This window comes from Triticum aestivum, chromosome 4D, assembly GCF_018294505.1.
Source record: "Triticum aestivum cultivar Chinese Spring chromosome 4D, IWGSC CS RefSeq v2.1, whole genome shotgun sequence".
Taxonomy (NCBI): Eukaryota; Viridiplantae; Streptophyta; class Magnoliopsida; order Poales; family Poaceae; genus Triticum; species Triticum aestivum.
Genome location: NC_057805.1, coordinates 471,322,716 through 471,394,804, shown reverse-complemented (window position 1 = coordinate 471,394,804; position 72,089 = coordinate 471,322,716). Strand labels below are relative to the sequence as shown.

General features: G+C 46.4%; 3 protein-coding genes across 3 annotated transcripts; all 3 read left to right on the top strand.

The window, feature by feature from the left end:
* Positions 1-20,133: 20,133 nt before the first annotated feature.
* Positions 20,134-20,750, top strand: LOC123098721 (arabinogalactan protein 1). The gene has a single exon (XM_044520786.1). The coding sequence runs from the start codon at positions 20,227-20,229 to the stop codon at positions 20,596-20,598; it is 372 nt and encodes a 123-aa protein (XP_044376721.1). The 5' UTR covers positions 20,134-20,226; the 3' UTR covers positions 20,599-20,750.
* Positions 20,751-32,622: 11,872 nt separating this feature from the next.
* On the top strand, positions 32,623-33,251 carry LOC123098720 (arabinogalactan protein 1). The gene has a single exon (XM_044520785.1). The coding sequence runs from the start codon at positions 32,741-32,743 to the stop codon at positions 33,098-33,100; it is 360 nt and encodes a 119-aa protein (XP_044376720.1). The 5' UTR covers positions 32,623-32,740; the 3' UTR covers positions 33,101-33,251.
* Positions 33,252-36,758: 3,507 nt separating this feature from the next.
* LOC123100376 (classical arabinogalactan protein 4) lies at positions 36,759-37,399 on the top strand. Its single transcript, XM_044522313.1, has one exon. The coding sequence runs from the start codon at positions 36,874-36,876 to the stop codon at positions 37,243-37,245; it is 372 nt and encodes a 123-aa protein (XP_044378248.1). The 5' UTR covers positions 36,759-36,873; the 3' UTR covers positions 37,246-37,399.
* Positions 37,400-72,089: the final 34,690 nt, after the last annotated feature.

The following is a 72,089-nucleotide window of genomic DNA, read 5'->3' as shown; positions in this document are numbered from 1 at the left end:
CCGGTGTAGAGTTGCTCCACCAAGGTGTAAACCGCCTTCAGCTTGGTCAACACGTTCTGATTCAGATTGGAGCTTCTGGGACCTGCATAATAACGTCAGGTGAGCTGATGGCAACGATGGGACTTATGAGACATGAAGAATGTAAACTTGTTAAAAGCTTACAGAATAACTTACCGAAGATTGCGGAAACCATCTGTGACACATGGTGTTTTAAGCCGGAGAGTTCGGCGGTTCTTTCAGTAAGGGCAGCCTCCGCTTGTTCGGCCCGGCTGAGCAAGGCAGTCTTCTCGTCGGCCCAAGTTTTTCTTTCTGTTTCAAATTTTTTTCTTCAGTTTTTCTTGTGCAGCAACACTGAACTCAAACTTGGCATTGGCCTTCCGGGTCTCAGTTTCCTGAGTCTTCAGGCGGTTCTTCAGCTCAGAGATTTCCGATTCAAAATTCTTGCAGGCAGCCTGTACAGATTCCGGGTTACAGTTTGAGTGATTATCATGCAACATTAAAGTCCCAAGCACTTTGCAAGCAAAGACACTTGGCACTTGGGGGCTAATGTATGCTGAACGATTCTATTTATAAGTGCCGGTTCATGAAGGTAAGCCGGAAGTTAAGTCTACAACATATTCTATCATAAGTAATAGACTTGGGGGCTAGCATGGTAAGGATGACTATGGAGTAAGCAAGAGAGTTGTAACTCAGATTTTTGCTGTATCTGCTTCACCATGTCAATCTCCAGGTCCCGGCTGTTGTGCACTTGACCAATATAACCAGAAACAATGTCTCCAATGCTCAAGTTAGCATAGTCAGTGATATCCAGTCTGGCCCTACGACGCTCCAGCAGTTCTTCTTTAGCAGAGCATCTGGCCAGCACAGTGGGTCTTCCCGGCTCAACATATTCGGTCCGGGTAATCACCACATCCGGGTCATCGGCCGGTTGAGCAGAGCTGGGGATCTCCGGGTTGTCAGAACTCTCCATGGCTTGTTGTTCAGTTGGAGCGGTCGTTTCTGGAGCTGGTGCAGACGGCGGATCAGAAGCAGAGGCGTTGGGTTTAGTCAAGACCGGTTCTTCGACCGGGTTACTTTTCTTTGCCCTCTTGCTGAGCTTTGCTTGGGCACTAAAAGTCAAAAGGTTAGTGCAAAAACATGAGTAAGATAAGCACAAAATAAGATGATCATCGTTACCTGGGTGCAGTCTTGAAAGCCGGCAAGTTAGATTGCATGGAGTCACCGGAGGAAGGTGAAGTTTCCTGATAGTTTGAATCAGAAGAATTGAGTGGTTGGCGAGTGATGCCCGCCAAGGGATGAAAAGGATATAAGTTGGAGATAACCTCGGTCCGGCATTTCCTTGATGCTTCAGGTAAGCCGGAGGAGAGGTCTGCATCCTTGTTGGCCCGGGTTTGCCTCCGGCTCTCATGAATCTGTTGCTTCAAAAGAAATTGAGGATCTTGATAAGCTAAAGGATGGGAAAATCTTACTTTCCGGGTTACTCTTCGGACTTTCAGCCTTGGCAAGGGGTCCGAGTCGGAGGAAAGTATAGTTACCTCTTCAATCACCGGGTTACTCGCTCCGGTGTCCTCCTGCTGATAATCAATGTCAATAAGATGGTTAAGAACAAAAAAAAAACAAGAGAAGAGCGTAAGAATGAAGGGTTACCTCTGACTCGGAGGAGTCATCCAGCTAAAGCAGCTCTGAGGCGCTAGGCTTACTCCCCTTCTTGCGGGGAGCGGCTCTCCTGGCGGCCTTTTTAGCCTTCCTGGCTTTTTTAGCAGCCTCATGGTCATACCTGACCTTCCAGAACTTATCATTAGCCTGAAAAATACAACAAAGATTTCTTGAAGTTAAGACGAAAATTGTTAAAATGGAAAGTAAAGTGCTCAGATCAGTAGCTTACCGCCGGAGTCGGGTTAGCTTTGCAGAAGGGATTTAAGCCGGTCCTCCCGCAGTCTGCTAAGCTCTCGTTCAGAAGGGACTTGGTCATGTCATCAATGACGTCTTCAGGTAAGTCATTGGGGCTGTGCCGAAGAGGATCATCCTTCCGGCCCGTGTAATCACACATTAAGCCGGGGCGGCGGCTCAAGGGAATCACCCGCCAAGCAATCCAGACCCGGATCAGATCAACGCCGTTAAGGCCGTTTCCCAAAAGAGCTTTGATCTTGTTGATGGTGGGGATAAGGGGTTGACGCTCAGCTTGAGACAATTTGTCTGGTAGGGGGTGGTTGGACTCCAGATGCAGGGCGCGAAAGCCGAGCAGAGGGTTCTCATCAGCCGGAGAAGTATCCTGGCAGTAGAACCATGTTTGATTCCAGTCCTTTGGGTGGCTTGGCGGCTCAGCATAAGGAAAGAGGCAATCTCTCCGTTGTTGGATTGAAATTCCGCCAAGTTCCAAGCTAGGCCTGTTGGCACACTCGTTCTGGCGGTTCAGATAAAACAGCTCCCTAAAGAGCAGTAGGCTGGGCTCTTCTCCGAGATATACCTCACAGAATACTTGAAAGTTACAAATATTCGACACGGAATTGGGTCCGATGTCTTGAGGTCGCAGATCGAAAAAGTTCAGAACATCTCTGAAGAATTTTGAGCCAGGAGGAGCAAAGCCCCGGCTCATGTGATCAGCAAATATAACAACCTCTCCGTCTCTTGGTTGAGGTCTTTCTTTGGACGGGTTAGGGGCACGATAGGACATGACCTCCTTCTTAGGCAGGTAACCCGTCTTCACGAAATCATCTAAGGTATCATCAGTAACGTTGGATCTCACCCAGTTGCACGTAATGGGTGCCTTGGGAGCCTTGGGCGGCATTGTGAAAGACGAAAGCCTATGACAAAAGAAAGTGTCCGGTTCAAATATAGGCCGGAGGAAGATTCTAGTTCAGTATTCAAGATGGCGGCTTATGAAGGGGCCTAATGATATATGGCTAATTGTGTCGGGTTATCTAAGCCACTGTGGATATCATAAGTAATTCAAGTTGTTTAAAACTCTATCATGAATGAGCCGTAAATTTCACAGCACATGGCCTCTTTTAAGCCGGAGATATGAGCCGTTATGGTTAACAGATGCAGGTTTTTGTCTAAGTGTTGTACAAACAGGTTTCACAGGTTGCAGGGATTATTTTGGATCAAACGATCGTCCAGAAAGAAAAAATTTCTAGACCTAAAAACTGGCACAGAGAAGTTCATAAGCTCTAATGAGGTCTTTTTGCAAGCAAGAGGGATCTGCTAGTACGGGAAATGCGTGCGAAACCACTACCGCAGGAGTTTTATCCTACTTTCCGGATCAAAAGAGGTTGCGGTGGAAGAACTGTGAAGAACTCGGGATGAACTACGAAGAACAGGGGAAGAACGACAGAACCCTAATGCGAATCTACTGTATGGAGTGGCGAGGACTTACCGGCGCTGATGAGATGCGGAGGTTGCCGCCGTTTCTCTGGACCGGTTCAGGGTGATGCAGCGGCCGAGGTTGACAAAGACCAGGGGCGCGGCGGCGGCGGCAGAGCTCGGGCTCTGGAGCGTCAGAGGAGGAAGACGATGGAGGAGAGGAGTGACGAAGGCTTATGGGCCGGGCCTATTTATAAGGGACGGCTGTTAAATGGGCGCGAGAAACGAGGAGGCCAAGACGCGATTATCTCGCCACAGAAACGCCTCGATTTTTGGGATGGTCATTAAAGATAAGATCCGTTGGGATATGACGGAATAAAAAATGAATTTAATGGAAGATGACGTCACGGTGGGTTACCAAGAATCCAGAAGATGACGTCACGGCGGGTTATAACCTTTGCACAAGCAGAAGCTGGAAGATTTTCTTTCTAAGGGATTGAATATTGACATGAACCGGTTCAAATCAATCTGGGGCCTAATGTTGAGGATATAACCATTAGAGTCACCCGCCCAGGAGGGGCCGGGTTACGTTATAATGATCATCACGTAAAGCCCAGTACCAGGCTAGAGGATGGCGGATCAGTAGTGGGCTTAAGACCCGGAGGCGGCTTAAGGCCCGTAGTGATAAACCGCCGTTATGGCAAGACTTGTAATGTAAGGCAAGAGTAGTTAAGAGTCCAAGCCGGATACTGCTATAAGCCGGCCGGGACTCTGAGAGCCGCGGGGCGTCAACCTCTCTATATAAAGGGACGACCCGGCGGCGGTTCAGGACGGGAGACAACAGATCGAAAGCCGGGCATAGCGATTGAGCTCCCTGGTCATCGAAACCCTAAGTAATACCACCTCAACTGGACGTAGGCTTTTACCTTCACCGTAAGGGGCCGAACCAGTATAACCCTCGTGTTCCTTGTCCCGTTTAACCCCTTTAAGCTTCCTAGCTGCGATGGCTCCACGACTAAGTCCTTGCACGAGGACATCCGCCGTGACAATTCCACGACAGAGAGTGTGTCCACGTACCCTCGTAGAACGAAAGCGGAAGCGTTAGCACAACGCGGTTGATGTAGTCGTACGTCTTCACGATCCGACCGATAAAGTACCGAACGCACGGCACCTCCGAGTTCTGCACATGTTCAACTCAATGACGTCCCTCGAACTCCGATCCAGCCGAGCTTTGAGGGAGAGTTTCGTTAGCACGACGGCGTGGTGACGATGATGATGTTCTACCGACGCAGGGCTTCGCCTAAGCACCGCTACGATATTATCAAGGTGGATTATGGTGGAGGGGGGCACTGCACACGGCTAAGAGATCCAAGAGATCAATTGTTGTGTCTATGGGGTGCCCCCTCCTCCGTATATAAATGGGGGAGGAGGAGATGGCCGGCCAAGGGGAGGAGGCGCGCCCAAGGGGGCAATCCTACTCCAAGTAGGATTCCCCCCTCTTTCCTAGTCCAAGTAGGAGAGGGGAAGGAAGGGGAGGAGAAGAAGAAGGAAAGGGGGGCCGCCCCCCTAGTCCAATTCGGTTTGGGCTAGGGGGGCCGCGCGCCCCTAGCTGGCCGCCTCTCCTCTTCCACCACTTGGGCCCATGAGGCCCAATAACCCCCCGGGGGGTTCCGGTAACCTCCCGGTTTCTCCGATATATATCCGATAACCCCCGGAACCCATCCGGTGTCCGAATATAACATTCCAATATATCAATCTTAACGTCTCGACCATTTCGAGACTCCTCGTCATGTCCGTGATCACATCCGGGACTCCGAACTACCTTCGGTACATCAAAACACATAAACTCATAATATAACCGTCATCGAACTTTAAGCGTGCGGACCCTACGGGTTCGAGAACTATGTAGACATGACCGAGACACGTCTTCGGTCAATAACCAATAGCGGAACCTGGATGCTCATATTGGCTCCCACATATTCTACGAAGATCTTTATCGGTCAAACCGCATAACAACATACGTTGTTCCCTTTGTCATCGGTATGTTACTTGCCCGAGATTCGATCGTCGGTATCTCAATACCTAGTTGAATCTCGTTACCGGCAAGTCTCTTTACTCATTCCGTAATACATCATCCCGCAACTAACTCATTAGTTACAATGCTTGCAAGGCTTATAGTGATGTGCATTACCGAGTGGGCCCAGAGATACCTCTCTGACAATCGGAGTGACAAATCCTAATCTCGAAATACGCCAACCCAACAAGTACCTTCGGAGACACCTGTAGAGCACCTTTATAATCACCCAGTTACGTTGTGACGTTTGGTAGCACACAAAGTATTCCTCCGGTAAACGGGAGTTGCATAATCTCATAGTCATAGGAACATGTATAAGTCATGAAGAAAGCAATAGCAGAATATTAAACGATCAAGTGCTAAGCTAACGGAATGGGTCAAGTCAATCACATCATTCTCCTAATGATGTGATCCCGTTAATCAAATGACAACTCATGTCAATGGCCAGGAAACATAACCATCCTTGATCAACGAGCTAGTCAAGTAGAGGCATACTAGTGACACTCTGTTTGTCTATGTATTCACACAAGTATTATGTTTCCGGTTAATACAATTCTAGCATGAATAATAAACATTTATCATGATATAAGGAAATAAATAATAACTTTATTATTGCCTCTAGGGCATATTTCCTTCATGTACTGCAGCCTATTGAGCGGTCCGAGAAGAAAACAGTGCCCCTGCCTGCAACGATAGATGAATTCAAAGAAATAATAATTGGTATGAGAGGAGAGGTCCTAATTTCAGAAATGAAGGGCTAATACATCTAATTAGCAGTTATAACTGCATCTAATCTGTGAGTAGTGGCTTTGAAACTGAATCAATGCCTGCTGACAGCTGCCCGCTGCTGACTGCAGTTGCAGGGATCGGAACCAAGGTGAGCGGGGGATGGATTTGCCGCGTCGCCGTGCGCATGTCTGATTGCCGAGCAGGCGATGGCAACAGCCCTGGCCGCCAGGCGGCTGGCCGTTCGCGTGGGAAGAGAACAGGGGAAGAAAGATGCCGGTTCATGTCCGTCTGATCTGATCGATCGATGTTTTTTTGGACAACGCTAACGCCCACACGTGTGGTGGGAGCCAAACCCGCTCACACGCCCTACAACACACAGACTACGCCATGTCACCGCATGCATGCATGTGAAAATCTTTTTGGATTTTCTGTTTTTAAAATGTTTTATCTCTTAAATGAAAAATCTGATTAAAGATCCTTTTTCATCATTAAATCCCTCGCGACGAGATTTTCGAAACTAGATCTCATATCAATATATTTCGACAAAAATATTTTTGGTTAAAAGTTGCCGTGTCTATTGCACATGAATTGCCATGATGTTTAAATTGAAGTTGTCATGTTATGTTTCAGCTATTTTCTTCTACATTTAAAAGTAATTTTGACATATTATAAAATGGGGAATTAAGAAACTAGACTTGCCATGCACCATAAATTAAAATTGCCATGATACATGCACTTAAAATTGTCATGATTCATACAAAAAAAATATTTTCATAATCAAAGTACTGGAATTGCCATCATTGAAAAACTAAAATTGCCATGATCTACAAACTAAAATTGCCACATGGTAACTTTAGTTTAAGCACTATGGCAACTACAGTGTAAACATCATGGCAACTTTTGGGCAAAAAAAAATTTCATCGAAACATATCAACATGAGGTCTAGTCTTGAAGATCTCGTCTAGACGGATTTAATGGTGAAAACGGATTTTTCATTCGCTTTTTTAATTAGGAGATAAAACATTTTTAAGCCGAAAACCAAAAAGATTTCTGCTGATGTCATCTGTTCATACGTGGCAAAATGAGTGGTGATGGAGGCGTGTGGGCGATGTGGAAACGCCCACACGTGTGGGCATTAGTTTCTCCTTTTTTTTGGGCAATGGACTGGTCGATGGTCTGCGTGCGTGCGTGGGTTACAGCTACTTGGGCCAATGAGCCAAGTCGTGGAGTTTTGGGCTCAAATACTAAACGAGTAGGTTTTTCTGTACAGCTTCGTTTTTCCTTATAAATACACAGTATATATACAATCTTTACCTAATAATAAAGCAAATTGGATTTCTTTCGTCCATCATGACATTTTTCAGAAAAGTCCCTCTATTTCAGTGAATTCAACACGCAGTCCTGTTTTAAGTTAAAACGAATTTGTTATTTTCGTATTTTACACAAAAGTCTTTATCTTTTCTTGAAATCAACCCGCCGTCCGGATTTAAGTCACACCCGAACCGTTATTTTACATTTTTTTGAAACCCCCCTGATGTTTTAGGTAATTCATCCGCGGATCATATTTAAGTCAAACAAATGCTTTTTAAATCATCCATATCTTTTAAACTGTAACTCCGATTTGAACATGTTATATATGAAATTTGATTAGAAAAATATGTAGAATATGAATATGAGATTTTTTTACCTGTTAAGTATTTTTAAATATTATTTTGGAATATATTTGAGTTAAACCAAATGATTTTCTAAATTATCTGTATCTTTTAAACCGTAACTTGGATTTTAACATATTATATATGAAATTTTATTAGAAAAATGTGTGGAATCTGAATATGATGTTAGTTTTACCTGTTAATATTTTTAAAATATTGTTATGGAAGCAAACTTATAATTTATAGCGCAAGATTCATTTTTTTCATACCGGCGGCGATCCAGATTGCAAATAAACACCCCACTATAACCATATAGGGAAAAGAAAACATCGATAACAACACATGCATACCTCTGAAAAATGTCGCAGGGGAAAACAACAGATTTCTCATCGCGAGAGTGAGAGAGAGAGGGAGAGGGAGGAGAGAGGGAGAGAGAGAGACGCCTTAGGATTAACCATATTCAACACACGTTTTTGTTGTTTTATGTGAACATCGAGGCCATCGTCGGCGAGGGTGAGAAGGAGGATAAGCGGCAACACAAATATGATGCCTCGCAAAAATAAAAGAGGTGGACCTATTGTGGTCTTGAGTGATGGTTGTTGAGTTAAGAGCGTGTGTTATGTTTTCTCTCCCGTTGCAACGCACGGGCTCTTTTGCTAGTATATACCTAATTTTTGCCAAAATTAATGGGTATTCAACTGAATACCCTTGAATTGAGGTGGGCCCGCCCTGCCCCCAGGTATATTTCCTATCATATTAAAACCAAAAATACCTTGCTGCACTTTTTATTTATTTATTTTATTTTGTGTTTTTGCTAGATCTATTTATCAAATCGCATACAATTTAATCTATCTCAATACCGTGGAGGGATTGACAACCCCTCTTACGCGTTGGGTTGCAAGTATTTCTTCTTTGTGTGCAGGTGTTGTTTAGATATTGTTGCTTGGTTCTCCTACTGGATTGATAACCTTGATTTCATAACTGAGGGAAATACTTACCGTTGTTGTGCTGCATCATCCCTTCCTCTTCAGAGAAATACCAACGCAGATATAATCAATTATTGACTCAAACTACTTTTTCTCATAGGGCATCTGTATCCATATGCCACCATTGTATATGCCCGGCTACCCCGGGGAAGATAAGGGAAATCCAAGAGAAATATAAATAGGGGTGGACTACAGCCTAGCAAAGAGGCCTGATTCATTGACAACTGATCACACGCATTTTAACTCAATGGACTAGAAGATAGCAATATCATCCACAACAGGAGTAGGGTATTACTGTTGGGGAACGTAGTAATTTCGAAAAATTTCCTACGCACACGCAAGATCATGGTGATGCATAGCAACGAGAGGGGAGAGTGTTGTCCACGTACCCTCGTAGACCGACAGCGGAAGCGTTATCACAACGCGGTTGATGTAGTCGAACGTCTTCACGATCCGACCGATCAAGTACCGAACGCACGGTACCTCCGAAGTTCTACACACGTTCAGCTCGATGACGTCCCTCGAACTCCGATCCAGCCGAGTGTTGAGGGAGAGTTTCGTCAGCACGACGGCGTGGTGACGATGATGATGTTCCACCGACGCAGGGCTTCGCCTAAGCTTCGCGACGGTATTATCAAGGTGTAATCTGGTGGAGGGGGGCACCGCACACGGCTAAAATATCGTATATCAAGTGTGTTCTTAGGTGCCCCCCTGCCCCCGTATATAAAGGAGCAAGGGGGAGGCCGGCTGCCTATGGGGCGCGCCAAGGAGAGGGGGGGAGTCCTCCTCCTAGTAGGAGTAGGACTCCCCTTTCCTAGTCCTACTAGGAAAAGAAGGGGGGAAGGAAAGAGAGGGAGAGGGAGAGGGAAAGGGAAAGGGGGCTGCGCCCCCCTCTCCTAGTCCAACTAGGACTCCTCTGGGAGGGGGCGCACCACCTCCTGGCTGCTACCCTCTCTCTCCCCTCAAGGCCCACTAAGGCCCAATACTTCCCCGGGGGGTTCCGGTAACCCTCCGGCACTCCGGTTTAATCCGAAACTTCTCCGGAACACTTCCGGTGTCCGAATATAGTCGTCCAATATATCAATCTTTACGTCTCGACCATTTCGAGACTCCTCGTCATGTCCGTGATCACATCCGGGACTCCGAACAACCTTCGGTACATCAAATCATATAAACTCATAATAAAACTATCATCGTAACTTTAAGCGTGCGGACCCTTTGGGTTCGAGAACTATGTAGACATGACCGAGACACCTCTCCGGTCAATAACCAATAGCGGGACCTGGATGCCCATATTGGCTCCTACATATTCTACGAAGATCTTTATCGGTCAGACCGCATAACAACATACGTTGTTCCCTTTGTCATCGGTATGTTACTTGCCCGAGATTCGATCGTCGGTATCTCGATACCTAGTTCAATCTCGTTACCGGCAAGTCTCTTTACTCGTTCCGTAATACATCATCCCGTAACTAACTCATTAGTCACAATGCTTGCAAGGCTTATAGTGATGTGCATTACCGAGTGGGCCCTGAGATACCTCTCCGACAATCGGAGTGACAAATCCTAATCTCGAAATACGCCAACCCAACAAGTACCTTTGGAGACACCTGTAGAGCACCTTTATAATCACCCAGTTACGTTGTGACGTTTGGTAGCACACAAAGTGTTCCTCCGGTAAACGGGAGTTGCATAATCTCATAGTCATAGGAACATGTATAAGTCATGAAGAAAGCAATAGCAACATACTAAACGATCGGGTGCTAAGCTAATGTAATAGGTCATGTCAATCACGTCATTCTCCTAATGAGGTGATCCCGTTAATCAAATGACAACTCATGTCTATGGCTAGGAAACATAACCATCTTTGATTAACGAACTAGTCAAGTAGAGGCATACTAGTGACACTTTGTTTGTCTATGTATTCACACATGTATTATGTTTCCAGTTAATACAATTCTAGCATGAATAATAAACATTTATCATGATATAAGGAAATATATAATACTTTATTATTGCCTCTAGGGCATATTTCCTTCAGTCTCCCACTTGCACTAGAGTCAATAATCTAGATTACATAGTAATGATTCTTACACCCATGGAGTCTTGGTGCTGATCATGTTTTGCTCGTGGAAGAGGCTTAGTCAACGGATCTGCTACATTCAGATCCGTATGTATCTTGCAAATTTCTATGTCTCCCACCTGGACTAAATCCCGGATGGAATTGAAGTGTCTTCTGATGTGCTTGGTTCTCTTGTGAAATCTGGATTCCTTTGCTAAGGCAATTGCACCAGTATTATCACAAAAGATTTTCATTGGTCCCGATGTACTAGGTATGACACCTAGATCGGTTATGAACTCCTTCATCCAGACTCCTTCATTCGCTGCTTCCGAAGCAGCTATGTATTCCGCTTCACACGTAGATCCCGCCACGACACTTTGCTTGGAACTGCACCAACTGACAGCTCCACCGTTCAATGTAAATACGTATCCGGTTTGCGATTTCGAATCGTCCGGATCAGTGTCAAAGCTTGCATCAACGTAACCATTTACGATGAGCTCTTTGTCACCTCCATATACGAGAAACATATCCTTAGTCCTTTTCAGGTATTTCAGGATGTTCTTGACCGCTGTCCAGTGATCCACTCCTGGATTACTTTGGTACCTCCCTGCTAAACTTATAGCCAGGGACACATCAGGTCTGGTACACAGCATTGCATACATGATAGAGCCTATGGCTGAAGCATAGGGAACATCTTTCATCTTCTCTCTATCTTCCGCAGTGGTCGGGCATTGAGTCTTACTCAATCTCACACCTTGTAGTACAGGCAAGAACCCTTTCTTTGCTTGATCCATTTTGAACTTCTTCAAAACTTTGTCAAGGTATGTGCTTTGTGAAAGTCCAATTAAGCGCCTTGATCTATCTCTATAGATCTTAATGCCTAATATATATGCAGCTTCACCGAGGTCTTTCATTGAAAAACTCTTATTCAAGTATCCCTTTATGCTATCCAGAAATTCAATATCATTTCCAATCAGTAATATGTCATCCACATATAATATTAGAAATGCTATCGAGCTCCCACTCACTTTCTTGTAAATACAGGCTTCTCCAAAAGTCTGTATAAAACCAAATGCTTTGATCACACTATCAAAGCGTTTATTCCAACTCCGAGAGGCTTGCACCAGTCCATAAATGGATCGCTGGAGCTTGCACACTTTGTTAGCTCCCTTTGGATCGACAAAACCTTCCGGTTGTATCATATACAACTCTTCTTCCAGAAATCCATTCAGGAACGCAGTTTTGACATCCATTTGCCAAATTTCATAATCATAAAATGCGGCAATTGCTAACATGATTCGGACAGACTTAAGCATCGCTACGGGTGAGAAGGTCTCATCGTAGTCAATTCCTTGAACTTGTCGAAAACCTTTCGCAACAAGTCGAGCTTTATAGATAGTAACATTACCATCAGCGTCAGTCTTCTTCTTGAAGATCCATTTATTTTCAATGGCTTGCCGACCATCGGGCAAGTCAACCAAAGTCCATACTTTGTTCTCATACATGGATCCCATCTCGGATTTCATGGCTTCAAGCCATTTTTCGGAATCTGGGCTCACCATTGCTTCTTCATAGTTCGTAGGTTCGCCATGGTCTAGTAACATGACCTTCAGAACAGGATTACCGTACCACTCTGGTGCGGATCTTGATCTAGTTGACCTACGAAGTTCAGTAATAACTTGATCTGAAGTTTCATGATCATTATCATTAACTTCCTCACTACTTGGTGTAGGTGTCGCAGAAACTGATCTCTGCGATGATCTACTTTCCAATAAGGGAGCAGGTATAGTTACCTCATCAAGTTCTACTTTCCTCCCACTCACATCTTTCGAGAGAAACTCCTTCTCCAGAAAGGATCCATTTCTAGCAACAAATATCTTGCCTTCGGATCTGTGATAGAAGGTGTACCCAACGGTCTCCTTTGGGTATCCTATGAAGACACATTTCTCCGATTTAGGCTCGAGCTTATCAGGTTGAAGTTTCTTCACATAAGCATCGCAACCCCAAACTTTAAGATACGACAACTTTGGTTTCTTGCCAAACCATAGTTCAAAAGGCGTCGTCTCAACGGATTTCGATGGTGTCCTATTTAGAGTGAATGCAGCCGTCTCTAAAGCATAACCCCAAAACGATAGCGGTAAATCAGTAAGAGACATCATAGTTCACACCATATCTAATAAAGTACGATTACGACGTTCAGACACACCATTACGCTGTGGTGTTCCGGGTGGCGTGAGTTGCGAAACTATTCCGCATTGTTTCAAATGTAGACCAAACTCGTAACTCAAATATTCTCCTCCACGATCAGATCGTAGGAATTTTATTTTCTTGTTACGATGATTTTCAACTTCACTCTGAAATTCTTTGAACTTTTCAAATGTTTCAGACTTATGTTTCATTAAGTAGATATACCCATATCTGCTCAAATCATCTGTGAAGGTGAGAAAATAACGATATCCGCCACGAGCTTCAATATTCATCGGACCACATACATCTGTATGTATGATTTCCAACAAATCTGTTGCTCTCTCCATAGTTCCGGAGAACGGTGTTTTGGTCATCTTGCCCATAAGGCACGGTTCGCAAGTACCAAGTGATTCAAAATCAAGTGATTCCAAAATTCCATCAGTATGGAGTCTCTTCATGCGCTTTACACCGATATGACCCAAACGGCAGTGCCACAAATAGGTTGCACTGTCATTATTAACTCTGCATCTTTTGGCTTCAACATTATGAATATGTGTATCACTACTATCGAGATTCATTAAAAATAGACCACTCTTCAAGGGTGCATGACCATAAAAGATGTTATTCATATAAATAGAACAACCATTATTCTCTGATTTAAATGAATAACCGTCTCGCATTAAACAAGATCCGGATATAATGTTCATGCTCAACGCTGGCACCAAATAACAATTATTTAGGTCTAAAACCAATCCCGAAGGTAGATGTAGAGGTAGCGTGCCGACGGCGATCACATCGACTTTGGAACCATTTCCCACGCGCATCGTCACCTCGTCCTTAGCTAAACTTCGCTTAATCCGTAGCCCCTGTTTTGAGTTGCAAATATTAGCAACAGAACCAGTATCAAATACCCAGGTGCTACTGCGAGTATTAGTAAGGTACACATCAATAACATGTATATCACATATACCTTTGTTAACCTTGCCATCCTTCTTATCCGCCAAATACTTGGGGCAGTTCCGCTTCCAGTGGCCAGTCTGCTTACAGTAGAAGCACTCAGTTTCAGGCTTAGGTCCAGACTTGGATTTCTTCTCCTGAACAGCAACTTGCTTGCTATTCTTCTTGAAGTTCCCTTTCTTCTTCCCTTTGCCCTTTTTCTTGAAACTAGTGGTTTTACTGACCATCAACACTTGATGCTCTTTTTTGATTTCTACCTCCGCTGCCTTTAGCATTGCGAAGAGCTCGGGAATCGTCTTATTCATCCCTTGCATGTTATAGTTCATCACGAAGCTCTTGTAGCTTGGTGGCAGTGATTGAAGAATTCTGTCAATGACGCAATCATCCGGAAGTTGAACTCCCAGTTGAATTAAGTGATTATTATACCCAGACATTCTGAGTATATGCTCACTGACAGAACTATTCTCTTCCATCTTGCAGCTATAGAACTTATTGGAGACTTCATATCTCTCAATCCGGGCATTTGCTTGAAATATTAACTTCAACTCCTGGAACATCTCATATGCTCCATGACGTTCAAAACGTCGTTGAAGTCCCGGTTCTAAGCCGTAAAGCATGGCACACTGAACTATTGAGTAGTCATCAGCTTTGCTTTGCCAGACGTTCATAACTTCTGGCGTAGCTCTTGCAGGAGGCCTGGCACCTAGCGGTGCTTCCAGGACGTAATTCTTCTGTGCAGCAATGAGGATAATCCTCAAGTTACGGACCCAGTCCGTGTAATTGCTACCATCATCTTTCAACTTAGCTTTCTCAAGGAACGCATTAAAATTCAATGGCACAACAGCACGGGCCATATATCTACAATTAACATAGACAAGCAAGATACTATCAGGTACTAAGTTCATGATAAATTTAAGTTCAATTAATCATATTACTTAAGAACTCCCACTTAGATAGACATCTCTCTAATCATCTAAGTGATTACGTGATCCAAAGCAACTAAACCATGACCGATTAACACGTGAGATGGAGTAGTTTCAATGGTGAACATCACTATGTTGATCATATCTACTATATGATTCACGCTCGACCTTTCGGTCTCTGTGTTCCGAGGCCATATCTGTACATATGCTAGGCTCGTCAAGTTTAACCTGAGTATTCCGCGTGTGCAACTGTTTTGCACCCGTTGTATTTGAACGTAGAGCCTATCACACCCGATTAACACGTGGTGTCTCAGCACGAAGAACTTTTGCAACGGTGCATACTCAGGGAGAACACTTTTATCTTGAAATTTTAGTGAGAGATCATCTTATAATGCTACCGCCAATCAAAGCAAGATAAGATGCATAAAGGATTAACATCACATGCAATCAATATAAGTGATATGATATGGCCATCATCATCTTGTGCTTGTGATCTCCATCTCCAAAACACCGTGCTTGTGATCTCCATCTCCGAAGCACCGTGCTTGTGATCTCCATCTCCGAAGCACCATCATGATCACCATCGTCACCGGCTCGACACCTTGATCTTCATCGTAGTATCGTTGTCGTCTCGCCAACTTATTGCTTTTACGACTATCGCTACCGTTTAGTGATAAAGTAAAACTATTACATGGCGATTGCATCTCATACAATAAAGCGACAACCATATGGCTCCTGCCAGTTGCCGATAACTCGGTTACAAAACATGATCATCTCATACAACACATTATATCACATCATGTCTTGACCATATCACATCACAACATGCCCTGCAAAAACAAGTTAGACGATCTCTACTTTGTTGTTGCATATTTTACGTGGCTGCTACGGGCTTAGCAAGAACCGTTCTTACCTACACATCAAAACCACAACGATAGTTTGTCAAGTTGGTGCTGTTTTAACCTTCGCAAGGACCGGGCGTAACCATACTCGGTTCAACTAAAGTGAGAGAGACAGACACCCGCCAGTCACCTTTAAGCAACGAGTGCTCCGAACGGTGAAACCAGTCTCGCGTAAGCGTACGCGTAATGTCGGTCCGGGCCGCTTCATCTCACAATACCGCTGAACCAAAGTATGACATGCTGGTAAGCAGTATGACTTATATCGCCCACAACTCACTTGTGTTCTACTCGTGCATAGTATCAACGCATAAAACCAGGCTCGGATGCCACTGTTGGGGAATGTAGTAATTTCGAAAATTTTCCTACGCACACGCAAGATCATGGTGATGCATAGCAACGAGAGGGGAGAGTGTTGTCCACGTACCCTCGTAGTCCGACAGCGGAAGCGTTATCACAACGCGGTTGATGTAGTCGAACGTCTTCACGATCCGACCGATCAAGTACCGAACGCACGGTACCTCCGAAGTTCTACACACGTTCAGCTCGATGACGTCCCTCGAACTCCGATCCAGCCGAGTGTTGAGGGAGAGTTTCGTCAGCACGACGGCGTGGTGACGATGATGATGTTCCACCGACGCAGGGCTTCGCCTAAGCTTCGCGACGGTATTATCAAGGTGTAATCTGGTGGAGGGGGGCACCGCACACGGCTAAAATATCGTATATCAAGTGTGTTCTTAGGTGCCCCCCTGCCCCCGTATATAAAGGAGCAAGGGGGAGGCCGGCTGCCTATGGGGCGCGCCAAGGAGAGGGGGGGAGTCCTCCTCCTAGTAGGAGTAGGACTCCCCTTTCCTAGTCCTACTAGGAAAAGAAGGGGGGAAGGAAAGAGAGGGAGAGGGAGAGGGAAAGGGGGCTGCGCCCCCTCTCCTAGTCCAACTAGGACTCCTCTGGGAGGGGGCGCACCACCTCCTGGCTGCTGCCCTCTCTCTCCCCTCAAGGCCCACTAAGGCCCAATACTTCCCCGGGGGGTTCCGGTAACCCTCCGGCACTCCGGTTTAATCCGAAACTTCTCCGGAACACTTCCGGTGTCCGAATATAGTCGTCCAATATATCAATCTTTACGTCTCGACCATTTCGAGACTCCTCGTCATGTCCGTGATCACATCCGGGACTCCGAACAACCTTCGGTACATCAAATCATATAAACTCATAATAAAACTGTCATCGTAACTTTAAGCGTGCGGACCCTTTGGGTTCGAGAACTATGTAGACATGACCGAGACACCTCTCCGGTCAATAACCAATAGCGGGACCTGGATGCCCATATTGGCTCCTACATATTCTACGAAGATCTTTATCGGTCAGACCGCATAACAACATACGTTGTTCCCTTTGTCATCGGTATGTTACTTGCCCGAGATTCGATCGTCGGTATCTCGGTACCTAGTTCAATCTCGTTACCGGCAAGTCTCTTTACTCGTTCCGTAATACATCATCCCGTAACTAACTCATTAGTCACAATGCTTGCAAGGCTTATAGTGATGTGCATTACCGAGTGGGCCCTGAGATACCTCTCCGACAATCGGAGTGACAAATCCTAATCTCGAAATACGCCAACCCAACAAGTACCTTTGGAGACACCTGTAGAGCACCTTTATAATCACCCAGTTACGTTGTGACGTTTGGTAGCACACAAAGTGTTCCTCCGGTAAACGGGAGTTGCATAATCTCATAGTCATAGGAACATGTATAAGTCATGAAGAAAGCAATAGCAACATACTAAACGATCGGGTGCTAAGCTAATGTAATGGGTCATGTCAATCACGTCATTCTCCTAATGAGGTGATCCCGTTAATCAAATGACAACTCATGTCTATGGCTAGGAAACATAACCATCTTTGATTAACGAACTAGTCAAGTAGAGGCATACTAGTGACACTTTGTTTGTCTATGTATTCACACATGTATTATGTTTCCAGTTAATACAATTCTAGCATGAATAATAAACATTTATCATGATATAAGGAAATATATAATACTTTATTATTGCCTCTAGGGCATATTTCCTTCAATTACACCTCGCAGATGGCCTGAACTTGGATATCTCCGGTGTACTTGTTTCATCTCGTTTCCTAGCCGACCATTCGATGCTCAAGGAAACGTAACATGATCAGTCCCTGGCCGAACTCACAAAAGGGTGCTGCACACATCCCAATGGCGGGTTTCTAGACACAACATCAACTATAACCGGTTAACAGAAATTGTTAACCGCAAACCACCATGTGGTCGAATGGTGAGGAGGATAGTGGTATTCTCTACCCATCAGAGTTTAAGTCTCAGACTTGACATTGATACTCACATTTTCCTAGGCCTTCCGGCGATGTGCGCTTAGTGGGAGGAGACATTTCCGTAAACTATGAAGGCGTATGTGATGACTTCGTCAATATCAAAATGATGTGCAGGCCTAGTCTCTCGAAGGTGCTCATTGGGGTAGTTGCACGTGTGTGCGTGCGCTCATAGAAATGAGTGTATATGCATATGTACGAGCTTCTGAATCTGTACTGTGTTCAAAAAAATCGTTAACCTATTTAGGTTTGGTCCTGACGAGTCGTGCATTGCGTGCTAACTTACCACTTAATTTGCTATTTAGTTTACTCTCTTTTTTAACACAGTAAAATCAAAGTCGCTCATATACACAAGCATACACTCATCCCTATAAACGCACGCATGGACACCTACTCCTATGAGCATCACCGAGAGACTAAGCTATCATATCATCCTGAGATTTGACGAAGTTGTCACTTCGTTTTCGACAGGAACGCCATATTCCACTGCTCTTATCAGAGCATCAACAGTCAGACTTGGAATATTCGACCCCTCAAACGCCCGTGGACGCGCCCCATATTTGCTTTCTCACAACCGGTGCCTCAATTATCATACTACAAATCCATACAAACTCATGCAACTACGTCGATGCATTACACACATCGTCCGACTACTTCATCACTAACATGTTATGGAACTATCAAAATTTGGCATGTTTGGCTATGGTGGAGAAGATCATCCACGGCTGCCCTTCCCGGCGCCCTTGTCGTCCTTGTCGCGAAAGTACCGGTCGAAGACGCAGTAGGGATCGAGCCGGATCCGCTCGTCGTCGGAGCTGTCCTCACCGTCGCCGTCCTCTTTTCCTCCTTCGGTGGTAGTTCGGCCATGGCATGGACCACCCGATTCTGCTCTCGTGAGAGGGCGCGCGTGTTCCTACGGTTCCGCTTCTTCACAATGCGGGCGCAGATGACTTCCTCTTTTGCGGCCGTCTACGCCGCCGCATCAGCCGCCTCTCGCCGCCATGTCGGCAGCGAGTCGGGCCTCGCCGACCCTTATCCTCTTCTTCCCACGGCGGGCACACCGGTCCCGGTGGGACTCATAATATGCCGACCGGTGATGGGGAAGGAGAGATTTTCCGGCTGTCGGGACCGCGATGATCCAGCCCCAGAGGATCCAAGCATCCGTTGAGCCGACCTTATGGAGCCGTGTCGGACAAATCCTACTGTCGGCCGGGCGCTGTTCTCCCGGGAGCGGCGGAGTGCAATGCGGACGACCATTGCCTCCTCCAACCCGCACGAGATGACACCCTAGTCGACACGGATCCGGACTGGTCGGAGTCAGATCCGCTGCCCGCCATGCTGGAGACGACCGGAGATCGCCAAAGTTGAGCTTGGGTGGTTGAAGATCGCCAAAGTTGAGCTTGGGTGGTGGAGGGGAGTGAAGTTTGGATGGGGAGGAATATATGTGGGATCGGGCGGGCCAGCTTGGACCGGATCCGACGTGGCGGACGCGCCCGGGCGTGCCCATATCAACCGCATATTTGGGTTGTATACGATGAGTGCCGGTCAGCCCGGGCGTTTGAGACCCGTTTAAGGCACCTGTGTGAATCAAAATTTTGTGACCGGTCAGTAACCAGGCAGTCCGTCCAGATATTTGAAGTGGGTTTGGGAGGTGCGGCTGGTATATGCTCTCAAGTCAAAATTATACACCACTGGTGACTTGCCACTATATAACACGTGCAATGCAGCAGCTAACGCGAAGTCTCCGTGGAAATAAGTACTAACTCGAAATCTTGACGCGTTCAGGATCCACCACGTGATTAGTGATTTACCCCCGTAATCCCAGGACACGGCGCCGCTCCGCGAAGACATCCATATCCACCTGTCTCGCTGACAGACTGGTCTCACGCGTTGGTGCCGTTGGCGACAGTGATACACGGGCCCACGGCAGCCCGAGACCCGAACGTTACAGCTGTTGCCCACCTCAACCGACGTTTAGAAAAATCTCCTTCCCGCTATAAAACCGCGCCTCCTCCCTCGATCCCAATTCACAGCTCGCAGCTCACCATCGTCTCCCCTGCTAAGCATTCGCTCGCCACCGTCTCCTCTCTGAATCTTCTCAACAACCAGATGGCTCGCTTCGCCGTGGTCGCCGCAATCATGGCCCTCCTCGCCGTTGCCGCCGCCGCGCAGGGCCCCATGCCGGCGCCCAGGATGGCCCCGCTCCCCGCACCGCCGGCCAGATCCCCGGGCACCGCCCCTGCGCCGGTAGCCACCCCGCCCACCGCCGCGTCGCCGTCTCCGATGGCATCTCCCCCTGCCCCGACCACCGACGCGCCGACCGACGCTCCCTCCGCGATGACGCCGTCCGCGGTCTCTGCCACACCCTCCGGCGCCCCCATCGGCGCCCCCACCGGCACCCCCGCGAGCTCCGCCGTGTACTCATCGGCCGCCAGCTTCGTCGCGGTCGCCGGAGCGGTGGCCGCCGCCATCGTGTTCTAGATGCAGCGACGACTCTGCTCGCTGTTGTCTATACAGTTTCATTCTTTCTGAAATTTCTTCGTTATAGACGGAGGAAAGATTACACACGACACTGCGATGTAATCTTGTTACGAGATTATTATGAGTATAAAATTCTTTCATTTGTTACCTTACATATTCGCATCTGGTGGATGTGCTCGACCCTTTTCAGCTTAAGTTTCTGACACACTAGGTGCTACAAATTCAGTTTCAGTATAATTCTTACAAGCTACTCTGTTTTTCACGGTAGTTCTCTGACTTGTACCGAGTGGGAAAACCCAGCATCAACGACTATAGAATAGAGGAAACTGGCAGTTTTTAGATGATCCAAAACTCAAATATGCGTATCCTGTGAAAAGTTTTTTTTGTGTGTGTTTGTCAAAGAACCACAAGATGGTACTCACGATAAAAGAAATGCCGACGAGCTCAACTACAGAATGAGGGGTGAAAATACCTTGGTTTGTTACTCATGCCACTAACTTTTTATAACCATGATTGTCCCGTTTATCAGATGAAATGATCATGTTACAAAATTCTAAAGCTTACGCCCCAATTTAAATTGAGCTGTGCGTTCCGTACAAAATAATCTACATTGTATATTCGCCGCTTCTCCAACATCTTAGTTGCCCCCTCATATTTTAGAAAAAAGTCGCCCAAAGTGACAAAGTTACATTAAAACCTCAAATATGCTGTAAAATCTCAAAATGATCTTCTAGTTCCGGGGAGAATTAGTAGATACCCATTTCCATAAAAAAAGAAGGGGGTGTTTCCTGTATTTTCACAACATAATCTAACATATGTGAAATGTTAAATTATGTGAAAAAATGGTACAAGCAATGACCTCAGGGAACGCTTTGTCATGTGAAGTCATTGGACAGATCTTGTGCCATTTCCTAGATCCCGAGAATAAACTTGTTGTTCTCTTCCCTACTCATTATCGACACGTAATACATGAAAGCGCGATAAAGACTGCCACAAATGTATTGCTCCTCAATTATTATTCTCGAGAGTACGCTAATGGCGTACCGTATCTTTATGGAAGGGAGAAAACAATTTACAAGATTCGTGCGGTCGATGCGAACATCAATCACCCGAGCACCCACTCACACCTACAAGAGAATCAAACGTGATCTCTCACAAAACGATCTTATCCACCCACACCCACACCTACACTATACCAGTCGTAAATTTCATCAAGGGTGGCTCTAGCTAGTTCTCTATAGTCTTTAACTTGCTCCGACCGATTGAACACCTTAGCGTTCCTCTGCTTCCATAACATCCAAGCCGCGCCGATGACGACCGAATCAAAACCTCGCTTGTGTTTCCCTTGAAAGCCTGAGCGGGCCCTCAACCACCACTCGACAAATGTGTCCGTGTTGTTGGGAGGGGGGACATTGATTTGCAGAGAATCAAAGCACGTGTGCCACACCTGTCTTGCGTAAACGCATTGCACCACGATGTGCTCGACTGTATCCTCCTCCTGCAAGCATGTGTAGCATGGCGAGGAGTTGTCCTGCAGCCCATGTCGTGCCCCTCTGTCAGATGTCCATAGTCGTTGTTGTACAGCAAACCTGGCAAAGATCTTGCATTTCAACGGCGCCCAACTACGCCAAATCGCAGTGGCAGTAGGCGACCTGATCGCTCCCTGATTGAGTCTCGTGTAGGTGGATCTCGCCATATATTTACCCGAAGGATCATGTGGCCAAGCAAATGTATCATCCATTTGCACATCTCTTTGAACTGTGGCGATTGCATGTCTCAAATGGACTGTTTGCAGCAGTGCCCCAAAAGATGCCTGTGGTTGGACATCGAGTACCCATCTCTCGTCTGTCAAGGCCTGGGCCACCGTACGGGAGTTCCTGATCCTCGTTTCCACTCCGGCCACCAGCAGGGGTGCTATATCCCTGACGGAGAAACCGTGGATCTATCTATCTCTCCAGAAAAGGACCTTATCTCCTTTGCCCACCGTAATTTGCACCAAACTGTCAAAGACTTGTCTAGCATCTTCATCCACCATTAGCTCCAGCCCCATGCCACGGCCTTTGTGCATCCGTACGCCGCAGCCATTCCCATCGTACCCTGAGTGCCAACGCTTGCAGACTCAGGTTTTTCACCCCTAGACCTCCGAAGCAAGTCGGCTTGCAGATCGAGCTCCATGCCACTAAACATTGACCTCCGTTGACTCGATCTTTTCCTGCCCAAAAGAACGCGCGCATCCAGCCATCAATGTCTTCCAATACCCATCCTGGAGCGTTCATCACAAGCAATTGATGCACTGGTCTTGCTACAAACACCGACTTCACAAGCACTAGCCGGCTTGATCTGTGTAATAAACCTCTCTGCCAAGCTGGGAGGCAATGCCGAACTTGATCTAAGAGAGGCTGCCATTGCGCCTTGCTGAGTTGCTTAATGGCCAGCTGCAACCCAAGGTATTTACACGGGAATTCTCCAATGGGGCATTGCAGTAGATTCTCAACTCTTGCTTTGTCTTCCTGATCCTCAGAGATCAAGGTCGCCGAGGATTTCCTGTAGTTTACCCTCAAACCCGATGCTTCTCCAAATAACTGCAGCACGACTCCGACAAATAGAAGGTCTTGGGGTGTAGGTTTGACGAATAATGCCACATCTTCCGCGTATATAGATAGGCGCTGGGTCGCCGAGATTCCAGTGTATGAGCTCAAAACTCCATCTGTCATGGCTTTGGAGACCATGGCCGTGAGGGCCTCCATGGAAATGACGAAAAGTAGTGGGGAGACTGGGTCCCCTTGTCGCAATCCTTTCGCATGCCAAATTCTCCTTCCCGGAACTCCATTGACCAGCACTCTAGTGCTCGAAGTTTGTAGCAGAATGGCCAACCATCTGAGGCATCTACCTCCAAATCCTTTGGCGCGGAGCACTTCAAACAAGAAAGGCCAGGACAAGGAGTCAAAAGCACGGGATATGTCCAATTTTAAGAAGACGCCTCTGGCGTGTATTTTCCTGGCCACTTGCTTCACTAACAGGTAGTTATCATGTAGGTTCCTGCCGCGAATGAAAGCCGACTGATTTGTGGCCACTAAGTCCTTCATGCACGGCCGGATTCGGTTAGCCAAAAGCTTGGCGAACAGCTTGGAAAAGCTGTGCGGCAAACTGATCGGCCGGTAATCGCCCACCTCCAGGGCATCCGGCTTCTTTGGTATCAATACGATCAGTGCACGATTTAGTCTCGCAAATCCTCGGTCATCTCCAGCCATGATATCGTCCTTGATAATTGGCCATGCTTTTTGGTAGAACTCGGCCGTGAATCCGTCCGGTCCAGGAGCCCGATCCGGGGCCATCTCCTTGATAACTGACCATACCTCCTCATCCGTGAAAAGCGCGTCCAGACTACTCAAATCTAGCACAGTCATGCCCAGCGTTTCTAGGTTTAGCGTGTGCGCTCTCGCCTGCGCCGTGCCAAGCAAGTTATGGAAGGTCTCCGTGAAAATCTCTTCTTTGCGGCTCTGCTCAGTGGCGATCTCTTCACCCCGTCTGACCTGGGGTATGAAGTTCTTTGCTTTCCTCCCGTTCGCAAACAGCTGAAAGAACTTAGTATTGGCATCGCCCTCACGAAGCCATCTGTGCCTCGATCTTTGCTGCTCGATCGTGCGTTCCAACGACACAAGACCCAGGAGTGTTAGCTTAAGAATTCTCCTTAGCCACGTCTCCAACTCAGTGAGCCCTCTAGCTTCCATCGCTTGATCCAGGTGAAGGATTACCAGCGTGGCAATCGCCATTTGCAGTTTTATGTTCCCTACTTTCCTTTGACCCCACGCTTGAAGTGTCGCCGTTGCGTTCCTGAAGAGCGCATCAAGTCTCTTGAAAGGGTCCACAATGGATTGACCGCAAACCCAAGCATCCCTCACCGCCTGCTCGAAACCCTCGAGCTTGGCCCAGATACTCTCAAAGCGAAATCTTTTCCTCGGCCAGTAGGTAGCATTGGTCGATAGGTGTAGTGGGGCATGATCGGAGACGCTTGTCGAGAGTGCCTGCAGTAAATAATCTGGCCGCGCCAGTTCTCAATCCACTGAAATGAGGATCCCGTCGATTTTTGTCATTGTCGGGGCATCTCTCTCATTCGACCACGTAAATCGACCCCATGCATATAAAGCTCTTTCAATTCATTATTATCGACGAAGCTCCTAAATATTCATCATGGCCCGGTTAAGGTTCATATTGTTTTTCTCCGAGGCTCGAAGGATCATGTTGAAGTCACCGAGGACCATCCATGGCCCCGGGCACGCCATTCTCCTCACTGTCAGCTCCTCAAGGAATTGAGTCTTGAGGTCGTCTCCTTGTGGTCCGTAGACCACGGGAATCCACCAGTCGTCCCCTGACTTGGGATGCACCAAGCCAGTGAGGGAGTTCGTATCATGCGTGGGGTTCCTGCAAGAAGAACAAGTCATGTGAGAACGATGTGTTATGCCCACGTTGATAGAGAAGAAAAAATAACCTAGTTTTCCACACCCATTGAGATGATTTGCAAGAAAAACAAGTGTTTATTGTACCGTCCTGCTAACTAAGTGCACGACCACTAGTTTAGATTCAACTTAATGGTTTTGTACATTTTGCATGTTCAATGCATATCATATTTTGTACCGCATTTCATCTCTTATTTGTCGAGTAAATTTCCGTAAATGGGGTAAAAGCTGGTAAAACATTCACTAAATGGAGTGATCCGTATGAAAAACGATAAAATTGTGTCATATGCATAAAAATTGTCAAAGCAGGGATAAAAACTAGAATTCACCTTTTTTATGCATATTGCGCCTCAGCTCTAATTCGTTGCTCCTTTTCCATTGTGGTGTAGTGCATCTTTTTGTAGTGGCACTTTATCATTTCTTCTGTATTGTAGCTATCTATACCAATTAAGAACTCGTAAAACTATCATTCGGCATGGATGGTAAGCTATCTCAAAAACAAATTACTCGTAAAACTTCTTGTCGCTTACGTGTACTCATGGAGCAACCATCGCCTCATTTTCCCTCTGCAATTTGGCTTCCTCTTTGTATGTAGTACCAAGTCAAAAAACTCTGCACAATTTTCTACTGGCCTACCGACTACGGACTACCAAACGTACGTGATCCAACAGCCGACTCGAAGTCTCAACGGAAAAATTGTAGTTCCAATCTTGACTTCGATGCAACGTGTCTCGAAACTAGTCGTTGGACCTTCCCCTGATTTTACTATGCTTAAATTGCAGCTAAATTTTTTTAAATAATACAATTTTTTTTAAATTACAGAAATAATATGCAGAAAAAAGAATTTACAAGAATAATACACCGTCGGCCCACTGCAAGCCGACTGAGCCCAGCCGGCCCACAGCAGGCCGACTGAGCCCAGCCGGCCACAGCAGGCCGATCGGCTATCAGGAGGCCGACTGCAGGCCGGGCAGCCACGCGGCGGCCTGTGGTTGGTCGTGCCACGTCGCGAGGGGGGAGGCAGCGGCCTGTCGGCGTGGTGCGCCCCTGTCGGCCTGCCGCCCGCCGATCGGCCACCTGGTGGCCGACAGGGTGCGGCCGACCTGACGCGCGCTGGCCAGCCCGCCCTTATCCTCTCCTTCTCTCTTTCCTGCGTTATTTCTTCTCCCCTGCCCGCCCATATCCTCTCCTTCCTCCATTATTCTTCTCCCGTGGCTCATTCTGCTGTGTTCTTCCTCCTTCTCTCTCTACAGAAAAATGGCACACATTTGTACACCTAAATGAGCTACATTTTCGCGATTTTGGCACCGTGAATGGGTTCAACTCATTTAGGGCAGCGAAAAGAGGTGTCGATCTACTGACGGGGTAGCTCGTGGTGGTCGTGGTGAGCATTTTGGTGGAGGTGGTGGTGGTGAAGTTGGGGCAGTGTTCGTCGTTGGGGCAGTTGGGGTGGTGAGGTGGTGGTGGTGGTGGAGGTGGTGGAGGTGGTGGTGGTGGAGGTCGTTCGTCGTTCGTCGTTCTTCGTTCGTGGTTCTTCGTTCGTCGTTCTTCGTTCGCACACACGCTTCAAGGGTATATTTCAGCCCTCATTTTATTTTGCGTAGGTGCTCCGGGAGTATACGTAAATATTGTTATTTGCCGCGGTAGTATACGTAAATATTTGTGTGTGATTATTGTTTTTTGGCCCGGTAGTATACGGAAATATTGTTATTTGCCCCGGTAGTATACGTAAATATTATTCGTTCGCACGGACGCTTCGTTCGATGTGAAAATAAATTTGTGTGCGATTATTGTTATTTGCCCCGGTAGTATACGTAAATATTCGTAGTTGCTACGGCAAATATTCGTAATATAGTTGTAGGTGTGTGAGTTGTATTAGTTGTTAGTGGGATAATAAGTTGTTGCTTAATACTTGACACATACACAGGTGCGGGATAAGAAGTTGGAAACATGAATAAAAAGTTGGAAAGAAGAGACAAGTTTTTTTTTGAAGAGTTGGGGTCGGCATGTGCATAGCATGTCAGTTTGATGAAAATTTAATAAGCAAGCAAAAAATAGGAAAAGTAGAACTACATGTTAAAAAACGTTTCAGTCCGTACCCGATGCGAATATAAAGCGGATTACCCGCTAACCTTTATTATGCGTATTTTCTAAAGTTTAACCCATAACAAGCAATGCGACACTGTTTTTTTTAAACGGCCACGCTGTAGTTTAACAAAAAAACTTCTTAGCAAGGAAGAATTTTACATGATCGTAGAAATAAGACGCATGCCTTTTTCTAAATTATTTTAACATAGATTAAAATAAAAATACATCAACATGGCCATATAATTCAAATAAACATGGGCCTATTTATTATATTATTATTATTATTTGAGGCCTATTTATTATTAGTAAACATGGGCCTATTTATTATTAGTAAACATGGGCCTATTTATTATATTATTTACTATGGTCCTGGTAATATATATATATATAGACATGTCTAATACTTGTATTTCTATGTTGAAAAAAATAGGTGAGTCGAGATGTCCGATGTAGTGAAGTTGAGATTTTACTATGGTCCTGGTACTGTCCAAACAAATGAGTTGGAAGCAGATCTGAGTGAATTTACTCACATAAAGGTTGCAATCAGCGCACCACAAACATGGTCTGTTAGTCAGTTGAAAGAATGGATTGCGGCAAGTTTAGGTCTTGATACTGAAACACACACCGTCGGTGTTCATGCATTGTGGACACGGTCAAGTTCAAAAATTTACTTTTATTTGAGGCCAATAGAGGGAGACTCCGATTGGGTGCGGTGGTTACAAGGTTGTGAACGAAGGGATGCAATCCTGTTGCTTTAGTGCTTCCCGTCGTGAAGGAGGTCACTGCACATGAAGGGGAGGGTGGCTACGAAGGACAGAGCAGTCATGTAGAAGGAGGAAATGCTTATGGTTACGACCAAGGACAGAGCAGTCAGGTAGAAGGAGGAAATGCTTATGGTTATGAACCAGGGCAGAGTAGTCAGGTAGAAGGAGGAAATGCCGATGGTGATTACAATGGCGAGGTGGACGTTGACGAGGTAGATGGGCACATGCAGAACCAGATGGAAGAAGAAGACACCGATGTTGAAAGGGGTCATGCCGATGATTCTGACGAGTCAGATGAAGAAGAAAATGCAGAGGAGGTCCCGAATCCTGCATGGTGGAATCATGACTTATCATCTGCAATGACCGTGAATGATGGACATGATTCAGCCTGGCAATATCACCAGAACAATATTGCGACGGGTGCTATGTATCCGAACAAGCAAGCCCTGAAGGATGCAATAATTAATTGGGCAATGTCCACGCAAAGGGTTTTCAAAGCTGAGGTGTCCAGTCAGAAATTCCTCACAATGGTATGCAAGAATGCAGATTGTCCCGCAAGGGTGCACGGCTTTCTCCCTAAGTATGGCACAAGTTGGGTGATAAGTGACTTAGTTAATCACACTTGTCTTATTCCCTGCATCCCTCAAGATCATGCCAACCTTTCATCCACGCTTATTGCTCGACTGTTTTACGATGAGATAGTGCAAGGCAAAGCTATGGAAGTGAAGGCAGTGCAGACAAAAGTGTTCGCCAGGTTGAAGTACAGAATTTCTTATGGCAAGGCTTGGAGGGCTAAGCATGCATCGCTTGAGAGGAGATTTGGTTCTTATTTTGATGCATATGACTCTGTTGTCCACCTCCTCCACACCCTGCAGTAGCGGAATCCAGGCACCTATATCGATATCCAAGACATGTTCATGCCAGAGTTCCCAACTGTGATGGTTTTGCATCGTCTCTTCCTCTCTTTCGGTGTATGCATCGAAGCTTTCAGGCATTGCCGACCGGTGATATGTGTTGACGGTACTTTTCTCACAGGCAAGTACAAGGGTCAGATACTGACAGCCATAGGTCAAGACGGCCAAAATCAAGTCGTCCCACTGGCATTTGCTTTTGTGGAGAGTGAGAACATGAAAGTTGGACATGGTTCTTCAGGCAGTTGAAAATATCAGTTGTCAAGGAGAAGCCGAATGTGTGCATCCTTCATGACAGGCATGCAGGTATACTCAGTGCGATAAGGACACTGACAAACCCAGGCCCTGAGGAACAAGTTCCATGGCAGGACTTGCAGAGCCGTTGGTGCATGCGCCATCTCGGGGCTAATTTTTTCTCGCAGTTTAGAAATAAGAACCTGATGAATCTGTTCAAAAAACTCTGCAAGCAGAACCAGTTATGGAAGTACAATTTGATACGCGACAGGCTTAATGTGTGCACGCAGAGACACGTGAGGGACAGGAAAGCTGCAAGAGATGCAGCGGTGAGGGCACATGTTGAAGCAGTAGCTGCACAGTTGGCAACAGCAACAGCGGCCGTGGAGCAGGAGGCTGTTGGGCTATGTGACCTGCCAGGCTTTGACCCACCTGGTACTAGGAGAAGGCTCGGGAGGTCGATTAAAACCTTCGAGCAGTGGATAGAGCATGAGCCTCCGGAGAGGTGGTCTTTGCTACATGACACACATGGAGCAAGGTACGGTGTCATGACAACGAACCTCACGGAAACATACAACTTTGTCTTCAGAGGAAACCGGGCATTGCCACTTACAGCCATCGTTGAGGGTATTTTCTATGGCACCGTCAAGTATTTCAGAGACAGACGTCAAATAGCAGAGCAACATATCTTGAACAACCCAAATACACGGTACTGTGAAAGAGTCACGAAGTACATGGACAACAAGATGCAAAAAGCTAGGTCACACACTGTAGTCGCCATCGGTAATCAAGAAAGAAGGTTTGAGGTCCGCTTAGCCAACAACAAATTCGGATGTGCAAATGAGTTGAGGACGCATGAGGTGAAAATTGGCAATGAAGCCTGGCCAACGTGTGAGTGCACATGCAATAAACCGAAATTGCTTCACCTACCTTGCACGCACGCTTCAAGGGTATATTTAAGCCCACATTTTATTTTTCGTAGGTGCTCCGGTAGTTTTTGTTAATATATTTAGATGTCAACTAATTAATCTGCCAATATTTGTAGTTGCTACGGCAAATATTCGTAATATAATTGTAGGAGGGTGAATTGTATTAGTTGCTCCGTTAATATTCGGTAATATATAGCTTCGTAATATATAGACATGTCTAATATTTGTTAGTGGGGATATTAAGGGGTAGGGTAGGTACTCAATGCGATTTGTGTGTTGCGGATGGCTGAGAGTACTCAGTGGGTGCTTAGCCCTATTGTTCATGTCCAAGGCTTGTCTCCAAGTGTTGTGCAAGTTAGTGAAGTGGACCTCACTTTTGATTGGTTGAAGACTAAATTCATGTTGAAGCAAGGGTTGAAGGAAGACGATTTTGTGTACTACGTCAGCAGGAAGCATTCAGATGGCCCTGGGGAAAGAAAATTGATTGACATAACTGATGATGGCAAGATTCAAGAAATGCTGAGCGAATGGGAATGGAAAAGGGTTGTTCAGTTGCATTGCTACAGGAAACCGAGTTATATGTGATGCATTTGTCATTCGAGATCCGCCTCCCCGGCAGGCCAGACGTCGTCATTGCCGCTCCTATGTATCAGTAGAGACATTACCATCTATTTCTGTGTGAGACTTATGTCTATTCTATGTATGAGACAAATGACTATGTACTTATGTACGAGACATATGCCTACTCTACAAGATCATATTTAGATAGAACATAATATTCATACAACGAGACATTACAAACAACTAGATAGAACTACATCCAAATTAAATGGCACGTAACTGAACTCACAACATACAGCATAAAAACTACATGAAGTCATCATCGTCATCCTCGATCGATGCAGAACTCTTGCCCTTCGACGATGAAGAACTCTTGCCCTTCGACGATGCAGAAACCTTGCCCTTCGATGATGAAGAACTCTTGCCCTTCGACGATGCAGAAACCTTGCCCTTCGATGATGAAGAACTCTTGCCCTTCGACGATGCAGAACCCGAAAGCGGTGGCATGAAGATATCATCTTCGTCCTCGCTCTCCTCAGTCCATAAACATGGATTATTTGTTGTAATCCTTCTGAAAGTTTCACTCTTCGGCACCACTACCTTCTTCCACCTGTCATGCAACCTAAGAAGTTCTTTACGTACCTCCTCATAGGTCCTTTCAGGCCACCCAGAACTACGTAATTGGTGAGCCAACTCATTCATTATGGTGTCACTACCGGTGAGTTCGTCCCATGGAACTATCCTATTATCCATCCTGAAATCGGTAGCTAGCCTCAGAAGAGTCCTGCTCATCCCAGGGTGAAAACTACGATCGAAAGGATAATGGGACATCTCAACTACACTACACTGCAATGCTTATCCAGCTCCGTCTGAAGGGGGTTTTATAGATAGAGACGAGAAAATGGCGGGAAAGAACGACTGCAGTATGGCGGGAAAGGTTGGCGGGAAATGGGAGGAGGGAAACGGGTGGCGGGAAATTGGTTGGCGGGAAATGGGTGGCGGGAAATGGGTGGCGGGAAATGGATGGCGGAAAATGGGTGGCGGGAAATGGATGGCGGGAAAAGCGCAGTTTGGAAATGTCGATAACTTTCAAAACAAATGTTCATCACAATGGAAAAAGGTTCCCGCCTTTCAAAAAATGCATGCAATTTTTTTGGAAAATATGATAAGAAATGGTTCGTGCCACTAAATGAATGTACGTCACCTTTGCTGGAAATATTCTCGTGTTTCCAAAAAATATCCATGACATTCTACAAAATGGTACTCCCTTCATCCCATAATATAAGATGATATTACAATCAATATACTCACATATCACGTGGGTTAACAAATGTTTAGATGGATCATGACATTTTAAGAAAATATTCGCGTGTTTCTAAAAAAAGTTTGTGAAAATTTCAGAAAAGCATTTTAAAAAATGTTGTGTGGTTTAAAAAAATGGTATTTCCATTAAAAATGTATTTGAAGAAATGTTACCATGTATTCATAACGTGTTAAAATATATACTTTTAAAAAATATTCGCGTGTATTATTAAAAATAGGCATGCATCAGTCGGCCCACAGCAGGCCAACTGAGCATAGTCGGCCCACTACAGGCCTATCGGTGTACTGCAGGCCGACTGGACCCTGTCGGCCAACTGCAGGCCGACTGGGCTTGAATCTGGTGGCCGACAGCCCAATCGGCCAGCAGTAAACTGATGGGCCTCCAGTCGGCCTGTTGTGGGCCGACTGGGCTCTGTCGGCCTGCAGTAGGCCGATGGTGTATTATTTTTAAAAAATCTTTTTTTGCGTATTATTTCTGTAATTTTTTTTTAAAAATGTATTATTTAATTTTTTATAGCTAAATTGCAATCCTGACGTTGGAGGCAGCAGCTGCCCACGACGCGGTGCCGCTGCGTGAAGGGATCAACTTTGTGCGCCGCCGTCCCCGCGCGCGAAGATCTCCACCTGTAACGCTGACAGCCTGCTCTCACGCGTCGTTGCTGCCCATGACGACAGCCTCAGACTCGATCGTTACGGCTGTTGCCTACCTTAACCCACAGTCAGAATCGCCTAAGCATTTCTCTATAAATACCAGCCTCCTCCCATCCCAATTCACAACTCGCAGCTCAAGTACAGCTTCTCCACACTGAGCTTAAGCATCTGCTTGCTATCAACTCATCTCAACTCCTCTCCAAATCACCATTAGCAGCTACCAGATGGCTCGCTTCGCCGTGGTAGCCGCCATCCTCGCCCTCCTCGCAGTCGCCGCCGCCGCGCAGGGCCCCATGCCGGCGCCCCGGATGGCCCCGCTACCGGCCCCTCCGGCGAGGTCCCCGGCCACCGCCCCTGCGCCGGTCGCCACGCCGCCGACCGCAGCGTCGCCGTCCCCGATGGCCTCTCCCCCTGCCCCGACCACCGACGCTCCCTCCGCGATGACGCCGTCCGCGGTCTCCGCCACACCCTCCGGCGCCCCCATCGGCGCCCCCACCGGCACCCCCGCGAGCTCCGCCGTGCACTCATCGGCCGCCAGCTTCGTCGCAGTCGCCGGAGCGGTCGCCGCCTCCATCCTGTTCTAGATGCAGGCGACCACTCTGCTTGCTGTTGTCTATACAGTTTTCATTGTTTCTGAGATTCTTTATTATAGATCGAGTAAAGGTTACACGACATTGCGATGTAATCTTGTCATGAGATTATTATGAATATAAAATTCGTTCATTTGTTACCTTCTATATATTCTCATCTCGTGGATGTGCTCGACCCTTTTCAGCTTAAGTTTCTGACACACTACGGGCTACAAATTCAGTTTCAGTATAATTCTTACGTACAAGCTACTCTGTTCTTCACGGTAGTTCTCTGAATTTACTATTTGGAGTGGGGAAAACCAGCATTAACGACTATAGAACAGAGGAAACTGGCCGTTTTTACATGATTCAAAGCTCACATTTGCCGATCCTGTGAAAGTTTTTTCTTTTGTGTATGTCAAAGAACCACAAGATGGTACTCCACATATAGGACGATAAAAGAAATGCCGAAGAGCTCAACTACAGAATGAGGGGTAAAAATACCTCGGTTTGTTACCCATGCCACTAACTTTTTATAACCATGATTGTCCCGCTTATCAGATGAAAAGACCATGTTACAAAATTCTAAAGCTTACGCCCCAATTTAAATTGAGCTGTGCGCAATCTACATTGTATATTCGCCGCTTCTCCAACATCTTAGTTGCCCCCTCATCTTTTAGAAAAAAGTCGCCCAAAGTGACACAGTCACATTAAAACCTCAAATATGCTCTAAAATCTCAAAATGATCTTCTAGTTCCCGGGAGAATTAGCGGATACCCATTTCCATGAAAAAGAAGGGGGTGTTTCCTGTATTTCTACAACAAAATCTACCATATGTGAAATGTTAAATTATGTGAAAAGAATGGTACAAGCAATGACCTCAGGTAACGCTTTGTCATGCGAAGTCATTGGACATACTCAGTATCTTGTGTCATTTCCTTGACCCCGAGAATAAACTTGTTCTCTTCCCTACTCATTATCGACATGTAATACACAAAAGCGCGAAAAAGACTGCCCACAAATGTGTTGTTCCTCAATATAAGATGGCACATGCGCGGGGTTCCTGCAAGAAGAACAAGTCATGTGAGAACGATGTGTTATGCCTGCGTTGATAGAGAAGAAAAAATGACCTAGTTTTCCACACACATTTGAGATTATTTGCAAGAAAAACAAGTGTTTATTGTACCGTCCTGCTAACTAAGTGCAATGACCCTCCTCCCCAGCAGCGGGAGAGAGCTCCGCCGCCGCCGCCGCCTAAGCTCCCGCCATCGGCCACCTCCTTCACAACAGAGACTCGGGGGCGACCTCCCTCCCGCCGCTGGCGTAGCCACCTCCTCTCCCTCCCTCCCTCCCTCGCCGCCGCATGAGGCTAGCGCAGGGCAAGCCCGTGGCGCAGTCGAGGACTGCGGCGGAGGGGCCCTTGCTGCTTCGCCTTGCGCTCAAGAGCGATTGGATCTGGGGCGGCAGCCGTTCCGGCGAGGCCCCTCCGTGCTGCGGTGAGCGGCGGGGCTGGCGTGGTGCCGGTGATTTGGTCGGACGGCCGACGGATCTTCGGTGAACCAGGGCCTTGCGTGGGTGCTCTGGCGGCCGGCGACGCCTGATCTGGCCGCTGTCCTTTGGCCCTGATCGGTGTGCTTCTCTCCTGCGGGTTCCTGGCGGTGTCGGCATGGCTTGCCGGGACCCTGGCCGGTGGCTGCGGGTGGAGCTGGTGGAGGAGATCTAGATTGGGGAAAACCCTTGGTCGGCCTCGGCCGGCCGCACCGACAACGATGCTCAAGGGCGCCGCTTTTCTTCTTGGAGACGTCGGTCTACGTCTGCTCCTCTACTTCCCCCTACCTGCCTCTCGGGTGAAAACCCTAACTCCGGTGGGCGGCGGCGGCGTCCTTGACGTCGTGACCTTCCTGAAGGCGTCGCCTTGAGGGCTGAGTGGTGGTGGGCACTGTGTGGGTCCTTGACGGTAGCTGGTGGTGGGCACTGCTTCGGGGAAAACCCTAGGATCTGGTCTCCTAGATCGGACGATGGTGGTACTGTGGTGCCGTTTCTTTCTTGGGAGCGGCATTTGTGGAATAGCGTTGGATGACAGATGCAGGAGGTGGAACGACTTCGTCTTGCACAGAGCTTTGGTGGAGCTGTCAAGTCATGCCTGGCCGACAGGTGCTACGCTAAGCCATGCCTGGTTGGTAGGTGCTACGCACGACAGTCTTCCAGAGTGTTTGCGTATGGACAGATGAGCGTAAGGCGGTGGCGCTGTTGGGCGCCGTGGTGGCGTCAACGGATGTCCAGACTGGCAAGGATGATGCGGATTTCTCACCTAAATATGGGTCAGTGGTCCGATGATGATGTCAGCTTCTAAAGCGTGTGCATGTGGTATGCGCTTTAGGTCTGCTGCACCGGCTGTTGGTCCCGATACGTTTTGTGGATGGATTGGCGACGAGACCGGTTTTATATATGGGGAGTGAGAGCACTCCACATTATTGAGTTTGTAGGTGTGAGTGGTAGTTTCGGATGGATTGATGTATATTTTTGTCAGATCTTTATGAATAATTAATAAAGATGGCTGCATGCATCGATTGATGTAGAGGCCGAGGGTTTAACCTCCTTTTCAAAAAAAAAACCTAAGTGCACGTCCACTAGTTTAGATTCAAGTAATGGTTTTGTACATTTTGCATGTTCAATGCATATTATATTTTGTACCGCATTTCATCTCTTATTTGTCGAGTAAATTTCCGTAAGTGGGGTAAAAGCTGGTAAAACATTCACTAAATGGAGTAATCCGGACGAAAAACGATAAAATTGTGTCATATGCCTAAAAATTGTTGAAGTAGGTATAAAAACTAGAATTCACCCTTCTTCCTTTTGCAGTATCTCTAATTCGTTGCGGTAGTGCATCTTTTTGTACCGGCACTTTATCATATCTTCTGTATTGTAGCTATCTGTACCAATTAAGAACTCATAAAACTATCATTCTGCATGGATGGTGAGCTATCTCAAAAAGAAAGAACTGGTAAAACTTCTGGTCGCTAACTTGTACTCATGGACGAAACCATCGCCTCATTTTCCCTCCGTAATTTGGCGTACTCTTTGTAGTACCAAGTCAAAACTCTGCATAATTTTCTACTGGCCTACCATCGAGCAGCCAATGTACCGGTCCATCTATGTGCAAAACATGCTTGCACGCTGATAGTCACCGAGAGTTGGACTGATTCCAGATCTTCCTTCCTGCTCATCAGCTTATTTGCTGATGATGCAAGGAGTCCTTTCGTTGAATAAAAGCTCCCAGGTTTGAATGAAAAAAAAAACCGTCCACGGACTACCAAACGTATACGTGATTCAGCAGCTGACTCCAAGCCTCAACAGAAAAACGGTACTATGTCCAATCTTGACGTTGTTGACGCAACGTGTCGCAAAACTAGTCGTTGGACCTTCCCCTGGTTTTACTATGTCCAATGTTGACGTTGGAGGCTGCCCACGACGCGGTGCCGCTGCGTGAAGGAAGGGATCAACTTTGCGCGGCGCCGTCCCCGCGCGCCGAGATCTCCACCTGCAACGCTGACAGCCTGCTCTCACGCGTCGTCGCTGCCCATGACGACAGCCTCACACTCGAACGTTACAGCTGTTGCCTACCTTAACCGACAGTCGGAATCGCCTAAGCATTTCTCTATAAATATCCTCCCATCCCACCTCACAACCCGCAGCTCAAGTACAGCTTCTGCAATCTACAGAGAGCCTAAGCATCCACACTCTATCATCTCATCACCTCTCCAAATCACCATCAGCACAGCTACCAGATGGCTCTCCTCGCCGTCGCCGCCGCCATCATCGCCCTCCTCGCCGTCGCCGCCGCCGCGCAGGGCCCCATGCCGGCACCCAGGATGGCCCCGCTCCCCGCACCTCCGGCAAGGTCTCCAACCAATGCTCCTGCGCCGCTCGCCACCCCGCCCACCGCCGCGTCGCCGTCCCCGATGGCCTCTCCCCCGGCCCCGCCCACCGACGCACCGACCGATGCTCCCTCTGCGATGACGCCGTCCGCGGTCTCCGCGACGCCCTCCGGCGCCCCCAGCGGTGCCCCCACAGGCACTCCCGCAAACTCTGCCGTGTACTCATCCGCCGCCAGCTTCGTCGCAGTGGCCGGAGCGGTCGCCGCCGCCATCGTTTTCTAGATGCAGCGACGACTATGCTACTCTGCTTGGTGTTGTCTATACAGTTTCATTGTCTCTGAGATTCTTTGTTATAGACGGAGGAAAGGTTACACGACATTGCGATGTAATCTTGTGACGAGATTATTATATGAATATAAAATTCTTTCATTTGTTACTTCTTATTGCCCTGTAACAGATGTGAATTTTCCTTTTCAGCTTAGTTTCTGATATACTGCAGGCTACAAATTCAATTCAGCATAATTCTTACCAGCTACTTTGTTCTAGCATGTTTGTCAAACGACATTTTAGCATGTTCTTCTCAGGGTAGTTCTCTGATTTGTACTAGTGTAAGATTGGGGAAAATCAGCATCAACGACTGTAGAACACAGGAAACTGACCGTTTTTAGATGATTCGAAAATCAAATTTGTCTATCATGTGAACAGTATTTTCCACGTAAAATGATAAAAGAAATACCGAAGAGCTCAACTACAGAATGAGGGGTGAAAATACTTCGGTTTCTTACTTGTGCCACTTACTTTCTGTAACGATGATTGCCCCGCATATCTGATGAGAAGATCCGGTTACAAAATTCCAAAGCTTATATCCCAATTTATAATTAGTCATGCACAATCTATGTTGTATATATTTTCTCCTATCCAGCATCTTATTTTGAAGTGACAACGGTCACATTATAACCTCAAGGGATTTTTATTTCTGTGCCCCTGATTCGTTAGTTGTATTCATTCATCCCCACACTGTTAACTTTTGCACACTTTTCTCCACTCCCTTGCCCGAAACCCTCAGAACAGGTTAAAACGGACGTTGCCGTCGGGTCAATGCATTTGACCGTTAAATCTGACGAGTGGGCCCGCATAGGGCCGAGTCCACCTTTGACCGTTTACCCGTATAGTGGTTTCATATGCTGACCGTACAGTAGTATTCGTATACGTGGGCGCATGCAACTGACCGCGGTCGTGGGGTAGCACGTGTCCATAGGACATGCCCGAAACGTCCCATCGTATAAAGAGGGGCAACCACCTCCATCGCCCCTACCATTTTCCCCCAAATCCCCTCCTTGCCGCATCGTCTTCCTCTCCCCACCGGCGTCGTCTCGCTCTTCTCCACTGCCTCCACCGCACCGCCTCGCTCTCCCCCACCGCATCCTTTTCCTCACCTTCATCGCCTCCATCTGTCCGATGACGGAAGCTCGTGGTGACACCAACGCAGCGCCCGGAGATGTAGTGGAGCTGCAGGGCGCGGTGACCGCGGATGAAGTGAAGGACGTTGGCGGTGTCCACGGCGGTGCGGGGAAACTCGCAACCGCTGCGGATGTGGAGAAGGAGGTGGCGGGCTTCGCGCTGCCGGAGTAGAAGGTGACGGCGTCGAGCGACGCAGTCCATCCCGATACCCCTGATGCGCAGCCTGGCGAGGAGCAGGAGGTATTTGCACTTGCTTGTTAGTTGCAATATTTAGGATATTAGCTTGTAGAGTTAGTTGCATTGGTTAGATTGTGATTCATACGGTAGTACAGATGGTCAGAGTAGTTGGTTTGATGGATGGGTCGGGGTTTTCTGTATGAGGGGGATGGGGGGTTTTTGTACTAGGGTTTGTTGGATTACATTTGTTGCAAAAATGCTAGATAGATCTGTATGAGAGATAGGGATCTCTGTGCTTCAATGCTACACAGATGTATGCTTATTAGATTTGTTTTTAATGCTCACAGATTGAGTTTTTTAATGCTACAGACATGTATGCTTATTAGATTGGGTCCCTATTAGATTTGTTTTTGAATGCTACGCAGATTGGGGTTTTGAATATCATATGGCCAAATGGAATCCATTGATTAAGAAGTTATTTGATTCATTAGTATATAAATTTGTCCACAATATGTAGTTAGATTAGCTCTGTTGTTCAATGTGTGTATGAGAATGGAAAATGCAAATAGGATCATAGTATATTAGCCCTATGATCAATGTGTCATGTGTGCATATCTAAATTTTTAATTAGCTTCTGTATTTACTTGTGATGGATGTAATTGTATATTCAGGAGGATGGTGGTTGGGGGGGGGGGAGAGGAAGCTGGCCCAGTACGACCCGTACGATCCAGAGTATAGTGACGACGAAGAATATGAGGTAAGCCTACATGAAATTTAGATTGTTCATTTAGTTTCTTTGATATGGTGTATATGAATCTATAATGTATTAATGTAATCTAATATTTTTAAGAAGTTGATCCCCACTACTACCAATTCTCTCAACATGCACACTGTCCACATCAGCATTCACATGAGGAATTCTTAATATGCATGACACGTCAGCACCCAGTCTCAACCTCTCTATAGGTTGTCTCTCACGAAAAAAAACATCTTTCCCGAGGCAGTCGTTGAAGGCCAGCAGGTGCAGCCATCTCTCGCTAAAAAAGAACGGGACAACCTTTTCCATGTTTCCTGCCGATTCACTTCTTTCCCCACTTCATCTTCTCCACCGTATCCCCTCCCTGATCTCCACTATCCTTCTGCAACCCTCTGTTTCCTATCCATAATGCCCCCCTGCATCCCTATGCATCTAGGGAAACACTTTGTGTCTATCATCAAATCTGATCCCAACTCCTTATCTCATTGCCTTTGTTATTGAGTTCTTATGGCAACTTAGGACATTGTTGTCCACCTCCTGTACAAGATTGACGCCGTCAACCGCAAGATGGATCATCGCACCTACATAATCGGAGTTTGTTGATCTACCTCCTGTACAGGATCTGGGCCGTCAACCCCAAGATGGATCACTATGTGAAAAGTATTGGATGGTTGAATATTGTGTTGTTGTATGTTGTATTGATCTAACCCTCATATGGGGTATATATAGAATACATGAGGGGTAGAGCTTGGAGTCCAAGACAAATTATACATGGTTTAAACCTATTCGATCTCTAATCTTTACCTCTATCTTTAAACCCAAATTATATTCTAACACCCCCCTCAATCGTAGCGGGAGTGAAGCGGACGATTAAGACTGAATTTGAAGTCTTGCGCTTCCGTCGTCTTCACCGCTGCGCCATCATCATCTGCGTCTCTGATGGGTAGGCACCTAGGGCGGCGACTGCGTCCCCTTCTGGTGCTTCCTCGTCTCTCCTCTATTCGCTCCCGCAGTCACAGTGGGAGTGGCGTGGACGCTGGTGACGACGCGGATGCTGTTGACTGGAGTTGTTGCCGATGTGCTGCTATAGACCAAGTGTCGTGGATTTGTCACGACAGATGTCCTAGTGAAAGGACTTAGTCATGAGGCCAACACATCTATGTGGTATCTTGAGAGGGGTTGATCGGGATGAGAGACGCGAGGCGGATCAACACACAAGACGAGGATTTAGACAGCTTCGGGCCCCGGGAAACATCATCCGGTAATAGCCCTACATGATGTTTGTGGCTAGGTCTCATTATGCTCATGAGGGAGTCGCCGCATAAGTCGGCTCCCCTTTAGTTGTGTCTAGCCTTAGCGATTATTTTCTGTCCCTCTTGGGGTGCCCTGCCCCTCCTTATATATGTTGAAGGGGCGGGTTACATGACTAGTACTAGTAGGATTAGGATTACTCTTTACAAGTGGAGTCCTAGTCTTGCTTCCTTTATAGGAGAATATTCCTTATGCCTTTCCTCTTAAGCCAGCCCACCATAACATGAGCCGGCCTTCTGGGCCTTGGGCCTTGTCATCCATCTGAAACACCCGCTGGGTCACCAATGAGTCTTCAGACTCGTGAGCCGCCAGACACGTGAGTCGCCAATCCTCCGGCGGGTTACCAATGAAACGCCAAGTCCCAGCCGGGTCATATATCCGGCCGGGTCATATCGCGGGGTATATCCCCGACATTAGCCCCCAGTTTAGCTTGGATTTATCCATGGTAAACTTATCCTGCAAAACAAGACCAACTTTGATAGATTATACGCCGGGTCGAAGGTTCTTCTAAGTCGGCACTTGATCATCGTTAAGTCCTTGTCATTTCCTTGTTGATATATACATGTCCGTGATCTCATAGCCAATCTTCCTTAGTAGATATGTTTCAACTTTGTCAATGCAAAAAATCCAGATACTTCTTTTGAAAAATCCGGGTCAACAGGCCAGCTTCAGAGTCAATTTGCTGACATTGGTCTCTTGTTGAGAAATATTGTAAGAGATAATCCACTTGAGTCGGCTTCCAAAGCGCCGGCTAAAAAAATATTGGTCTTGAAATACTCATCTAATTTTCAGCTGGCTTAAAGATGTAAAACTTGCCATTTATGATTACCAAAATTGCCGGGTTATAAACTGATAATGCCGAGTCATAATTGTTGCTGACGCCCGGTCATGTTTGTTGGTGACGCCGGGTAATGTTTGTTGCAGACACCGGGTCAATCTGGTTTGCTCAAAACTGAGAATTTGAAGATATTTCTCCCTTATATCCATATTACATGTAGCCCCCAAGTCTTGAGCAGAGCAAAGTGATGACTTAAGACTTGCTTCAATATAAATGTTGCAACCTTTGAAGAAATCCAGGTTGTTCATCTCAATCACTAGTCAAAAACTGAATATTCCACATATGTAGCCCCCAAGTGCCGGGTTGTCATGCTTGCAGCAACCTGGGATTTGTAATTGCCTTATACTCATGAAAATTTCAACCAGTGTAGCCCCCAAGGGCCGGGTCATTATGCAATAATGAGCAGGGACTTTGTAGATATGATCATGTAAACTTGAGCAGCAACGTGTAGCCCCCAAGGGCCGGCTCAGTAAGATAATATTGAGCTGGGACTTTATATATACTTCTCTGAAAAGAACATCATATGATGTAACCCCATCATGGGGCTTGAACCCACGTCCACAAGGTTAAGAGCTTTGTGCTTTACCAACTGAGCAGTGGACCCTTCAATATAATGGAATAAGGCTTGTGTACCTTAAATTTTTGACAGGAACAATTGGTATCCCCCAAGTGCCGGCTCATTACAATGTGATGAGTCGGGTCTTCAACAAGGCCAATAAAAAGTAATCTTGCATTAGCCCCCAAGTGCCATGGTGCATGCTGGCAGTGACATGGGACTTGCGTATTTGATGTCATCTCAATTTGAATAATGTAGCCCCCAAGTGTCGGGTTGTAAACCTGCAGTGACTCGGGACTATTCCTTTCATTGTAGAATAAATCATATCCATTGATAAAATAATAGCCATTGCGCTGAAGCGACTTTGAAAACCTTAATCATAATACTAGTTATTGATAACCATAATAAAAATCCAGCCATGTTAGCTATTAAAGATTTGAATAATATAACCTGGTTTGAAAACCGATTCTTGCAATATAAACCAGTATATCCATGCACACATGATACATGCTATGATGATGTAATGATGATGCAATGTATGATGCAATATATGATGATGTATGTGTATGATGCAATGTATGATGATGTATGTGTATGATGACAGAATACTTCAATGAAACTAGCCTGAGCCACTGGAGTATCCTCGCATTCTGTAACCGGCTCTCATAGGACCCAATCGATGTTTGAACCTGGATAAGTTCAGATATGACAATCAAGAGTACACGAGGTCGGAGTAGCATCAAGCAAATAGGCAGGTTTAACCAAGTTTCAATGAAGGCGGCTTTAGCAGCCTGGATCTATCCTGACTATCTGTAAGCCATGCTCTCACATGACAGCCGGCGTTTTAACCTTAGCAAGCTCAAATCTTTGGTCGAATACGCCGTAAAAGATTGATTGCTAAGAGTTCGGCGGGTCAATCAGGATGACCTGATGGAGTTGAAGCAACTGGTATACAGGTAGGATGACCCGGAAAGGTTATGTCCTCTTTGGTCGAATACGCCTATGTTTGAACAAGATAACCTGGTCAAGAGGGTAGTAACGCTATGTTCTTTTTGGTCGAATACGCCTATGTTTGAACAGGAAGCCCCCAAGTGACATACTGACAAGTTGTGCTCGTCAGGGACCTATGTTTGAGCTGTGTTGTGCATCCAACTCTCTTTGGTCCCTGTAATTTGGGCATCAAGCCTCCAAGTGATTTGTAATAAGGCGTGTAAGCCGGATCGGATACCCATGTTTGAACCGCGCATCATGGCAGCAGGTCCTCTTCGGCAACCTTTAATTTTCCGAGAACTCGAACTTTGCAAGAGATAAATTCTTCTTGAGCCGGAATTTTAAACCGGATATTGAGAGCTTCAAAGCCTTGTGAGACAGAGATGTCTCTTGAGCCGGATTTTAAACCGGAATCTTCATTTTGAGCCGGAAATTTTCTGACGACCTTTAAATTTTCATCAATATGACAGCAGCCTCCAGGACCGGGTTATTTTCCCTCCAATAACCCGGAGTTCTTGAATTCACTGAAACCGGCGAATTCTGCCGAGTCATGTCATTGTAGGCCCCGAGTGTTAATACGACTCGAAGAGTTGTCTTGAGATTCTCCATTTTTGACCCTGATATAAACCGGTATGAGTCATTCAACAGCTCAGTGATATAACTTGTCCTGCATTGGAGAACTTGCAAGCCAGAGTAATTGCTCTTTTAAAGAAAACAATATATAATATAAAAATATAGATGGATTTCACCTGTTATGTTAAGCCAGAAATTATCCACCGCGAAGTTGATGACGACCACGGTGAAGCTGAAATCAACCACGGCCGAGTCGGCCGCGGGAGCAGACAGATGAGTCGGCCGCGGTGTTGTAAACCGGTGCGGACGAGCAAATTGTCCTCCACGTTGCAAGCCGGCGCGGACGCGTGAACCGGTCGCGAGGGCGGACGGGCGAGTCGTCCGTGGCGTTGTAAGGCGGCGTAGACGGGCGAGTCGGCTGGCGCGTTGATGTAAACTGGACCGTGACACGCCTGTCCGTGAAGCCGCATGGCGCAGCCCAACATGCATCCATGGTATAACACCACCCCTTTTTTCTTTTAATAGTCGTCTTGCGTAAAAATATTACAGGCCAGAGTAATTGTTGTCGGATGAATTAACATTTACTGATAAAATACATAGAAAAAATAACACCTGGTATTTTTTGCCGGATGAATACGGATGCTGGCGCTGGATAATGTATAGTGCTGCTTTTGTTTTTGACAGAAGAATTGATTAGTTCTCTTGTCTTCTAGTGCCTGAGGTCTCCACGTGACCTTCTCCTCCCTTTTTTCTTAAAGAAGTCCAAAACAGTGCGCACACGGTCCCTCGAACCGAGTTTCTCTTTTTCTGCTTCAAGCAGTGTGCAGCGCGAGCCGGCGGCCAGCTAGGGTGGCAAGGCTGCAGGCAGGAGCTTGCCGACCGACCGGCGGCTCAGTGCAAATCCAAGTGAATGGCGGTTTGAGAACGGCGATGGGTTGTGGCGATAGGACTGGCTCAACCCGGTAGCGGAGACGGCTGATCGGGGTCAACTGTCGTGGATTTGTCACGGCAGATGTCCTAGTGTGAGGACTTAGCCGTGAGACCAATGCATCTATGTGGTAGCTTGAGAGGGGTAAATCGGGATCGTGGCCGCGGATGAGAACCGGCAACTCTGCGGAGACGGCGCTCATGGCCCACTCCAGCAGTGGCGACTTGAGGCAGAGGTGAGACGGCTCGCGTACTGCGGCGACGGGTTGGAAACAGCAGCTCGAGCCGTGTGAAGCCGGCAACTTAAAACAACGCCGCGGTAGCTCTTGAACAGCGCTGTAGCAGAAGCGGAGGCAAGGTTGCTCTTGCATGCATATTCCGATCGACCTTATCCGATCCAATGGATCTTTTCCTTGCCTTGCTAATGGTGTGACGTTTCTTCATATGCATATGCTCTGTACGTGTCCATCTCTTCAATTTTGCGGAGCCACAGCTTATAACTTTCTTTCTGAAAAACAGCGGTCGGCTCAAACGGAGAGTAGGAGGCAGAGCTCGACGGGGGCGGCTTTGGCGCGGGAGGACCAGTGGTGGTGCTCGAGGCAATGCTGGCATGGCGCACACGCGGTCGACGGCGTCCGACGATTCAGCGTGCGATAGCTGAGGCAGCCCGTGGCGGCGAGACCCGGCAGGGGCATCGCAAAGTGATGAAGCCAGCGGGAGGCTCAACCCAGCAAGGAGGCGACTCAGCAGGGCCGACACGGAATTCGAGGCGGAGGCAGAGTCCGGCGAGTGGGCGGCGGTTTGGCAGAGGCCGGCGGAAGCGGCTACTTGGGGCCAGCAGTTCCAAGGCGGACGAAGTTGGCGGCTCACGGGCGGCGGCCGGACGGACACAAGCCGGAGGCGCGGGGCGGCATCTCTAGCGGCGGCTCAACGGATGCAGCCAGGCGGCTCAGAAGTGGACGACGGAGGCGGCCAGCTCGGAGGTCACGTCGGGCGCCCATGAAGCGAGGTCACACAGGTGGAAGCCGCTCCCGAGTCGTGGTCGGTTGGATGAACCCACGTCCGTTCCCGAGTCGTAACCAGTTGAACAGACCAGGTCGTGGCCTTCTCCCTGTGGTAATCAAAAAACTTGCTGGATATGGCAGAGGGTCACGGCGTGGGAGCCAATGCCCGGCGAGCAAGACGAGTTCTCATGGTCCTGGGATGCGAGTGGGAAGTTCTCGGTGCGCTCAGCGTATGCAGGCAGGTTTTGGGGTCGGGAAGTGGTGCCCACGGCAAAGCTGACCTGGAAATGCAGGGCACCGTCGCAATGCCGCTTCTTTGCATGGTTTGCCCTGAAAAACAGGTGTTGGACTTCAGATAGGCTCGCGAGGAGAGGGCTACCGCACCAATCAGCCCGTCCGTTATGTGATCAGGAACCGGGGACTTTAAACCATGTGCTGCTCATATGCGTTTTTGCCAGGACAGTGTGGGCAGTGGTTGGAGAGGCACTGGGTAAGATTGGTTGGGGGCCAAACCATGAGGATGAGCTAGGAGAGTGGATGTGTGCCAAGAAAGGAAACGACTACCTCGGCACCAAGGACATACATACTATGTTGTTACTGGTCATGTGGGAGCTATGGAAGCATCGCAATGCAATCGTGTTTGACGGCGCGTCACCTTCGGTGGAGAGGCTCATGGACAAGATCAAATCCGAGTGCGCGTTATGGGCATCAGCGGGGCTGATCAAAGGAAAGTTGGAGGGGTTCCTGGATGGATTACATAGGTGGATGAATAGGGAGGAGTAGGATGTGTGGATGTAAGTGGAGTGTGTACGTGTTGTAAGGCCGTACAAGCTTGTAATGTAACTGTGGAGGCATGCTTTTCCCTTCTTCTTTAATATATGATATGCACACTCGTGCATATTCGAGAAAAAAAACTTGCTAGACAAATTACTCCTCCCAAAAAATCTGAGCTTTTACATGGACGGTACTCAAGTACTACTTGGTAGACCACTTTATACGAACAGTAGCAATGGAGTAGTACTATAGTAGTATTGCCTCGGGGCTTGACCCTTGCTCACACACGCGCTTTGATACAGATTGATCTGACATGGCGTACGGCTGCAGCACAATTCCTGTCGGTCTCGGCGACACGCGACTGTAGCCGCAAAAAATTAATCTTCTATTCGGTTTCGACGAATCACGTTGTATCGGCAATGCCAAACCCTAAATTCCTTTTAACCCTATATATGTGTCGCCGCTGAATACTTTTCCACGCTGGCTCTTCTTAATCCGGTCAACTGCGAGCTTCTCGATCCCAGGAAGAGATCCCTTCAAGAACTCAACACCACCGTGCGCGTGCCCCATGGTGGGCGCCAACTGTCGTGGATTTGTCACGACAGATGTCCTAGTGTGAGGACTTAGTCATGAAGCCAACACATCTATGTGGTAGCTTGAGAGGGGTTGATCGGGATGAGAGACGCGAGGCGGATCAACACACAAGACGAGGATTTAGACAGCTTCGGGCCCCGAGAAACATCATCCGGTAATAGCCCTACATACTGTTTGTGGTTAGGTCTCATTATGCTCATGCGGGAGTCGCCGCATAAGCCGGCTCCCCTTTAGTTGTGTCTAGCCTTGGAGATTATTTTCTGTCCCTCTTGGGGTGCCCTGCCTCTCCTTATATATGTTGAAGGGGCGGGTGTTGGGGAACATAGTAATTTCAAAAATTTCCTACGCACACGCAAAATCATGGTGATGCATAGCAACGAGAGGGGAGAGTGTTGTCTACGTACCCTCGTAGACCGTAAGCGGAAGCGTTATATCAACGCGGTTGATTTAGTCGTACATCTTCACGATCCGACCGATCCAAGTACCGAAAGCACGACACCTCCGAGTTCTGCACACATTCGGCTCGGTGACGTCCTCGCCTTCTCGATCCAGCAATGAGGGGCGAGGTAGTAGATGAGTTCCGGCAGCACGACGGTGTGGTGACGGTGTTGGTGAAGAACAATCTTCGCAGGGCTTCGCCTAAGCACTACGAAAACTATGACGGAGGATAAACTAGAGGAGACCGGGTTGCCGGCACACAGCTTGGTGTTTCTTGATGTATCTTGGGTGCTAGCCCTACCCCTCTATTTATATGTTGAGCCTTGTGGTCGAAACTTGGAGTAAAAGCCTCCACAAAGTCGGTTTCACCCGAAAGGCAAGAGTCCTTCTTGGACTCCAGGGCCAGATGCCAGGGTTCCCGGCGTCTGGACCCAGACACCAGGGACCCTGGCGTCTGGCCCCTGGACTTTGCAAAACTTCCTTTTGCGCTTTCCAAAAACCTCGTGGGCTTTCCCCTTTGGCCCAGATAAAGTGTTCTCGTGCCCAAATATTTCGGGAAACATCCGGAACCCCTTCCGATGGATTCCGGAACATTTCCGGAGATCAAACACTACTATCCACATATCAATCTTTACTTCCGGACCATTGCGGAGTTCCTCGTCATATCTGTGATCTCATCCAAAACTCCGAACAACATTCGGTCACCAACATACATAACTCATAGTACTATATCGTCAACGAACGTTAAGCGTGCGGACCTTACGGGTTCGAGAACTATGTAGACATGACCGAGACACCTCTCTTGTCAATAACCAATAACGGGACCTGGATGCCCATATTGGCTCCTACATATTCTACGAAGATCTTTATTGGTCAGACCGCATAACAACATACGTTGTTCCCTTTGTCATCAGTATGTTACTTGCCCGAGATTCGATCGTAGGTATCTCAATACCTAGTTCAATCTCGTTACCGGCAAGTCTCTTTAGTCGTTCCGTAATACATCATCCCGCAACTAACTCATTAGTTGCAATGCTTGCAAGGCTTATAGTGATGTGCATTACCAAGTGGGCCCAGAGATACCTCTCCGACAATCGGAGTGACAAATCCTAATCTCGAAATACGCCAACCCAACAAGTACCTTTGGAGACACCTGTAGAGCACCTTTATAATCACCCTGTTATGTTGTGACGTTTGGTAGCACACAAAGTGTTCCTCCGGTAAATGGGAGTTGCATAATCTCATAGTCATAGGAACATGTATAAGTCATGAAGAAAGCAATAGCAACATACTAAACGATCGAGTGCTAAGCTAACGGAATGGGTCAAGTCAATCACATCATTCTCCTAATTATGTGATCCCATTAATCAAATGACAACTCATGTCAATGGCTAGGAAACTTAACCATCTTTGATTAACGAGCTAGTCAAGTAGAGGCATACTAGTGACACTTTGTTTGTCTATGTATTCACACATGTATTATGTTTCCGGTTAATACAATTCGAGCATGAATAATAAACATTTATCATGAAAGAAGGAAATAAATAATAACTTTATTATTGCCTCTAGGGCATATTTCCTTCAGTCTCCCACTTGCACTAGAGTCAATAATCTAGATCACATTGCCATGTGATTTAACATCAATAGTTCACATCACCATGTGATTAACACCCATAGTTCACATCGTCACGTGACCAACACCCAAAGGGTTTACTAGAGTCAATAATCTAGTTCACATCGCTACGTGATTAACACCCAAAGAGTACTAAGGTGTGATCATGTTTTGCTTGTGAGAGAAGCTTAGTCAACGGGTCTGCCATATTCAGATCCGTATGTATTTTGCAAATTTCTATGTCTACAATGCTCTGCACGGAGCTACTTTAGCTAATTGCTCTCACTTTCAATATGTATCCAGATGAAGACTTAGAGCCATCTTGATCAGTGCCAAAACTTGTATCGACGTAACCCTTTACGACGAACCTTTTGTCACCTCCATAATCGAGAAACATATCCTTATTCCACTAAGGATAATTTTGACCGCTGTCCAGTGATCTACTCCTAGATCACTATTGCACTCCCTTGACAAAATCAGTGTAGGGTATACAATAGATTTGGTACACATCATGGCATACTTTATAGAACCTATGGCTGAGGCATAGGGAATGACTTTCATTCTCTTTCTATCTTCTGCCGTTGTCGGGTTTTGAGTCTTACTCAATTTCACACCTTGGACCACAGGCAAGAACTCTTTCTTTGACTGTTCCATTTTGAACTACTTCAAAATCTTGTCAAGGTATGTACTCATTGAAAAACTTATCAAGCGTCTTGATCTATCTCTATAGATCTTGATGCTCAATATGTAAGCAGCTTCACTGTGGTCTTTCTTTGAAAAACTCCTTTCAAACACTCCTTTATGCTTTGCATAATAATTCTACATTATTTCCGATCAACAATATGTCATTTACATATACTTATCAGAAATGTTGTAGTGCTCCCAGTCACTTTCTTATAAATACAGGCTTCTCCAAAAGTCTGTACAAAACCAAATGCTTTGATCACACTATCAAAGCGTTTATTCCAACTCCGAGAGGCTTGCACCAGTCCATAAATGGATCGCTGGAGCTTTCACACTCTGTTAGCTCCCTTTGGACCGACAAAACCTTCCGGTTGCATCATATACAACTCTTCTTCCAGAAATCCATTCAGGAATGCAGTTTTTACATCCATTTGCCAAATTTCGTAATCATAAAATGCGGCAATTGCTAACATGATTCGGACAGACTTAAACATCGCTACGGGTGAGAAGGTCTCATCGTAGTCAATCCCTTGAACTTGTCGAAAACCTTTCGCAACAAGTCAAGCTTTATAGACAGTAACATTACCGTCAGCGCCAGTCTTCTTCTTGAAGATCCATTTATTCTCAATGGCTTGCCGATCATCGGGCAAGTCAACCAAAGTCCACACTTTGTTCTCATACATGGATCCCATCTTAGATTTCATGGCCTCAAGCCATTTTGCGGAATCTGGGCTCACCATCGCTTCCTCATAGTTCGTAGGTTCGTCATGGTCAAGTAACATGACCTCCAGAATAGGATTACCGTACCACTCTGGTGCGGATCTCACTTTGGTCGACCTACGAGGTTCGGTAGTAACTTGATCTGAAGTTACATGATCATCATCATTAGCTTCCTCACTAATTGGTGTAGGAGTCACAGGAACAGATTTCTGTGATGAACTACTTTCCAATAAGGGAGTAGGTACAGTTACCTCATCAAGTTCTACTTTCCTCCCACTCACTTCTTTCGAGAGAAGCTCCTTCTCTAGAAAGGATCCATTCTTAGCAACGAATGTCTTGCCTTCGGATCTGTGATAGAAGGTGTACCCAACAGTCTCGTTTGGGTATCCTATGAAGACACATTTTTCTGATTTGGGTTTGAGCTTATCAGGATGAAACTTTTTCACATAAGCATCGCAACCCCAAACTTTAAGAAACGACAACTTTGGTTTCTTGCCAAACCACATTTCATAAGGCGTCGTCTCAACGGATTTAGATGTTGCCCTATTTAACGTGAATGCAGCTGTCTCTAATGTATAACCCCAAAACGATAGTGGTAAATCGGTAAGATACATCATAGATCGCACTATATCCAATAAAGTGCGGTTACGACGTTCGGACACACCATTACGCTGTGGTGTTCCAGGTGGCATGAGTTGCGAAACTATTCCGCATTGTTTTAATTGAAGACCAAACTCGTAACTCAAATATTTGTCTCCGCGATCAGATCGTAGAAACCTTATTTTCTTGTCACGGTGATTTTCCACTTCACTCTGAAATTCTTTGAACTTTTCAAATGTTTCAGACTTATGTTTCATCAAGTAGATATACCCATATCTGTTCAAATCATCTGTGAAGGTCAGAAAATAACGATACCCTCCGCGAGCCTCAACACTCATCGGATCGCATACATCAGTATGTATTATTTCCGATAAGACAGTTGCTTGCTCCATTGTTCCGGAGAACGGAGTTTTAGTCATCTTGACCATAAGGCATGGTTCGCAAGCATCAAGTGATTCATAATCAAGTGATTCCAAAATCCCATCAGCATGGAGTTTCTTCATGCGCTTTACACCAATATGACCTAGACGGCAGTGCCACAAATAAGTTGCACTATCATTATTAACTTTGCATCTTTTGGCTTCAATATTATGAATATGTGTATCACTACGATCGAGATCCAACAAACCATTTTCATTGGTGTGTATGACCATAGAAGGTTTTATTCATGTAAACAGAACAACAATTGTTCTCTAACTTAAATGAATAACTGTATTGCAATAAACATGATCGAATCATATTCATGCTCAACACAAACACCAAATAACACTTATTTAGGTTTAACACTAATCCCGAAAGTATAGGGAGTCTGCGATGATGATCATATCCATCTTGGAACCACTTCCAACACACATCGTCACTTCACCCTTAACTAGTCTCTGTTTATTCTGCAACTCCCGTTTCGAGTTACTAATCATAGCAACTGAACTAGTATCAAATACTTAGGGGTTGCTATAAACACTAGTAAAGTACACATCAATAACATGTATATCAAATATACCTTTGTTCACTTTGCCATCCTTCTTATCCGCCAAATACTTGGGGCAGTTCCGCTTCCAGTGACCAGGTCCTTTGAAGTAGAAGCACTCAATCTCAGGCTTAGGACCAGACTTGGGCTTCTTCACTTGAGCAGCAACTCACTTGCCGTTCTTCTTGAAGTTCCCCTTCTTCCCTTTGCCCTTTCTCTTGAAACTAGTGGTCTTGTCAACCATCAACACTTGATGTTTTTCTTGATTTCTACCTTCGCCGATTTTAACATCGCGAAGAGCTTGGGAATTGTTTTCGTCATCCCTTACATATTATAGTTCATCACGAAGTTCTAGTAACTTGGTGATAGTGACTAGAGAACTCTGTCAATCACTATCTTATCTGGAAGATTAACTCCCACTTGATTCAAGTGATTGTAGTACTCAGACATTCTGAGCATATGCTCACTAGCTGAGCAATTCTCCTCCATCTTGTAGGAAAAGTACTGTCAGAGGTCTCATACCTCTCGACACGGGCATGAGTATGAAATACCAATTTCAACTCTTAGAACATCTTATATGCTCTGTGGCGTTCAAAACATTTTTGAAGTCCCGGTTCTAAGCCGTAAAGCATGATGCACTGAACTATCAAGTAGTCATCATACTGAGCTTTTGTCAAACGTTCATAACGTCTGCATCTGCTCCTGCAATAGGTCTGTCACCTAGCGGTGCATCAAGGACATTATACTTCTGTGCAGCAATGAGGAAAATCCTCAGATCACGGATCCAATCCGTATCATTGCTACTAACATCTTCCAACTTAGTTTTCTCTAGGATCATATCAAAAATAAAACAGGGGAGCTAAACGCGAGCTATTGATCTACAACATAAATATGCTAATACTACCAGGACTAAGTTCATGATAAATTAAAGTTCAATTAATCATATTACTTAAGAACTCCCACTTAGATAGACATCCCTCTAATCATCTAAGTGATCACGTGATCCAAATCAACTAAACCATAACCGATTATCACGTGAAATGGAGTAGTTTTCAATGGTGAACATCTCTATGTTGATCATATCTACTATATGATTCACGCTTGACCTTTCGGTCTCAGTGTTCCTAGGCCATATCTGCATATGCTAGGCTCGTCAAGTTTAACCTTAGTATTCTGTGTGTGCAAAACTGGCTTGCACCCGTTGTAGATGGACGTAGAGCTTATCACACCCGATCATCACGTGGTGTCTGGGCACGACGAACTTTGGCAATGGTGCATACTCAGGGAGAGCACTTTTATCTTGAAATTTAGTGAGAGATCATCTTATAATGCTACCGTCAATCAAAGCAAGATAAGATGCATAAAAGATAAACATCACATGCAATCAATATAAGTGATATGATATGGCCATCATCATCTTGTGCTTGTGATCTCCATCTCCGAAGCACCGTCAAGATCACCATCGTCACCGGCACGACACCTTGATCTCCATCGTAGCATCGTTGTCGTCTCGCCAACTATTGCTTCTACGACTATCGCTACCGCTTAGTGATAAAGTAAAGCAATTACAGGGCGATTGCATTGCATACAATAAAGCGACAGCCATATGGCTCCTGCCAGTTGCCGATAACTCAGTTACAAAACATGATCATCTCATACAATAAAATATAGCATCATGCCTTGACCATATCACATCACAACATGCCCTGCAAAAACAATTTAGACGTCCTCTACTTTGTTGTTGCAAGTTTTACGTGGCTGCTACGGGCTAAGCAAGAACCGTTCTTACCTACGCATCAAAAACCACAACGATAGTTCGTCAAGTTAGTGTTGTTTTAACCTTCTCAAGGACCGGGCGTAGCCACACTCGGTTCAACTAAAGTTGGAGAAACTGACACCCGCCAGCCACCTGTGTGCAAAGCACGTCGGTAGAACAAGTCTCGCGTAAGCGTACGCGTAATGTCGGTCCGGGCCGCTTCATCCCACAATACCGCCGAACCAAAGTGTGACATGCTGGTAAGAAGTATGACTTGTATCGCCCACAACTCACTTGTGTTCTACTCGTGCATATAACATCTACGCATAAAACCTGGCTCGGATGCCAATGTTGGGGAACGTAGTAATTTAAAAAATTCCTACGCACACGCAAGATCATGGTGATCCATAGCAATGAGAGGGGAGAGTGTTGTCTACGTACCCTCGTAGACCGTAAGCGGAAGCGTTATATCAACGCGGTTCATGTAGTCGTACGTCTTCACGATCCGACCGATCCAAGTACCGAAAGCACGGCACCTCCGAGTTCTGCACACGTTCGGCTCGGTGACGTCCTCGCCTTCTCGATCCAGCAAGAGGGGGGAAGTAGTAGATGAGTTCCGGCAGCACGACGGCGTGGTGACGGTGTTGGTGAAGAACAATCTTCGCAGGGCTTCGCCTAAGCACTACGAAAACTATGACGGAGGATAAACTAGAGGAGACGGGGTTGCCGTCACACGGCTTGGTGTTTCTTGATGTATCTTGGGTGCTAGCCCTACCCCTCTATTTATATGTTGAGCCTTGGGGTTGAAACTTGGAGTAAAAGCCTCCACAAAGTCGGTTTCACCCGAAAGGCAAGAGTCCTTCTCGGACTCCAGGGCCAGACGCCAGGGTTCCCGGCGTCTGGACCGAGATGCCAGGGACCCTGGCGTCTGGCCCCTGGACTTCACAAAACTTCCTTTTGCGCTTTCCAAAAACCTTGTGGGCTTTCCCCTTTGGCCCAGATAAAGTGTTCTCGTGCCCAAACATTTCGGGAAACATCCGGAACCCCTTCCAATGGATTCCGGAACCTTTCCGGAGATCAAACACTACTATCCACATATCAATCTTTACTTCCGGACCATTCCGGAGTTCCTCGTCATATCTGTGATCTCATCCAAAACTCCGAACAACATTCGGTCACCAACATACATAACTCATAGTACTATATCGTCAACGAACGTTAAGCGTGCGGACCCTATGGGTTCGAGAACTATGTAGACATGACCGAGGCACCTCTCTTGTCAATAACCAATAGTGGGACCTGGATGCCCATATTGGCTCCTACATATTCTACCAACATCTTTATCGGTCAGACCGCATAACAACATACGTTGTTCCCTTTGTCATCGGTATGTTACTTGCCCGAGATTCGATCATAGGTATCTCTATACCCAGTTCAATCTCGTTACCGGCAAGTCTCTTTACTCGTTCCGTAATACATCATCCCGCAACTAACTCATTAGTTGCAATGCTTGCAAGGCTTATAGTGATGTGCATTACCGAGTGGGCCCAGAGATACCTCTCCGACAATCGGAGTGACAAATCCTAATCTCGAAATACGCCAACCCAACAAGTACCTTTGGAGACACCTGTAGAGCACCTTTATAATCACCCAGTTACGTTGTGACGTTTGGTAGCACACAAAGTGTTTCTCCGGTAAACGGGAGTTGCATGATCTCATAGTCATAGGAACATGTATAAGTCATGAAGAAAGCAATAGCAACATACTAAACGATCGAGTGCTAAGCTAACGGAATAGGTCAAGTCAATCACATCATTCTCCTAATGATGTGATCCCGTTAATCAAATGACAACTCATGTCAATGGCTAGGAAACTTAACCATCTTTGATTAACGAGTTAGTCAAGTAGAGGCATACTAGTGACACTTTGTTTGTCTATGTATTCACACATGTATTATGTTTCTGGTTAATACAATTCTAGCATGAATAATAAACATTTATCATGAAATAAGGAAATAAATAATAAATTTATTATTGCCTCTAGGGCATATTTCCTTCAGCGGGTTACATGACTAGTCCTAGTAGGATTAGGATTACTCTTTACAAGTGGAGTCCTAGTCTTGCTTCCTTTATAGGAGAATATTCCTTATGACTTTCCTCTTAAGCCCGCCCACCATAACATGAGCCGGACTTCTGGGCCTTGGGCCTTGTCATCCATCTGAAACACCCGCCGGGTCACCAATGAGTCTTCAGGCTCGTGAGTCGTCAGACCAGTGAGCCGCCAGACACGTGAGTTGCCAATCCTCCGGCGGGTTACAAATGAAACGCCAAGTCCCAACCGGGTCATATATCCGGCCGGGTCATACCGCGGGGTATATCCCCAACACCAAGCCATTAATGTCGATGTCGAGGTAGCCTATCATGGTGATGTAGCCGTGGTCGATGGTGTAGTCGTCGTGGATGATGAAGCCACACAAAGCCGGAGGCGCAAAAAACGCGCTATGTTGTAGATGATGAAGCTGCAGTCATGGACGATGCACCTTGCGGATGTCAGAGGGTGCCGTCGGCGATGAGTCCACCAGTTTTGCCAAGACCGGAGGAAGCCCATCGAGCACACATTGGTTTTGCCAGAACCGTGTGGCTGTGTAGGGTCATCACTGTAGTGACGCCGTGTCGATGCAGTCGTGCCGTCGTGGATGATGCGGTCAATGCCGTCGTCGAGGTCGCGTCTTGCAAAAAAGTCTGTCAGAGGACGCTAGGTGTCCATCTTGTGCATGCTCTAGCCAATGCAACCAAAAGACCGATCTGATGGAAGAGACTAGGCAGCACATTATACGTCAACACTCTCCCTCACGTGTAGGTCCCTCAGGCCTAAACGTGGACCGAAAGTGGGCTGCAATTTAATTGCGCCAGCCGGGTCTTGAACTCAAGACCTCTTGGCTCTGATACCATGTGAAAAATATTGGATGGCTGAATATTGTGTTGTTGTATGTTGTATTGATCTAACCCTCATATGGGGTATTGAACATATAAACCCTCAAGAAGTCATAGGCAGGATGAAGGTGGCCACGTCGCCTCTAATTTGCCATGAACAGTACTTCTGCCACCGCCTGTTATTTCCGTGCCCCGCCGAGGGCATTTTAGTAATTTCACGTACAGGTATATAAAGCTCACCCGCCGCAATGGAGAAACCCTAGCCGTCGCCCGCCCCCGCATGAGAGCGACCTAACCCGCGTCCCCGCGCCGCCGGCACTCCTCCCCTCTACCCCATGCTCCTCGACCTCCTTCCTCCTAGCCGCCGCGTCGCCGGCACCGCTCTCCTCTGCCCCGTGCCGGACCCTACCTCCTGTCCTCCTCTTGCCGCCGCCAGGTCCTCTCCTCTCCCCATCGGTGCGAGTGCGTGGGTCGCGGAGTGCGGAGAGCGAGGAGAGGGACAGGACAGACGCATGAGGAGGAGGAGGCCACGGCCTTCGGCTCCTCTCCTCTCCCCGTCGGCGCCAGCGCGCTGGCCGTGAGGCGTGAGGTGAGCGAGGAGAGGAAGGAGGAAGATGCATGAGGAGGAGGAGGAGGACGCCTGGATTTGGCCCCGGCCTTGGCCTCAGCCCGTGGAGTTGGTGATGGCATCGTTAGAGGCCCGGGCCTCCTCTCCGGACAAGGCACTCGTGCTAGGCGGCGGCGATCTGTGCGCCGGTTCAAGGTGAGGCACCTCCTCTAGCCACATCCAGTTTTTCCCATTAGTTTGTGCTAAAAGAATGAGTGCTCTTCAGTATGACCATTCTGAATTTAGGAGGAATGACAGCAAAGAGAAGAGATCTTTTTGAAATTCTTAAGGCCGGGTTAAGGCAGATGTCGACGGCATGGATCCGTCGACGGGGGCCTGGTGGGCGTGGCGGCGGCTGGAAGGGTAGCAGAGGCCTGTGGGGCGTCGGCCGGAACGGCAGCGAGAGAAACCTTCTCTTCTCCCCTCCTTGCGTCCTGGGCATCTTCCTCTCCAAGTATGTTCTATATTGCAGGTGATGGGCTGCTGACTTTTATTACGCACATGTGCTGATTTTGAGTGACTTCCACTTCATTTGATATCTACTGTACAAGTAATGGCACTAATACAATTGATATCAAATTAATGGATTTGCTAACATATTGCCTCTTGTGATGTTAATTGATTTGCAGGTTTACTGGTTTTGGTTCAGTTTGAAGGACTCATCGGGCTTAAGATCTTGGTTTCATTAGAATTACAGAATTTCTTTGCTCGGTAGTCTTGCCGTCTTGCCGCTGGTGGCAGGTTTTACTTTGTGGGGTGTAGATTCTTATTGCCGGTGACACCTCATGAATTTTCTTTTCAAGCTTTAATTAGTCTTGCCGTCTTGCCACTGGTGGCAGGTTTTACTTTGTGGGTTGTAGGTTCTATTGCCGGTGACACCTCATGAATTTTCTTTTCAATCATTAATTTATATGGTCGTTCGCTGGATGCTCGCTGCTATGTATGGTTCATATGGCCGCCGACTCGAAAATCACTGCTATCTTTGGGTCATGATATGGTCGTCGACTAGACGCACGCGGTTTGAATGATCTCATTGCCTATGGCTGGCAATACACACTTTTCTTTACTAGCCAGCCAGGAAGGCGTCTCGGCTCGCGATCGCTGCGCCGTGAGCAACAACGCTCATTACTACCTGCCAGGCCTTCTCAAAGTGATTGAAATTTGGTAAATTCCATTCCTTTGTGCTGCATTGTACCTTCCATGCTTTTTGCAGTCAGTGAATCTGATATCATAACCTCTCATTTAGAATTTTCTTGATAGGCAAAACAACCAGTTCTCATTTATCTGGATGGTTTTCAAAATGGCATAATATGTCATTTGCACTATCGTCGATCATTGAAATTTAGTTGCTCCAGTTTTTCATAGATTACAATTGTGTAGACTTTGTCTTTTCCACTTACCATCGCCATTTTTGTGATGATACTTCACTAGGAATATTTTTTGGTGCTTCTCATCTGAAAATGGATTCAGAATGTGGTCAGTTTTGCAATGCATGGGAGTTCAATTTTTCTGCATGCACAGTTATATATTTTTAGTCCATTGACTTGAAAAGTGAGTGCTTCTTGGTTGTTTCTGTTGTTTATCCAGGAGGTTCTTGGTGCTTGGTTTTTTGCTACTTGTGCAGTATTGTACTATGCCCATATAAATGACGAATTATATTTTGTTCCGCGGACGAGCAAAGTTTGCTGTCTGCGTAGTAACTTTGGTGGCGAGCCCGAGTGCCGGTGGGAGCAGTGGCCGGGTCAAGGCAGGTGTTGACGGTCTGGGATGGTCCACGGCACCGGCATCCTCAGCAGAAAGGCAAAGCCAAGATGAATCTCTCATATTTTTGTCAGCCATGGATCAGAAGATGTAGAAGAAAAATCCATGTAAGCCACTCTTCTCTTCTTTCCTCCCCGTTTCTTCCAATCCAATGCTTCTCATCTTTGTTTGTGCAGGTTTTGTTTCTTTGTGCCTACAAGGTGTTTGATGAAATCCAAAAAGGCTGACAGGGGAGGACTGATCTATGTAAGTCATGCGATTTCATTTTTCTATTATTTAGTTCCATTCAAAGATAACAAGTTAGGTAGGAGTAGTAACTTGTTTATGACTTAGTCTATGTTTAGTCTTGTGTATTGTTAATCTGTCTTTGCTCCCTCGCAAAAATTAAAATCTTTTCGCTGCTATATGAGAATTTGTAGCAATTAAAAGAAGCCAATGGAAGCTACATAACTGAAGAAATGTTCAGTTCTATATATTACTTGGACCTGATTACTTTAGAATCTTTTCGCTGCTATATGAGAATCGTTAGCAATTAAAAGAAGCCAATGGAAGCTACATAACTGAAGAAATGTTCAGTTCTATATATTACGTGGACCTGATTACTTTAGAATCTTTTTGCTGCTATATGAGAATTTGTAGCAATTAAAAGAAGCCAATGGAAGCTACATAACAGAAGAAATGTTCAGTTCTATATATTACTTGGACCTGATTACTTTAGAATCTTTTTGCTGCTATATGAGAATTTGTAGCAATTAAAAGAAGCCAATGGAAGCTACATAACTGAAGAAATGTTCAGTTCTATATATTACTGTAACATCCCAAATTTTCAATTTGGAATGTTTTACAATTATTAGCTAAGCATCTATGCATTTTGTTTGAATTGTATGGCATTTGAAAATTTTCAGAGGCATTTGAGTTTTATTTGAATTTGGATTCAACTTGGCATTTGAAATTTATTTCAAATATCCCTGACAAATACTTGTTTAAAAGTATGAGAGGAGCAAACATGACATTCCAAAAAAATGTCAGAAGAAAATATTGCCAAAAGGTTTGAATTCAAATTTGAATTTTATTTGGAATTTGCAGAAAATGTTTTTTTAGTTTCCGTTTTGCCTCTGGAAAAATGTCCACGTTGTAGGATTTTGTTTCTAATTTTTTGATATATAATATGTCCTATATAAAAATACTATAGGTTTCACTATAATAGTTTTCTCTATCTGTGGTAATTCAAAAAAAAGGAAAAACCCCGGCGCGCCAGGCGCCAGGCCAGCAGGCCCAGTCGCCGAGGCCGCAGCCCACCAGCGCCGAGGCCGCAGCCCAGCGCCAAGGCCACCAGCCCAGCGCGCCGCACGCCCGAGCCGCCTCCGCTCCGGTTGCCCGACCGCAACTCCCTCTCTCTCTCACGCCGACACCCCGACACCACCTCATCTCCTTCCTCCCGCAACGACCAGTGCCAAAATCTCGCCAGCCCTCGACGTCCGTGCTCCCAAAACCCTAACCCGAGCTGCCCTCCTCCACGAAAACGTGTCCTATAAATACCTACGCATCTCCTCTTCCGAACCCCCCAAAAATCCTATCCCAACTCCCACCATAGCTTGCGCCCTTGCCGTCCCGATCTCGCTGCTGCAATCGTAGTTCGCCGCCCATTCCGACTCCGGTGAGCACTCCCTCATCTCCAATTTCCACCCACGTACTCCCCTCGCCGTTGCCCACCTTTTTGACAAGGTCTTCCGCCCTCTTATACACAGAAACGACGCCCCGAGCATCTACGCCCGTCGCCGGAGCACGTCGAGCACAGGAGCTTGACGAGCTCGTTCCGCTCGTCTCCGCCGTCTTCAACCACCACCGAGGCCACCACCGACTTCCCCAAGCTCCGCCGCATCGGCCCGACGCCACCGCCTTCCTCCCCGACGACCGGAGCCGCCGCACCGCCATCGCTCGAGTCGCCGCCGTCCGCTGTAAGCCCGAGCCCCTCCACCGTTGGATCTCGCATGTACGACCTAGATTAGATCACACGAAGGGGTATGGTTTTATTTCATATAGATCGGTTTTAGTTTCGGTTTAGACAGGTTTATTTTAAGTTGCGGTTTAGTTGGACCGGCCGATTGGTTTATTTTTGTTAGCCCGTGGACGCATCGGTTTATTAAACGCTTAGGCGCTGTTTAGTTTTAGAACGCTTACTGTTTCGGCCCGTTAGCATGTTAGTTTTTTTAGTAGTTTTTTTCAGTTTCTGTTTTAGCAGAATAGTTCTGTTCTTGTAAAATCTGTATCTTTTAGGTTGTTTAATATTTTTAGTTGATTCTTTTTTTGTTAGTTTACAATTTCCTATAGTTTCTGTAGAAAATAGTTTCGGCCATGTTTAAGTTTTAAAAATTGTTTTATATTAGTTTTAATCAGATTAGTATTTCTGCTATAAATTGAGCTAGAATTAATATTTTTACGTGATTCTTTTTGCCACTGCCTTGTTATGACCTTGCCTAGCAGTAGGATTAATTTGGGTATTTATAGAATTTATTAAAAATAGTTTTACTCGAAAACAAGCTTTTCTAGTTTTGTTAGCTTGCTGCTGTTTTATGTTGTTCTAGTTATTTTAAAATTTTATTTTACCCCTGTTGTTTTTTATTTCAGATTTGTTTCTGTAGTTTTAGAACATGAACTTTTGTTTACAGAAAAAGGAAATGTTTTTTTTCTTGCTAGTTGTTGGCTTGGAGTTCTTCGAGTTCTCTTTAGTTTTGGTTTGATTGTTTATGTGTGATTTACGTTAGCTTGCTGTTATGTTAATATAGTTGTATGCTTATGTGGTTATTGTTTGCTTCGAATAGAATTTCCGGAGTGCGAAGCCTGCTATTACGAGTCGCTAGCTTTCGAAGACCGTCAGCCAGGCAAGTCATTTGATCATGTTTTACAATACCTATGATTTTGTTGCATTAGAATTATTCCTCCCCACCATGCATGCTGTAGGAGAATTTTAAGTTATGTTCTTGAGTAGTATCATGAGGTAGGATCAACCCAATTCCCCTTGTTACTGTTGCCCGGGATGATATAGTTTATTTTGCTATGCTCGTAGACGGGGTTGGTTGAGAGATTCATAAGGGAGATGTGAGAGTCAAGATGATGACAACCCCATGACTTCAAGCTCAAGATGGACTTCAAATTCACTACTGGGTGGAGGGTGGTTGACGGGCACCCTGGAGCAACCAGCGGATGGCCGGGATGCATGGAGAAGCACCATGACATCTTGCCGAAAGCTTCACCCAGCCACAAAGAGACGGATGGATACATGTTGACCGGAAGCTTACCTGTGCAGCCGCAAGCCATTATGGGCTCTAGCTTGGTCGACCCTAGGCGTGACTCTGGCCGGACGGTGCTACGAGATGTAGAAGAACGGTAGGATTGGATGGGCGCCGGCAGTGGCCCAGAGGAACTCTACGGAAGACCCTGTTTCGTTCGTTCCGTCTTCAAACACCAGGCAGTGCGAGGACATAAAAGGAGGGAACGATTCTTGCGGATAAAGTGCACAAGACTCTGCAGAGTAACAACCTAATCGATTAGCTGTGTCCCCGGTTACGGACAAATGAGTCTCTGGAATTGAGGTATTTCGGAAATCTCAACACCGAACTTAATAAATTAATTGAGGGGCTATTTTAATAAGTGGGAATGAGACATTGGTTGGCGGAACCATCTCAATAACAACCAACATTTTGTATTAATTGGAAACAAGGCTTTGTTGTAGGAAAAAATTGGCTTTTTCGCAAAAACATAAAACTTAGAGCCCCACAGCCAAATTGCATATAGTGTTAGTAATTTTATTGTTGTTCTCTCTTCATGACTTGCTGGCATATTCAAAATGCTGACCTACACGGCTGCAACGTCTCATGTTGCAGAGGAGTTTACCGACCAGGAGTGAGGCTACGATCTACGCTCGGTGATTGCCTATGGAGTCGGATGGACTCGCTATTCGTCTACGCTTCCGCAGCTTTATTTAGTTTATTTCTCATGAGTTGGCCTTCGGCCGAATTTATTATGATGTAATAAAGACTCGATATGAGAATCGTGTAATAAATTCAGGTGTGATTGAACTTTGAATCTTTTCATCAATGTACTGTGTATGCCAGCATGATCTTGGGAAGGTACAGCCACACAGAGACTTGACCGATTTCAGGTCGGGTCGCGACAGTGATGGTATCAGAGCACACGCTGACCGTAGGACGTAACCCCTAGGATCGGAAAGCCATAGGAAGAAACTATTTTATTTTATGTCCTTATTATTCCTTAATTCTCCCCTGTTCATTTCTGACTTCCCTCCGATTTTCAACATTCTAGATGGCCGCCGAGTTCACCCCAGTTCTGCTACCGGAGTTTTGCCAGCCGGATGAGACGATGCTTTTTGGCAAGAAGCTGGTTCAGATCATGAAAAGGCTGAAGATTGCTCTGCCCTCAATCACCGGGAAGCCTACCAATGCACTTCCGGCGGATACCCGCTACAGGATTAAGGTGCACATTCCAGGGAGGACCTTCGGAGGACATTCAGAACCCATCGACTTTGAGTTTACCGCCTTCACTTAGATCCTCGGAAGAGACATGGCGATTTATCGTGCACTTGGACATCTCCGAGAAGAGTACAGGGCCGAGCTCGACCCATCAGACCTCGCCATGATTTCCCGCGGAGCTAGGAATGGAGATATCATCCGTACCATGGAGGACGACTCAATTCTTTCATATGTCCAAGACTTGGAGAGTCTCCTCAGGAATCAGGAAATCTAGATGCGCCGAAGCTCGAAGGTACACAGGAGGCTGTTGTTCCGTGAACTGGAACTGGAGTAGAAAGCACGCGCGGACTTCCTTGAACACGAAGAAGAAGTCAAGGATTTTATGGATAGAATCGAGGACCGGGATAAATATATTGCCACACTAGAGGAGAAGATGGACCTGGGAGAAGACCTTTTTCCGAGTGGAGATGATGGACCCCTCGTGAGCAATGACCAGGATTATGAAGAGAGCTCCACCGAAGGAAGCGGCAAGAGGAGACGCCGCACCAGAGGACGACGCACCAGAGGACGCCGCACCGAAGGACGCAAGGATAATTGATGAAGACATTTAGTCGACCGCCATGTTATTTTATTTTTCTCGTCGATCGGTTAGGCCGTTATTTTCGATTAGTCATGAGATTTTGTAATCCGAGATTGAACCTTGTTTGAGATGAATGAATAAATGATTGGTGTGATTATGATTGTGCATTCATATGGGTAGTGACCCTTGTTCTATTCTAATTTCTCATCCACTCCAAAACACCAGATGCCTCCGAGACGTGACCCCGGTTTCAACTTTCCGCCGGAGCTCACCCAGCTGATCCAGCAGCAGAATGCCCTGATGTAGATGCTCATCCAGAACAACAACAACAACAATCCACCGCCACCACCCCCTGTTGACAACTTGACCCGCTTCCTAAGGCTGAATCCGCCAGTGTTCTCTAGCAGCACTGAGCCGATTGTGGCCGATGATTGGCTCCGCAAGGTCAGAAGGGAGTTAGCCACTGCTGGATGCACAGATGCAGAGAAGGTGCGCTTTGCCGCACATCAGCTTGATGGACCTGCAGCCTCTTGGTGGGAGAACTACACCGCCACTTATCCGGTCGCCACCATGACATGGGATCAGTTCCAGCAGGCTTTCCACACCGCTCATGTCTCAGCTGGAGCCATGAGTCTGAAGAAGCGTGAGTTTCGCAACTTACGCCAGGGGAACTGTACTGTGGGGCAGTACATGGATGAGTTCAGCAAATTATCTCGCTATGCCCCAGATGATGTGGCCACAGATTCCGCAAAGCAGGAGAAGTTTCTCGAGGGACTCAATGATGAGCTGGGAATGCAGCTAATGGTGGCTACCTTCAACAACTACCAAGAGCTGGTAGACAAGGCCACGATACTTGAAGGCAAGCAGCAGCAGATTGATAGCCGCAAGCGAAAATATGGCCAGGGAAAGTACAACTCCGGAGCTCAGCAGAAGCCCCGCTATGCCCCATACTCGGGAGGACATACCCATCACACCCATGGAGGACATAATCATGGAGGACATAACCATGGAGGGAATGGGAACAATCGTAACCATGACAACAACTCCAAGTCAGGCAATGGCAACCAGCACCGTCCCGCTCCGGCTCAGAAGGATCTGAGTCATATCACCTGTTTCAAGTGCCAGAAGACAGGGCACTATGCCACCGATTGTCCGGAGGCCAAGCAGAGGAATGGAAACGGCAACGACAATGGAAGCTCAGCATAGAAGCCCAACCCTTTTCCTCTTGCTCAGGTGAATCACATTGACATGGAGGACGTCTATGATCAACCAGACACTGTGGTTGGTAAGTTTTTATTAAATTCACGTCCAGTATTGGTACTGTTTGATTCCGGTGCAACGCATTCATTCATATCAAGGGTAGTTGTGGAAAAGTATGGGTTGCCCACTAGAACCCTTAGAACCCCTCTTCAGGTCACTTCCCCAGGAGGAGAGATGACGGCAAGCTTAGGCTGTCATTCAACCCTCAGCATCGGAAACCTTGATTTTCCCGCAGACCTCATAGTATTGGAATCCCAGGGTTTGGATGTAATCCTAGGCATGGATTGGTTGACGAAGTTTGAAGGAAACATCGACTGTGCCCGCAAGACGATTTTGCTCACCACCCCGGAGCAGAAGAGGATCAAGTATGTATCTAGACACACCCCGACGAAGCATCAGGTGAATTCCCTCACGGGAGTTGTTCAGGAGGAAGTGCCCGTAGTGCAAGATTTTGCCGATGTATTTCCGGAGGAATTACCAGGAATGCCACCGGACAGAGACATTGAATTTCTGATTGAGTTATTGCCCGGCACAACCCCAATATCCAAGAGACCCTATCGGATGCCCCCGAATGATTTGGAAGAGATCAAGAAGCAAATTAAGGAGCTATTGGAGAAGGGATATATTCGGCCAAGCTCGTCACCTTGGGAGCCCCAGTTCTTTTGGTAGAGAACAAGGATGGAACCCTGAGAATGGTTGTGAATTATCGTTCATTGAACGACGTGACTGTCAAGAACAAGTACCCTCGGCCGATGATTAACGATTTATTTGATCAGCTAGTTGGAGCCAAGGTATTCTCCAAGATCGATCTTCGATCAGGGTATCATCAGTTGAAGATTCGTGAATAGGATATACCCAAAACAGCTTTCACCACTAGGTATGGTTTATATGAGTATACTGTCATGTCATTCGGATTGACTAATGCCCCTGCGTATTTCATGAGCATGATGAACAAGGTATTTATGGAATATTTGGACAAGTTTGTCGTGGTGTTCATCGATGACATATTGGTTTTCTCCAAGAGCGAGGAAGAGCATAAGGAACATCTGCGTCTAGTTCTGGAGAAACTCCGAGAACATCAGTTATATGCCAAGTTTAGCAAATGTGAATTTTGGCTGAAGGAAGTCGGATTTCTAGGACATGTTTTTTTAGGAGAAGGAATAGCAGTCGACCCCACCAAGGTTGAATCGGTCACCAACTGGCAGTCTCCCACCTCAGTCAAGGAGATCCGCAGTTTTCTCGGACTCGCAGGATATTATCGGAGATTTATTGAGAATTTCTGCAAGATTGCTAAACCCATGACGGAGCTGTTGAAGAAGGAAACTAAGTACGTTTGGACCGAGGATTGTGAAGCCAGTTTTCAGGAGCTGAAGAAACGTTTGGTTACAGCCCCAGTGCTCATTTTTCCGTACATACACAAGGATTACCAGGTATATTGTGATGATTCTCGTCAAGGACTCGGAGGAGTGCTCATGCAGGAAGGAAAAGTTGTAGCTTATACCTCCAGACAGCTACGGCCTCACGAGATGAATTACGCCACACATGATTTGGAGTTAGCAGCCGTAGTGCACGCACTCAAGACTTGGAGACATTTCCTTGTCGGAAACGGTTGTGATGTTTACACGGATCATAAGAGCTTGAAATACATTTTCACACAGAAGGAGTTGAACCTCAGACAGAGGAGATGGCTAGATTTGATCAAGGACTATCACATGAGATTGCATTATCACCCAGGGAAGGCAAATGTTGTAGCAGATGCCTTGAGCCGTAAAAGCTATGTGAACACCCTCATAGTTGGAGGATTACCTCAGGAATTAGCCGACGACCTCAGAGAACTCCAGCTGGAGATAGAACCGAGAGGATTTGTCGCCACATTGGATATTCAATCCACTTTGACGGAAAGAATCTGTGAAGCCTAGAAGACGGACAAGGAAATTGCAGAGATAAAGGAAAAGATGAGTAAAGGAAAGGCTAAAGGTTTTCGTGAAGATGAGCAAGGAACTTTATGGTTTGAGGATCGTATCTATGTGCCCAATGACCAGAGGTTAGGAAGTTAATTCTTCAGGAAGCCCATTATTCACCGTACTCGATTCACCCAGGCAACACCAAGATGTATCTGGATTTGAAGGAAAGTTTCTGGTGGACACGTATGAAGAAGGATATTGCCGAGTACGTAGCAGTATGCGATGTTTGTCAGCGAGTAAAGGCGGAACATCAGAAGCCGGCAGGGTTACTTCAACCTTTGCCGATACCCGAGTGGAAATGGGAAAAACTTGGAATGGATTTTATCACAGGATTACCGAGGATCCGTTCAGGTTATGATGCTATCTGGGTAGTAGTTGATCGCTTGACCAAGGTAGCTCATTTCATTCCCGTGAAGACCACCTATACCAGTGCCAAGTTAGCCAAGATATACATGACTAGGATCGTATGTCTGCATGGAGTTCCGAGGAGTATCGTGTCAGATAGAGGAATGCAATTTACCTCAAAGTTTTGGAACCAGTTGCATGAAACTTTGGGTACGAGGCTGGAGTTCAGTACAACTTTTCATCCGCAGACAGATGGACAGATCGAGAGAGTCAACCAGATTCTGGAGGACATGTTGAGAGCCTGTGCGCTAGACTATGGGTCTAGCTGGGATGACAATTTGCCATAAGTAGAGTTCTCGTACAATAACAGCTATCAGACCAGTCTGAAGATGGCCCCTTTCGAAGCTCTATACGGAAGGAGGTGCAGAACACCATTGTTGTGGGATGGTGTTGGAGACCAAAAACTTTTTGGTCCCGATCTTATCAGAGACTCCGAAGAGAAGGTCAAGCTGATTCAAGATAGACTCAAGATAGCCCAGTCGAGACAGAAGAGTTATGCCGACAATAAATGCAAGGAGATCACGTATGAAGTTGGAGACCGAGCATATCTCCGTGTGTCCCCACTTCGTGGAATCAAGAGATTTGGTGTTAAAGGAAAGTTAGCACCCCGGTTCATTGGCCCCTACAAAATCCTCAAACGTCGTGGAGAAGTTGCCTACAAGCTGGAATTGCCGGAAGGATTGTCCGGAGTTCACGATGTCTTCCATGTTTCCCAGCTGAAGAAATGCCATGCTGAGATGGCCGATATTCCTTTGAGAGATACAGTGCCCCTAGAGGCCATACAGCTCGATAGTGATCTGACTTATGAGGAGAAACCCGTCAGAATTCTCGAGACTGCGAACAGAGTTACCCGCAACAAGATCATCAAGTTTTGCAAGGTTCTCTGGAGTCATCATTCCGAGGAGGAAACCACCTGGGAGCGAGAAGAAGATCTCCGCTGAGACCACCCGCACCTATTTGCTAGCCAACCCGAATCTCGAGGACGAGATTCATCTTAAGGTGGGTAGGTTTGTAACATCCCAAATTTTCAATTTGGAATGTTTTACAATTATTAGCTAAGCATCTATGCATTTTGTTTGAATTGTGTGGCATTTGAAAATTTTCAGAGGCATTTGAGTTTTATTTGAATTTCGATTCAACCTGGCATTTGAAATTTATTTCAAATATCCCTGACAAATACTTGTTTAAAAGTATGAGAGGAGCAAACATGACACTCCAAAAAATGTCAGAAGAAAATATTGCCAAAAGGTTTGAATTCAAATTTGAATTTTATTTGGAATTTGCAGAAAATGTTTTTTTAGTTTCTGTTTTGCCTCTGGAAAAATGTCCACGTTGTAGGATTTTTTTCTAATTTTTTTGATATATATATCCTATATAAAAATACTATAGGTTTCTCTATAATTAGTTTTCTCTCTCTGTGGTAATTCAAAAAAAAGGAAAAACCCCGGCGCACCAGGCGCCAGGCCAGCATGCCCAGTCGTCGAGGCCGCAGCCCACCAGCGCCGAGGCCGCAGCCCAGCGCCAAGGCCGCTAGCCTAGCGCGCCGCACGCCCGAGCCGCCTCCGCTCCGGTTGCTCGACCGCAACTCCCTCTCTCTCTCACGCCGACACCCCGACCCCACCTCATCTCCTTCCTCCCACAATGACCAGCGCCAGAATCTCGCCAGCCCTCGACGTCCGCGCTCCCAAAACCCTAACCCGAGCTGCCCCTGCTCCACGAAAACGTGTCCTATAAATACCGACGCATCTCCTCTTCTGAACCCCCCAAAAACCCTATCCCAACTCCCACCATAGCTCGTGCCCTCGCCGTCCTGATCTCGCTGCTGCCGCCGAAGTTCGCCGCCCGTTCCGACTCCGGTGAGCACTCCCTCGAATCCAATTTCCACCACGTACTACCCTCGCCGTTGCCCACCTTTTTGACAAGGTCTTCCGCCCTCTTATACAACGACGCCCCGAGCATCTACGCCCGTCGCCGGAGCACGTCGAGCACAGGAGCTTTATGAGCTCGTTCCGCTCCTCTCTGCCGTCTTCAACCACCACCGAGGCCGCCCCCCGACTTCCCCAAGCCCCGCCGCATCGGCCCGGCGCCACCGCCTTCCTCCCCGACGTTCGTAGCCGCCGCACCGCCATCGCCCGAGTCGCCGCCGTCGTCTCCGTCCGTCGCCGCCGTCCGCTGTAAGCCCGAGCCCCTCCATCGTTGGATCTCGCATGTACGGCCTAAATTAGATCACACGAAGGGGTATGGTTTTATTTCATATAGATCGGTTTTAGTTTCGGTTTAGGCCTATTTATTTTAAGTTGCGATTTAGTTGGACCGGCTGATTGGTTTATTTCTGTTAGCCCATGGACGCATCAGTTTATTAAACGCTTAGGCGCTGTTTAGTTTTAGAACGCTCACTGTTTTGACCAGTTAGCGCGTTAGTTTTTTTTTAGTTTTATTTTTTCAGTTTCTGTTTTAGCAGAATAGTTCTGTTCTTGTAAAATTTGTATCTTTTAGGTTGTTTAATATTTTTAGTTGATTCTTTTTTTGTTAGTTTACAATTATTCTATAGTTTCTGTAGAAAATAGTTTCGGCCATGTTTAAGTTTTAAAAATTGGTTTATATTAGTTTTAGTCAGATTAGTATTTCGGTTATAAATTGAGCTAGAATTAATATTTTTAGGTGATTCTTTTTGCCACTCCGTTGTTATGACCTTGCCTAGCAGTAGGATTAATTTGGATATTTATAGATTTTATTAAAAATAGTTTTACTCGAAAACAAGCTTTTCTAGTTTTGTTAGCTTGCTGCTGTTTTCTGTTGTTCTAGTTATTTTAAAATTTTATTTTACATCTGTTGTTTTTTATTTCAGATTTGTTTCTGTAGTTTTAGAACGTGAACTTTTATTTATAGAAAAAGAAAATGTTTTTTCTTGCTAGTTGTTGGCTTGGAGTTCTTCGAGTTCTCTTTGGTTTTGGTTTGATTGTTTATGTGTGATTTACGTTAGCTTGCTGTTATGTTAATATAGTTGTATGCTTATGTGCTTATTGTTTGCTTCGAATAGAATTCCCGGAGTGCGAAGCCTGCTATTACGAGTCGCTAGCTTTCGAAGACCGTCAGCCAGGCAAGTCATTTGATCATGTTGTACAATACCTATTATTTTTTTTGCATTAGAATTATTCCTCCCCACCATGCATGCAGTAGGAGAATTTTAAGTTATGTTCTTGAGTAGTATCATGAGGTAGGATCAACCCAATTCCCCTTGTTACCGTTGCCCGGGACGATATAGTTTATTTTGCTATGCTCGTAGACGGGGTTGGTTGAGAGATTCATAAGGGAGATGTGAGAGTCAAGATGATGACAACCCCATGACTTCAAGCTCAAGATGGACTTCAAATTCACTACTGGGTGGAGGACGGTTGACGGGAACCCGGGAGCAACCAGCGGATGGCCGGGATGCATGGAGAAGCGCCATGACATCTTGCGGAAAGCTTCACCCAGCCACGAAGAGACGGATGGATACACCTTGACCGGAAGCTTACCTGTGCAGCAGCAAGCCATTATGGGCTCTGGCTAGTCGACCCTAGGCGTGACTCTGGCCGGACGGTGCTACGAGATGTAGAAGAACGGTAGGATTGGATGGGCACCGACACTAGCCCAGAGGAACTCTACGGAAGACCCTGTTTCGTTCGTCCCATCTTCAAACACCAGGCAGTGCGAGGACATAAAAGGAGGGAACGATTCTTGCGGGTAAACTGCACATGACTCTGCAGAGTAACAACCTAATCGATTAGCCATGTCCCCGGTTACGGACAAATGAGCCTCTGGAATTGGAGTATTTCGGAAATCTCAACACTGAACTTAATAAATTAATTGAGGGGTTATTTTAAGAATTGGGAATGAGACATTGGTTGGCGGAACCATCTCAATAACAACCAACATTTTGTAGTAATTGGAAACAAGGCCTTCGTTGTAGGAAAAAATTGGCTTTTTCGCAAAAACAGAAAACTTAGAGCCCCACAGCCAAATTGCATATAGTGTTAGTAATTTTATTGTTGTTCTCTCTTCATGACTTGCCGGCATATTCAAAATGCTGACCTACACGCCTGCAACGTCTCATGTTGCAGAGGAGTTTACCGACCAGGAGTGAGGCTACGATCTACGCTCGGTGATTGCCTATGGAGTCGGATGGACTCGCTATTCGTCTACGCTTCCGCAACTTTATTTAGTTTATTTCTCATGAGTTGGCCTTCGGCCGAACTTTGAATCGTGTAATAAATTCAGGTGTGGTTCAATGTACTGTGTGTGCCAGCATGATCTTGGGATGGTACGGCTACACAGAGACTTGTCCGATTTCAGATCGGGTCGTGACAGAGATGGGTATCAGAGCACACGCTGACCGTAGGACATA

Excerpts from the sequence above, each read along its gene's own strand:
- LOC123098721 (XM_044520786.1), top strand. The coding sequence starts at position 20,227 with ATGGCTCGCTTCGCCGTGGTCGCCGCAATCATGGCCCTCCTCGCCGTT.
- LOC123100376 (XM_044522313.1), top strand. The coding sequence starts at position 36,874 with ATGGCTCTCCTCGCCGTCGCCGCCGCCATCATCGCCCTCCTCGCCGTC.
- LOC123098720 (XM_044520785.1), top strand. The coding sequence starts at position 32,741 with ATGGCTCGCTTCGCCGTGGTAGCCGCCATCCTCGCCCTCCTCGCAGTC.